The sequence below is a fragment of the Carettochelys insculpta genome, chromosome 12 (assembly GCF_033958435.1).
Source record: "Carettochelys insculpta isolate YL-2023 chromosome 12, ASM3395843v1, whole genome shotgun sequence".
NCBI classification, from domain to species: Eukaryota; Metazoa; Chordata; order Testudines; family Carettochelyidae; genus Carettochelys; species Carettochelys insculpta.
This window is the reverse complement of record NC_134148.1, coordinates 39,152,592-39,204,221: the sequence shown is the minus strand read 5'-3', so window position 1 is coordinate 39,204,221 and position 51,630 is coordinate 39,152,592. Positions and strand designations below refer to the sequence as shown.

Here is a 51,630-nt window from a genome sequence, read left to right as displayed (position 1 = left end):
GGTGGAGGGTTGACGTATGAGAGTAAGCTGCTGGAAATCAGGGCTGGATGTGTGCGTGCAGGAGGGCCAGAGTCAGGACAGGAAGCTGAAGTGGGGAGGAACCCTGGGGTTGGGTTCTGGAACAATGTAAGCCATTGGATATTTTTGCATTTTTCCATTTAATTTCACTGGAGTCAGTGGCTTTAGAACAGATAACCCCTTCACTTTCAAAGCAAAACATATTGCTCCATACCTAGCACCTTTCAGTACCTCAGTGTATTAAATGCAGCACAGCATACTTTCTAATAGCCATACACATTATGCCAAGCCCACTGCCAAACCTTCCAACCTGCCACCAGTCCATATACAACAGACCTATATTCTAAAACCCCACTCTGTAAACAGGATTTTCAGCACTTGTAAGTCCCCAAGAAAGGTACAGCACTGGAAGGCTTGGAAATCCTCACCCCTTCCCCTAATGCTGCCTCGTGCTGAAATCCACCATTAAGGGGTTCTCTCTCCCAAACAGTGACTTGACCTCCCATCTAACCACTAGGCCCAGCTGCCCCCCCCTCCCCCCCCACTCCAGAGATGCCCAGGCCATATGGTGCTTGTTGGTTTCCTAGTCAGTGCCTGTGGGCCACCCCTTCCAAGAAGTGGGTCTGTCTGACAAAAGCTCCTAACCTAATAAATAATATTGTTAGTCTTTAAGGTGCTACAGGACTGTGTTTTTGTTTTGTGAAGATACAGACTAACATGGCTACTGCTCTGAGGCTCTCCCCCATCTCTGCAGTGCTGGCCTAGCTCGTGCCCCCATTCCTCAGGTCAAGGCCTGATTAAGTTAAGGGCTTCAGCTTAATGGTTCAAGTACTCCTCCCCAAACAAATGCTAACACTTGATTGAAATCGCCTATCTGGAAAGCCAACTCTAGTTGAAAAGTCAAACAAACAGGACCTATGGTAAAGTTCTAATTTACCATGCACCAAATAGTAAAGTAACAGGATATTTTTGTAAAAAATTATTGATCAGTTTCAGATAGCTACAAAACTCCTGAAGAATTCTCTCCCTTCTAAACCATTAACACCTACACAAAGTGGGGCTGCCAGATGCCCTACTCCCACCCTACTTCTCCTACCACCTCACCTTTTTCCACCTTCTCTGGGTGGCGGTGGGGGCTGTGGCTCTGATCTTTGAGGGAAAGGCACAGGCAGAAAGAATGGAGCAGGGGGGTGTCTCCCAAAAGTGGGGGGGGTCCACCTGTCACTCCTGTTCGAAGCAATTTTAAAAGGTCTGGGGCTTCCAGGCCATTTTAAATTGCCTGGGGTCCTGAGCACTTACCCCTTTGCCCCAATCCATCAGTGGGACAGGCTGAGCCCCCTCCCACAGTCCACACCCTCGGGCCCCAGCATGGAGCTCCCTCCTGCTGCACCCCAAACCCTTCATGCTCTGAGTCAGAGACAGGGATGAACTCCTAGCTGGAACACCCTTGCCCCAACCTTCTCACCCAGCCTGGAGCAAACCCTCCCCTATTCTGAACCCCTGATTTTTGTCCTCAGCCCAGATCCTGGGAGGGGGCCTCACAAAATCTAACAGCCCTGGCCTCCAGAAGAGTTAATCCAGGCCTACCAGCCCTCCACTATGATTCACCTTCCTTGTCCTCTTCTGTCTCTACTCCCTCCTGAGCCCTGGCTCCATCCCTTCATGTGACTCCTCTAAACCCAGGACCCCGGATCTAACCCCTGGTCTGGGCCCAGCTGCCCTTTACTCCAGAGCAGTGCTTGTTTTCACTGCCTGTGGGCTACCAAGCTAAGTGCAACCCCCCAGCAGCAGTCCCTCCTTTCGCCCAAGTGGCTGCCCACATTCCCTGCCATAGGGCCTTGTTCTCCCTATCCCAAGTCTATTACCTGCCAGCAGTGTGTAGGAAGGGAACCTATCTAAGACTGCTTACACTGCCTGAGAAAGACAGAACAAAGCAGCAGAAATGTAGCACTTTAAAGACTAACAATGATTTATTCCGTGATGAGATTTGTGGGACAGACCCACTACTTCAGATCAATCATCAAATAAATCATTTTGTTAGACTTTAAAGTGCTACGTTTCTGCTGCTTTGTTTTGTTGCAGTACAGACTAACACGGCTACCTCTGTTACTAGTCAACATGAGAAAGATGGAGGAAGCTGAGTGCATAGCAGCCTGGCTCTACCCCTCCTTTACCACCCCACCATTGCCTTGGGGGCTGATGGTGACGGCATGTTTAAACAATCTGCTTAAAGAGCCTACATGCCTCCTGCAGATGGGTCTTTAAACAGACAACCCCTGTTGCTTAAGGCAAGCTGCCTCTTTAAAATTCAGGTCCCTGATTTGCAACACGGGAAAATTAGCCTGTTTTGGGGGGCGGGGGAAAGGTAGAGAAGCTCTCCAGGGAACTAAAAAAAGGGAGATTCCCAGCTAAAACGAGACAGATGGTCACCCTACCTATACTGGTATAGTTAAAGCAGTTCAACCCTAGTATTGATGCAGTCTTACACCTAAAAAGTGCTTTATATATGTACAACTATTCCCATAATGGGAGAATAAAATACACTAGTAGAACTGTATCCACAGCAGGAGTTGGACTGTTATAACCAGTGCTTTTTTTGTGCCGGTAATAAGTACCAGCACCTTGGCAGCCCCAGCCACAGGATTGGCTGGAGGGTGGGGGCAGGGAGACATATAAGTACCAGCTCCTCTTTAAAAAAAAAAAAAATAAAAGCATTGGGAATAACTATTTCAGTTTTTTAAAATTCCCAAACATGTGCCCAATCACTGGTTCAAAAACTATGTGTACATCAAATGTAGAAAGTGGTAACTACTACAGCCATTCTAAATAAAGGTCTGTCAGCACTACAGCTACTGTCAGAGGTTCACAGCTTGGATTATAATGCCAAACGGATGATTGTGATATACTATAAAAATATGTAACTGAAGTTTTAACTTAAGATTACAGGGAGCTGCCTGCCTAAGATAGCAATTGCAGCTACCTATCTGTAAAGACTAGCTTACACTAAAACACTTTTTTTAAAACAAGAATTCTGAGCTCACTCATCCAGTGACAGCTTCATATCACTCCTACTCAGTTTCACATTAGAATATCCAGGATGACAGATGAATACATATAAAGTACAATTTTGTTAAAAAAAAAAAAAAAAGACTATAGGAGTGAACAGAATGTCTTACGGCTATACAAAAAACAAACACAAACCGTATGGCAACCAAACACAAAAATGGAGCAAAGGAGACATGGAAATTTATAATCAATCTTTTTTGGGTTATAATATTTTTCTATACCTCAAAAAAAAATAGCAGGAAAATGCCTTTCTGGACTCATCTCAGTTCACAGATTTAATTAGATTACAGTATTTATTGAAAGAAAGGTTCTAACCCACAAGCCTGTATATAATAGCTTCTAAGATGCACAATATTTTAAGATTTTTTTCTTCAGTTGGTGGCTTAGCATAAAACACCCATGTTCTCGTATTTGAAAATTCAAAATATTTTACAAGGAAAAGTAATATTAGACAATGCTACATATTTACCATATGAACTATATTAAAACCACATTACTGGAGCATACTTTCCTCTAGAGTACATCAACAGGCATTTTACATTTTGTATGTTTATGAACTAGTATAGTTAGGCATACCTTAAAAAGAAATCATGCAGCTTTTCCTATGAAGCAGAGAAACCTGTGTTGTTTTACATACACTGGCTGTTGATTCACAGCTCAGTTCGTTAAATGCTTGCACAAAAAGGTTAGGTGTCTGAGTCACGTTTCTACTTCTTTTAGATTATAGTTGCCTAATCAGTGTGCCTGCATCAGCACTGTATCCTCTGACACTGTAAGAAGCCTAACCACACTTATCCTGCACATCCTCTCATCATACATTAAGTTTTATAAATTGAGGACACTGCTGCCACTGTTTTTACTGAGTAAAATACTAGGGTAAAGATTTCCTGCATAAGATGGAGATAAAAAGCAGATTTTTCCCCCCTTTTGTAAACCAGAAACCTTGACATTACCTTTAGTTACTTTACAATAACTTATTTCAGATGTTGTTGCTGTGTGTGTTACCTGTAAACAACTACTGAACCCTATTTTGGGGACAGTCACACTCATTTTAACCCTTTCATGTAAGTTTCAGCATGTTCATACCAACAGATCTCAAATCCATGCACAAGTTTCAGTTAAAAACTATGAACATTTGCATTTACTTGAAAAGCCACAACATAAACAGTGTAGAATATGCCACTGTATTTTTGGGCATGTCTTCACTAGGGGCTGAATCAACAGGTAGCGATCTATCCAGCAGGGGTCGATGTATTGCACAGAAAAGGTAAATTAACTGCTGAGCATTCGCCATCAACTCTAATACTCCAACAAAATGAGAAGAGTGAGCGCAGTCAGTGGGAGAGTGTCAGCTGTTGACTTACCACAGTGAAGATACTATAATAAGCACACCTGAGTACTTCAACTTCAGCTACAGTTGCATAACTTATGTTAACAATCTGCAGTAATGTAGACAAGGCCCGAGTCAACCATATACTGATTTTCTAATGATGTCTTAGGGTGAAATCAATTTCATCACACAGAATCTGACTAGATACTCTGTCTAGCTGATGTGCAAGTGAGTTGAGAAGATTTAATCCATTCCCTCGTCTTAAGGCCAAGATGCAGGGCTGCGGCGAGCAGACTGGAATAGCAACTGCAACTCTGAATCAGTTGGACAGGGTGTTAGATGCTCTAGGTTGAATTAGAACCTGCATAAACAGCAACCCCATTAAATGCCCCCTCACTGTCCTATATACCAGCCTGTACACAAAACTGAAACTTCTGCACTTCTGCAGGGAACAGAGCTCTGGAGGTTTCCCTATGTGGCTACTTTCCACAGCCCTCTCCACACTATGGAGATTAAGTGATGCAAAGGTGCTGGTCCTCTAGACCATGGGAAACTTCACCCTCAGAAGAGGTATTTCTGACAAATGTTCCATTTTTTTAAATGTATAAAATACACTTACAAAATCAGAATTGTATTTTTGATCAAGTTATATTTTACAAACGGTACCTACTGACAAAGAAAGTAGCAAGAACAATTACAATAAATTATACGTCTCAAAGGCGTAATTGCGTCAGTCTGCATTTGCAAAAACAATGAGGAGTCATGCAGCACCCTAAGACTAACAGATTTATTTGGTCATAAGCTTTCGTGACTAAAAACCACTTTGTTTTTATGCATGGAGTCATACGTGCATCTGACAATATGTTTTTTACCCATGAAAGCTTCTGCCCAAATAAATCCTTTCGTCTTTAAAATGTCACAAGACTCCAGTTTTATTTATAATAAATTATACTTCAGTTTTTATTATATTACCTTTTTAATAGGCACGTTTATCAAGTTTTTGAAGCCACGTGGCTAGTTTACCTTACTAAAGGTAACAGAGTTTGGGAGATATCCATCCGTACTGTGGTATCAATTTTAACACTCATGAGATCAGAATGCCAAAAACTGTTAATTTCAGAAAAATCTTTAAATCCTAAATCATGGTTTGGTTCCATTTGTAAATGTTAATTTCTATAACAACAATATGGAAGAGGTGTAATAGGTATAGTATAGGACCATATATTACTAAAAAATGAGAAGAACAAATGTCTTGCTTACTAATTTTTTATTTTTATGTCTTCATAATCTTGATTCCTATTCACAAAATTAAATTAAGCAAAAGCATTTTAATATGTAAAACAGTAGAAACAAAATGACTGAGAAAATTAGGTTTGTTGTCATTTTACATTACATTTGTCGTCATTTTACATTAAGACTGAGTTAATATTTCAATGCTGTATTAAAAGTTATAGAAACACTAGTATAAATATACCAAAGAATTAACATGAAGCATCACAAACCCATAAAAGCAAGGATCTTCAGAATAAATATTGATGGCCATTCTTAACTCACACCTCTCTACCCGGATGTTGCAAAAGCCTCCAAGTGTTAAAAGCGGCTTAGGTTTCAAGGAAAACATATATATTTTTTTTTTGGACCAGCCTACCTACCTATCAGATTTTATCACTCCAGATTGACTTATAAAATTATCTGACTGCAGTAGCCCAAGTGTCACTGGTAGGGAGGCTTGGAAGGACCCATCCTGGAGGGATACAGCTTCCTTCGGGATGATCAGCTGGTACCAGGTATTGATCCCACTCATGCCTTAAACAGAAACAAAATATTTAGATAGGCACTTGTCCTGTTCCAATTTCAATTGTAACGTCTCACACGCCTTGGTAAAATACACTCACCTAGAGTTAGTTTTTAATATTGTTTGACACACAAACTCATAAAATGTACTCCCCGAACAACATTCTTCAAAGCAAAACTTGAAGATAACATTTTTAAACCAACATGAAATGAGCATGAGTATGTAGCTTCTATTATATATGGAGAGTCACTACACTTTATGCAGGAGTCTACAAGATATTTGAAGAGCCAAAAGCACAATGCTCCCAAATAAAATAGCATCGGAGGGGTTGCCGTGTTAGTCTGGATCTGTAACAGCAACAAAGGGTCCTGTGGCACCTTATAGACTAACAGAAAAGTTTTGAGCATGAGCTTTCATGAGCATCTGATGAAGTGAGTCTGTGCTCACGAAAGCTCATGCTCAAAACTTTTCTGTTAGTCTATAAGGTGCCACAGGACCCTTCCCAAATAAAATGTTTATAAATATCAACACACTCAATTACACTTCTACGTTTTATTCTTTAAAATAGACTGCCTCCATTTTACAGGAGGTACCATTTTGTCTCCACTGTAAATAGTTATACAGTAGTTTATTATCAGAAAAAAAAGACAGGGACTCTTCATTTCTAGATTGGTTTGACAGCAACTCAGATATCACTAGTCTACCCTCCCTTTCTGTGAGAAGGTAAGCATGCTCCCCCGAAAAAGCAGGTCCAGTGTTACTGGAAAATTTACAAGGGTTTCTTGTGCGCAAAGGACAGTAATATCGCTGATTTGAAATTGAGGTGGTTTTTTTTTTTTAAACAGAGCATGAATGCATGGCATGACTATTTGTCATGATTGTAGTGGGCAAATTTTTTTGAAATTAATATTGTATAGGGTATAAAAGTTGCTTTGATTTATTATTTGCTTGCTTTTTTAATGAAGTTCTTCAATTTATACTAGCTGAAAGCTGAGTTAGGCAAATAGAGCTACCAATTTTATAATCAAAGAGATCTGAGAAGAATTCATGGTATACACTTGATATTCCTGAAGTCAGCAAAACAACAGATGCTGTAAGTTTATCTTCACAAATCTCTACACGACAGACTATCACGAACAATGATATTTGCTCTTACCTTATCTGGATGAGGGCTGGTACAGAATGCTCAGCTTGCAAATAATATTGTCTGAAGGGTCGCAGTAGATGATTAAGAGGAAACTCATCTGTTAAAACACACATATGTAAGTGTTCTAGACAACGTTTTTTGAAACTGGAGGCTGTGTTAGGATTCCTAAGGGTGCCATATTTCAATTATCACTCCATGATTAAAGCTATTTGTCAACTAACATATCCTTGTTACAAATATTATGGTATTTCTTATGACTACCTGACGTTAGGACTTTGTATGCTCATACAAAAGCCAATACCTTCCATTAGCACAGCTCCCTTCTTGGGAATACAATGGTACTGGTGCTGTCCTAAAAGGAATGACGACAAATACTGAATTACCAGTACTAACATAGCAACATATTGTGGGAGGTCTTCCACATTTAAAAACCAAAATCAGCTTAACCCCGCCTGACTTGTAAAAGTTTAGTTAAAATTTTCATTATGCGCCTTCTACACACAGTAACTTCCCAGTTCTTATCACACTCTATGAAAGAGCATGAACAAATGTATGTATCTTGTCTCCTGAGCCTCATAGTGTAACCTGAGCACATATCAACTTTTCCAAGCACAGCAGTGTTTACATTTTAACCTTATTTTTAAAATAACTCTCCAATCCAGAATTAAAACAGGGAGAAATTTACCTGGATCCCCAAATAACTTAGAATCAATGTCACGCTGTTGCTGTAGCAGTTTTTCCCTTTCTTTCTTCTGTTTCTTTTCCATTTCTCTTTTCCTCTCTTCTTCCTGTTCTCCTTCTAACATAACTCTTAATGCTCTCTCTTCAGCTTCATACAGTTCAGTACGTTTTCTGATCAGTGTCCTCAGTTTCTGTATGTGATGTTCAAAGGCTTCATCTGCTGAGGGTGGTGGACAAACACCTGCACAGAAAGTGAATCAAGTTATACTTTTCAGTCACAGGAGTGGTATGCATTTCAGCTCTCTAGAGAGAGTGGAGTGTGCAACATCTCAGACACCCAAGTCATCAATTTGCCTCAAGACCACTCTCCAATAAAACAATGTAGGTCAACGAGCACTTTGGAAAGCAAAGAGTGCAGCTGTAGTATTTTAAATAATGTATAACAATCTTCTGGAGATAATTCCATTCTTAGCTGATAGTAAGATCAGCAGTAAAAAAAAACAAAACAAAACTACATTTGCTTAAGCAGATCTTCTGAATGCCCCCAGAAGCCAGGTGCTCTATGCATGAAGTTTATTATTTATGTAAAAATGTTCCTGATAACCTAGTTATTGGATACACTCAGCAAATACTGATTAAATTATATAATTTTATTATTACTACCACCTATTATGAAGTAATTATTCATTATTATTATTATTAGCTAGTCACTAAGAACTCTCACTGCTGTTTTGTTTTGTTTCAGCTGAATTTGTTATTCCAAATGCTTTATTTAATGAAGGAAATCTATTAAAGTTACTAATTCAGCAAAGTCAGGAACAAGTAAAAAGACAGTGATGCAAGAGGAGAACTACTTATAAAAATATTTATGTAAAGCCCACTAAAGGCCTAATCCTCAGACTGGCCAAATCAGGCCTCCAACAGTTTGCTGTTCTTAGACATGTCTAGTCTGTTGATACATCCTGACACCAGAATAGAGTTTTATTCAAATAGTAAAGTATCATTAGAGGAAAGAGAAAGACCCAAAACCAACAAAATAGCTTGTAACCCAAGGCCCTTATCTTGCAAACACTTAACCTTGTGCATGCTTAACCTTACTAGAGCAAGAAATCCCACTGATGTGTAATTTCAATTGAAATCAGTGGAACTACTCTCAGAGCAGTAAACAAAGTTAATTTACGGAGACCTCTGCAAGTAGCCCACCCTGTTCCCCAAGTGACCCCTTGGGTATTGCCTATTGTGCAATTAAAATCCCCTGGCAGGCCTGTTCCATCTGACTCAGGCTTGCGGAGCCAGGACTGGAGCCAAGGTTTTAGGGTCATGAAAGGCGGAACAGTCCCGGAGCTCAAACACCATAATTGAACAACCCCACAGCCTGTCAGCCACTGGTTTTTAATTGCAGATTAGATTTATCCACAAAGTCAGGGTACCAATTCATCTTGTAGGCTATTAGAACTCTCCATCAATGTAGAGAAATTTATAAGCTTGGCAGGCACCATTATCATATCCCATTTTTAGCAGAGCTTGTATTACACACATACACACACAAGGCTGGCAAAAGCTTGCCCTATTCATGTTGAGTAAGCCTTTAATCCACAACAATGAAATTGGGCTAATCACGAGAAAAGGGGCTACCCTAATGCAAGGAAGGAAAATTCTCATTATGGAGTTCTGCCAAATAAAAACCTTTGTTAGCTGTATTGCAATCCCTATATACTATTTGTCTAAAAAGGTTTTAGTTTTTGTTTTTCTGCACAGCTCACAGAGTGCCAATAATTTACCTTTTCTTGCTGCTGCCTCTTTTCTCAGTTTTCGAAGCTTTTCTAAAGCACGCAGGATGTCCACCATTCTCTTTGTATCAGCCTGTTTTTTCCTTACTTCAGATAAGACACTATCTGCTGCAGCTTTAAGTTCACGTTCCTGGGAACAGCAGAATGTAGAGAGGAAACACGAAAGAACAAATACGGGAAAGAATACAAAAAATTTAAACATGATAAAAAGAATAAGTGAAATAACAGATCTCCATAATTTGAATTTTTTTAAGTCAATCACCTGACTATTGTGTAATTTTTAATAGAAAGAAATGAAACATGACAAAAAGAAAATGGAGCGTAACAAAGTAATACTAAACCTGGGACAGCAGAGGATGAAGAATTCATAAGCCTTATTAACCTCTGTGCACAGAACGTCAAAACAACGGCTGATGTATATTGAACCAAAGGCCCCATGGTAGAATATAAAGAGTTGACACAATAGCTTGTAAGTAGAGAGCACGGGGTTAAACTTGTAGGGTCAGATCTCCAAACTTGCACAACATGCTCTTTATTATTCTCATAACACAAAACAACAGTACAATATAGTGAGTTGATCAAATATGCTGACTAAGTAACTCCTTGGTGGTATACAGCTGACACTGTGGCTCTTACACTACCCTTCTTTCAGCCCCTGATACAAGATAAATCTTTTGCTTTAAAAAAATACTTCTAAAATGGAGGAGGATAGAAAAGAGAACACTTCTTCAAAGTGCTTACAGTGAGAATTATATTATGCAAACGAATGGCATTTCCAAGTCAGTCAACAATATTATTATTGCCTACCTCAAGTGTTTAAAAAACTGTGAAATTAAAAAATGGTAATAGTACATTATGGGTTCTGCTTTGCCTCTGTGCTTCTGAGGCCTGATATATACTTAAAATTTAGCCTTACTTAGCTACATTACCCAGGTATGTGAAAAATTCACTTCCCCACATGCCAGTTAGGCTGGCCTGAGCAAAGCAGTGGAGTCAATGCCCTCAACTGTTAAGGACTACCGACCTAGAACCATCTTGAAAGCACAGAAACCACAGAAATGCTAGAACAATGGGTGCTGCCACACCCAACCTTGGCTCAAAGCAGTCTCCATCATACACAAACTTTACGAAAAACAAAACCGCGACACCAATTGAGTGATCAGGGTTGGGTCGATAGTTGTAATTTTCTTTCGGTAGCCAACTTAACATATAAGCTACCAAGTGGAACATGGAATGTCCAAACACTGTGGGCGACCAGAAAATTAGAGCCGCTTCAGATGGAGATGGACAGATACCAATGTGATATACTTGGACTGGCAGAGATGCATTGGATGGCATCAGGAGAGATGTGCAGTTGCGAAGTTATTTGGTCAGGGAATGAAACGAAGCATGAGGCAGGAGTCAAATTCCTTCTTAGCAAAAGAGCTAGAGGAGCATTACTAGGATACAAACCAGTAAGTGCAAGAATGATGGTAGTGAGATTCGAAGCAAAACCATTCAACATGTCGGGAATTCAGGTGTATGCACCCATGTCAGATAAGTACAGAGGAAAAGATTGAGCTATGTTATGAAGTCTTGAAAAGGACGCTGGAAGAGATACCAAAGAGAGATGTAACAGCAACGAAGGGTCCTGTGGCACCCTACAGACTAACAGAAAAGTTTTGAGCATGAGCTTTCGTGAGCACAGACTCACTTCATCAGATGCAAAGATGAGTCTGTGCTCACGAAAGCTCATGCTCAAAACTTTTCTGTTAGTCTATAAGGTGCCACAGGACCCTTCGTTGCTGTTACAGATCCAGACTAACATGGCTACCCCTCCAAAGAGAGATGTGTTGATCATCAAAGGAGATTGGAACACAAAGGTTGGAACAGACAACAAAGGTTGGGAGAGTGCCATGGGAACATTTGGATACAGAGAAAGAAATGAACGAGGTGGAAATTACTAGAGTTTGCTATGGAGCATGAGATGGTGATCTGGAGCATGAGATTCCAACAAAAGGACTGTAGGAAGTAGACATGGTGATAGAATGACAGGAAGTCCAAGAACACGATAGATATGATTTTGCTAAGAAGATGAGTAACATCAGTATAGCCATGCTGAACTTTCCAAGTAGCAGATACAGATTCGGACCACAGTCTAGTGATGGCAAACATCAAGATAAAACTAAAGAGACAGTGTAAGACACAGTTTAAGAAGAGAAAACACATGGCAAGGATAGGCAAGGAAGAAATAGGGAACGCCGACAGATCACTGCTTGAAGAGAAGATTAGGAATGCTGCCACAGAGAAAGACCTAGATAAGAGAGTTGAAGAGACAGCCACAGGGATAGAGGAGGCAACTCAGCAGACTGTGCAGGAAGAAGAGAAGATCAATAGGAAGTGGATTATGCAGAAGACGCTTAAGCTGGTCCAAGAAAAGAGAGCGTTGAAGATCAGAAAGGATGTTTGTGAGAGGATGAAACAGCAATATAGGGTGAAACGCAATGAGGTAAGGAAAGCAGCCAGAAAGAATACGGCAAAATGGTTAGAGGAGCTGTGTGAAGATAGAGAGAGGTATCACGGCAAACGTAAGACCAGGGAGGTGTATAAGATGGTTAGGAATATTAATAGAAAGTGGCAGCTGAAGCAGATGGTGATCGAAGACATGAATGAAGAGGTGCTCATGAACAAGGAAAAGATTATGCAGCGATGGACGAGATGCTGCACTGATCTATACAAAGCACAGCTGGACCTGAGTATCTCAGAGACCGATCGAAGAACTGAAAGAGATACCTCCACTGAGCATCGAGAGCACAACCTATATTTCAAAGAAGGAAGCAGAAAGAGCTGTGAAACAACTAAAGAACAACAAGAGCTCTGGAAATGGTACAATCATGGGAGAGTTAATTAAATACAGCAGAAAAAGTATGATTCAGGAAATACAGTAGCTATGTAATATAGCATGGAAAGAAGAGAAGGCACTTAAGGAATGAACAAGATCTGTGCTAGTGAAAATACACAAGAAAGGAAGTACACTGGAGGGCAACGACTACAGAATGATTGCCCTAACAAGTCACCTAAGAAAGGTGCTGATGATGATACTGATAGAGACACTAAGATCACAGATCGAAGAACATCTAGCGGATGAGCAATTGGGGTTCAGGAAAGACAGAAGTACCATACAGCAAATATTAGCACTAAGATTGATAGCGGAGAAAGTGCGATGAAAGAACATCTACACTTGCTTCACCAATTTTCAGAAGGCATTTGACAGTATAGATCAGAAACTGACTTCGGCAGTGTTGGAGTCATACAGAGTGGATAGCAGACTGATATGGTTGTTGAAGGATATCAGTGACAATGTGGAGGCAGCAGTGAGAACATGCGGGGAGTTGGGAAGTTGGTTTAGAACAAGTAGAGGTATGAGAAAAAGATATCCAATATCACCGAGTACCTTCACCATGCATCTAGAGAGAACAATGGACAAGAACAAGGAAGAGGTAGAAGGGATATCTGCGCACAGGAAAAGAATTAACAACTTGAAGCTCACGGATGATATAGTTATAACTGAGGAAAAGGAGAAGCTAGCGAAAACAATGCAGGTGCTCAATGAGGAAGGGAAGTGGTACAGACATTATGAACATTGAAATAAAAGAAAAACAATGGTACTTGGAGAAAAGGAAATAGGGAGGAAAATCGGAGTACATGGGATTGAACAAGAGAATGTAGAGAAGTTCACATATCTGGGGAGCAACATGACTTGATAAGGCAGTAAGAAGGAAACAGTGACTAGAACAGCAAAAGCAAGAGCAAGTTTGAAAGCAATGGATAAGATCGGGAAAAGCAAAGTGATTAGCTTAGGAATGAAGCTGAGCATCTCGAAAACGTGTGTATTCAGCAACATGTTGTACAGATGTGAGACATGGAAAGATTCAAATGAAAGATTCAAAGAGAAGACTATTGGCATTCGAGAGGACTTGTTAGAGATCCTGAGAATAAGATAGATGCAGATCACCAATAAGGTATCACATAGGAAGATACAGCCAAAACAGAACCTGCTGCATAAGGTTGTACAATGGCAGTTATAGCTACTTGGGCATATTTGCACAATGAACAACAAACGAAAAATCAAGACTCTGGTATCTGACATAACAGACAGTTTGACTGAGAGAGACAGACCTCACAGAGAATGCGTAGATGATATAGAACACTGGTGAGGACTAGTCTACAGAAACTAAGCCACTCTGCGCTGGACAGGGAAAGATGGAAGGAAAGAGAGAGAGAGGCATCAGACACCGACAGGCACTGAGCCCATGGTGGTTGATGATGGTGACAATGACTCCCAGCACCCCCATAAACCCACTTGTTCCAACACTCCCAGGCATCAGTCTTGCTTGTAAGCTGTGCTGTTGTTCAGGACAGAAACAAGAGCTATTCAGTGGACGAGCAGAGTGCCCACAGCCTCGTGTGCATTTCTGCTGGTGGTGCACAAGATTTATTTTGCACATAGGTGGAAAACACCTGCACAGAGATGGAGATCAGCGGGAACGTGGCCCCTACAGCACCACAGGGTCACTCATAGGGAGGTCCCCCGGTGTTACACCCAGGGCGCCCTACCCTGTTGCTCTCCTCCACCTGCAGGACACACTTGGCTCGCCACTGGTCGATCCTGGCCTCCCTCTCCGCCGCCCGGACCGCCTCCTCCTCCCGGGCCGCCGCGGCCTCCTGCTTCCTCTTGCGCAGGCGCAGCCGCCTCTTCCGCGCCTTCTCCGCCTTGCGCCGCAGCTCGCCCAGGTAGCCGGGCTCCCGCAGCGGCCGCACTGTCTCCTGCAGCTCCCTCAGCAGGGCGCGGGCCTGGTCGTGGGCCTGGCGCCAGCCCGCCTCGTCGCCGGCAGCCTCCTGCAGCCGCATGGCGCCGCACAGCGCCGCGAGCTGGGCCACCGGCCGCAGGGCCCCCACCGCCAGCTGCCGGGCATGGCTGGGGCTCGGCGCGGCCGGCGGGGGCTGGGGGAAGCCGCGGGGCCGAGGCCGCCGCTGGGCCAGGAACTGGGCAAGCCAGAGCTCATCGCGCAGCCTGAGCGCGGCCTCCTCCTCCTCCTCCCGCGGCTCGACGCCGCCCTCGCCCCACAGCGGCGGCGGCCACGCGGCCTGTCCCGGGGCCGGGTACAGGAGCCGCGGGGCCGCCTCGCGGGTGAGGGGAGCCGGGCCGCAGCCTCCCCCAGGAGCGGGAAAGTAGGAGCCGCCGCCCGCCGCGGGCAGGAGGGGGCCCTGCGGCAGCTCGGGGCCCGCGGGCGGGGGCAGCGGAGGCGGCAGGAAGGGGGGAGGCGGCGGGGGCTGGGCTCCCGGGAACGGGCCCGCGGTGGAAAGCGGCGGGAACGGGCCGCCCGGAGGCGGGAAGCAGCGGTACGGGGCCGGCGGCGGCCCCACAAAACGGGCAGCGAAGGGCGGCGGCGGCTGAGCCATGGGCCTGGCTGTCCCTCAGCTTCCGCGAGCGAGAGCGCTTCCGGCAGCGGCCCGGTGGCTCGCAGCGCCCCCCACCAGCGGGGAGGAGCCAGCGCAGACACTTCCGGCAATGATTGTGTGCACCGGGTATGAATATTTATGAAGGGGCGGGCTCGGAGTTTTAGGTCTGTCCATAACAGACACCTCTACTTCCACCCAGCGAGTGCTGCTCTTGAGATACGGTGGGAAGTTAATGGAAAAGAAGCACGACCAAGGCCCTGTACTGCTCCAAACCATCTGCTGTGTAACACTTGTGCAGAGTTGACTGAAATCATAATGAAGTTTTGTTACACCCCAAACATTGTCCCTCACGCAGATAACTATTGCAAACAGCCCTGGGCTAGGTGTAGGGTCCTACCGAACGCTCAGCCTTAAACAGGTCATGGATCATAAAATCTGACAACCCTGCTATGAAATCTAGCGCTTGAAGGAGAAAATCAGACTCACCTGATGACTCACCCTCATGAAGCTGCAGCTAGTGGTAGCACAGCTGCCAGGAAACACACACACACACATCTCTTGGGTTAAGACACTTCCCTCCAGTTATACCAAGGGAATTTTCAGTTGTAAATATCTGAAAATATAAAACTGAGTAATTTTGAAATCCTAGAGCAGTGAAATTGATAAGCAGGGACTGGGAAGAGGGATAGTTCAGTGGTTTGAGCATTGACCTGCTAAACCCAGGGTTTTGAGACCAATCCTTGTTGGGGCCATTTAGGGACCGGGGGCAAATAATTTTTAATAGATGTCAGGGATGGTGCTTGGGCCTGCCCAGAGGACAGGGGACTGGACTAGATGACCTCCCATGGTCCCTTCCAGTTCTAGGAGATGTGTATCTCCATTATAAAATTTTTTCTGGGGGGAGAGGGATAGCTCAGTGGCTTGTGCAGTGGCCTGCTAAACTCAGGGTTCTGAGCTTAATGCTTGAAGAGGCCATTTAGGGATGGGATGGGCCCAATATGGGCCTCAATACATAGCACTGCCTCAACACTACCTAGGAGTTGGCTAGCTAGAGTCACAATGTCCAAATAGAGCTACACAGCTGGCCTCAATACATCACCAGCAATGCTCACTGCTTGAGTGCAAATCCACTTCCCAGACTAGCAGAGTGCAACAATGAGGCTATTGCACAAGCACAGAGGAGGCAGTGAACAGGAGGAGCAGAACTAAGGTATGGTAGTTTACAACACCACATTTTGTATTAAATGTTACAAGTCATTATTTAACATAGCCAAGTCAGAAAAATGCATGCATCAACATCTAGTTCCTATCATGAATTTGCTCCAGGTAACTGATCAAACACTTGGCAGACCACCAGTGCAGCCCCAGCTCCTTCAATATATCCACTCCAGCCAAAAGGGCAGCTGAACTGCTCTGCTGTAGGTTTGCCCATCCCAGACGCACTCTAAATGCTATTCTAAATCCTTGCAGCTGCAAAAGCACATGGATATCTATACCATAAACCCCTTTCCTACTCCCAGCTTTTTCCAGGAACACAGAAGCTAAGATTGCAGACAGTCCTAAATGAAACAGTGGGGGCAGGTCTAACTGAATGGTTTCCAATTCTCTATCCACAACAGCAGAGAACTGGTCTGGTTTAGAACAAAATGTTTTTGAAGACTGCTGAAAATCTTCTCCAGCTGGTTCAGAGAATTCTTCCTCACACATTCATGTGCCCAGAGGTAATGAACAAATAGCCAAGTATGTAAAACTCTTAGCAAAAAGCCACCTGAACCTCTTTTCATAGATCTTAAGTGATCTATTATGCAACTCCTTCCATCAAGGGGCAAGGAACTGAGTCTGGTACACATCTGAGAGAAGTGTTCACATGTAAAACTCTTTCCTTTCTGACACAAAGTGGTTTCGTGCAAAAGTCTGATCTTTACTTACAGTCATTCTAGCATTTTTATTGCTCTTTTGGACACCCACTTTTTCATTCACATCAGACATTTAGCTGGGCTCAGTAGTTGCTACACAGATAATAAAACAAGTTTCAGTAAAGCAATTACTGCCTGCAATTGACTATATAGAAGGCAGCTCTAATTAGCCTCTCCCCCATATCAATTTGATAACAGGTTTCAAATGAACATGAAGATGCCCCTACAGAACCTATTACAATTAGTAACTTTTTTTTTTAAATTAAAATCAGTGGAAGAAACATTTACCTGACAATAATAATATGGAGAACCAAAGGCAAATTTATGCTCAACATTTAATTCTCTCGAACTATAGCTATTGCTTTTTTAATTGTACTTTTATTATATGTACCTTTACATTCTAAGAATATGAAGTCACGATTAATTTGCATAATCCCCAAAGTACCACTCTGTTACGTATATTCAAAACTGCCTTAGAAGTAGACAACCACGAAAGCTCAATATATACATATACAACAATTCAGCTTTTTAATGAAGACCCTGAACATAACTAAAAATATTCCATAATGGTTAATCAGTTTGTTCCATTAAGTATCATGCTTTATCTACAGAAATATATCTGTGAATCATGAACATTTGATTTACTTTATCAAAACACCAAACCTGCTTTTGAAGTACAAATTGTAGTTACACTACATTTGTTTTAAAAAAATACACTCCTTGATTACACATTACACGTAAGATGTTCAATGATTTTCAATAAAAAAACTTCATTGATTTAAAAAAAATTTGACAGAATTAAAAGCCATTTGAATTTTCATTCTACTAAAAGTAATATGAAGATATTATTGTTACCAAAACCGGAAGTCTGATAACTTTATTATAATCTACAGTAAGCTAACTACACTTGCTTCTCCTGGAAGTATCCTGAACACTGAGAACAGCCTTCCGTGGACTGTTACTGGATTTAACCAGAAGACAATGGAAACTGCAAAGGAATTACATTGCACCTGGTTAAAACTGATGCTTACTTTGCTCATTCTTTATAAGCTTTGTCCCAAGACAGAGTGAGGTGGATGAGACTTGTAGATGACCTATGCTCCATGACCTATGCTCCAATCAGAGCCCAAGGGTTTAAGTCAGGTAAGTCATGTAAATATTACCTGACATAAACCATATTAACTCTGAACTACTGAGGAAGAAATGAAGGCATGGGGCCAATATAACTGCACCCATTCTGTTCTAAAACATTCACAGTATTCCTAGACTAAACTGTAAAGGAGTGCTTTAATTAACTAGTTTGATTCAAAACTTAACTGAAGTCAGCACAATTTAGACCCCTATATTGTCAGGAAGAACAAAACATTGAAATTGTTTTCATATTTTAATTTCTGAAATAATCAAAATCATACAAGTCCTTTAGTGTTTTACAAATACTTTCCTAAAGGATCAAGTCAGTGTGTAAAACAAAGTTAGGCTTTTTTGCTTTGTTGAAACTCTAAAACCAAGAGACAAAAAACACAAGATGCAATGCCAGAATTTAAGCATATAACTTAAAAAAGCACTGTCTTGTGAACAGTCACTACTGATTACACCAAAATACTATACATTCACTTTACTTTCTTTCATCTCTTAATGTTATAAGAAGATAGGTGGACAAATATCTGGCACCAAAAAACTGATGCATGATAGTTCCAATACTTTAAACAAAATGTACTACATAGAACATTAATATTTAAATGTTTAGGCCAACATCTTAATGTCTGACTCCACATGGCCTACTATTTCCTGTAAATTGTTTCCTTTCAAAAAAAATTCAGACTTCTGGTTTCACTTGTGTTCACAGTATTTGAAAGATCCATTAAAAGCTATAGGTGATGCTAAGGTAAGTAAATAATATGAAATTTGGTACTGCCGCCAATTATTGTCACTATTTAGTGTTACATTTTATCAAAATTGCATAAAAAGTTGCATAAAACATTGTGAGAAATTTTTTTCCCCTCCAAAATCCAGTTTCTAGGGAATTTTTCATGACAAATGTAACAAGTCTCTCCAGCATCCATTTGGGCTCCAAATGGACATAAATCTAACACTGGAATTTACAGTGAATGAACTGAACCCTAGTGAGTGAAATAAACGCAAAATTAATAGTTGGGCTTATCCTCTATTTTATATTAAACTTGTTTTCCCATATGTAGAATAACATTATTATAAAATTTTAACTATTGGCGACACTTGCATTTTTAAGTAACAACTTCATTGCTTTCTAGAATTTATTTGTTAAAGCACATTTAAAAACTGAACAAAAATAATATACAGTTTATATTTGAACATTATGCTACTAAAGTTCAAATAATGTCCACTGAATAAATCAATGGGATGTTACAATAAAATACATGATCTGATTTTTTTTTTAAATCCAAGTTTTCTGACCATGTATTATATCCAGGACAGCTCCAACACCTTTAGTATTGGACTGTAATGCCAGATAATGATCTTAAAAATAACCAAGCACACTATATGCAGGAGATCATTGACACTATTTAATTGTTTGCAGCATCTGCTTGACGAGGCCAGCCTTCTTCTTCAACCCCTGAGTCATACTCTTCTTCAGATGCATCTTTAGCCGGAGCCCTACAATTAAGAAGAAATGATCACATACTTTATAAGTGGAGAGGAGAATGCAGGATTACCATGGCTCCTGACAGGCACTCTATAAGGCATCATTTCAAATTAGACAGTCTATGTCCTCTTTAAATATGGTTCTCAAAAGGTAATTCATTGACTAAACCCTATTTACTTGCTTGATAAGGAAAAATATTTGCCATTCCTTGTCACAAATTAAAAGACCAGAGATGAACAGAGTAAAGTTTAACTTTCCAATAAATGCCACAGGCTGACAGTTATTTTGCAAAAACAAACAAGCAGTCATGTAGCACTTTAAAGGCTAACAAAATAATTTATTAGGTGACGAGCTTTCCTGGGGCAGGTCCACTTCTTCAGATCAGGAGATATAGTATTTCCAGAACAGACACAGTTTTTATATGTCTGTCTGTCTGTTCTGGAAATGCTATATCTCCTGATCTGAAGAAGTGGGCCTGCCCCAGGAAAGCTCGTCACCTAATAAATTATTTTGTTAGTCTTTGAAGTGCTACATGACTACTGGTTTGTTCTGTTAGAATACAGACTAACACAGCTACCTCTTAGTTATTTGGCAGTGTACTTTCTAATACTTATTGCAACTATTACTGAAGATAAACTTTGCACTTCATCAGTCGCCTCTGTCTGCAGGTTAAGCTCCTCACAATTAAGCTTCAGCAATGACTTGCGATAAACAAACAGTAATATCTCCTATAATGTTTTGAGTAATCTTAACATACAGCTTATGACTTCTGGTTGATATGAAACACTTTAATGTGTAGAGAAGTTTTCACGTTTTGCTAGTATGACACCTCTTTAGTGAAATATTTCCTCCTGGGATCCCAGACAGCACAGAAGATGCCATTTTGAAGAGCAAAATGGTGTCCTCAGCATATCATAACTTCACTCATACCATGCATGCAAGGTCATGCTGTGTGAAGCAACATGGCATCCTCTGCACACTTGGCATCTGCTGATGATGCAATCTCAAATCCCACAGTTCAGGAACTGCTGGTGTAATGAGTAAAGCATGAGTTGGCCCCAGAGGTGATCCTGACAATTACAGGCTGACAAGCCTAATTCAGTACCAAGCAAATTGGCTGAAATTGTAGAATCAAAGTGTTAGAAAGGACTACAAGGGTCATCTCCTCTATCTCCCTGACAAGGTGTCATGTTCGTTATGTCTTAATCATCCGAGACACATGGCTATCCAACCTCCTTTTGAAAGCCTCCAGCAAAGCAGCTTCACAACCTCCCTAGGCTGTTTTAGTGTCCTACTATTCTCCCAGTTAGGAAGTGTTTTTGTTTCTCTTTTCTTTTTCCTTGTTATTTAATCTACATATAATAAAGAACAGAATTATCAGACAATTCACTGGGGAAGATTCATCACTGCTTTTATAAAGGGAAGTCATGCCTCACTAATCTATTAGAATTATCTGAAGGGGTCAAAACAGGTGGACAAGGGTAATCCTGTAGATACTGTGTGCTTGGACTTTCAAAAACCCCTTCACAAGGTCCCTCACCAAAGGCATCTGTCATGGGATGAGAAGCAATGTCCCATCATGAAACAGTGTTCCCTCTAAGCTGAGCACTTGGGCAGCTGCCCAGGAGAGATTCAAATTCCACCCAGGTTATCAGCAGAGCACCCACAGCCAGCAGCATGTTTTTTTACTGGTGGTGCACACCTACACATGCTTCAGCACACACAAAAATTTATTCTGCCACAGATGGAAAAAAAACCAGAGGGAACTATATCAGTTTCTCGTTAAAAGACAGGACACAAAGGACAGGAATAGATGGTCAGTTTTGAGAGTGGAGAGAGTAAAATAGAGGGGTCTCCAGAGAGCTGTACTGGGACTAGTGCTGTTCTGTACTCTGGGATTGAAGCTGTTCAATATGAGTGACCTGGAAAAGCGGAAAACAGTAAGGTGGCAAACTGTGCAAATGATACAAAATTACTCAAGATAAATTAAAGTCCAAAGCAGACTGTGAAGAGGTACAGAGGAACCTCACAAAACTGGATGACTGGGCAACAAAATAGCAAATGAAATGTCATGTTAATATTGAAGAGTTATTTACATTGCAAGGCACAATCTCAAGTGTACATACAAGATGATGGAGTCTAAATCCGATATTGCCACTCAAGTTAGATCTTGGTGTATTCATAGTTAGGTCTCTAAAAACAAATCAATGTGCACCAGCTGTTGAAAATGCAAATAATTAGGACAGAGACAAACAACAAACAGTAAATATGTCTGCACATAAATCCATGATATGCTCACACATGAATACTGTGTGCAGTTCTGGTTGTACTACGAAATGGAAAAATATAGAAAAGATGAATCAGAAATGGAAAAATCACAGAGGACAACATGTGATGATGGGTACGGAACAACTTTCATCTGTGGAGAGATTAAGACGACTGGGACTATTCATCTTGGAAACAAACAACCGAGAGGGGATATGATAAAGATCTATAAAAGCATGACAGGCATGAAGAAAGTGAATAAGGAAGTTTTATTTATCCCTTCACATAAAGGAAGAACCAGGACGCACCCAGGACTTCACCCAACTTCGAAGGGGGCATATTAATCAGGGCGACAGGAGATTACTAATGAAGTGCTGCAGTGAATACACAGAAATTCATTAGGTTAACTCTTCCCCCACAGCAACTTCAAAATGTCAAACTTCTAAGCGCCCACAGCTACATGCATGCCGGCACTTTGAAGTTTGACCCTTCAAAGTTGCCATGGGAGAAAATTAGCCTGAAAAAGTCCTGTGTATTCACTGCAGCACTTCATTAAGTATTCTCCTGTCACCCTGATTAACATGCCCCCTTCCAAGTGAGGGGCAAGTGTACACCCAACCTCAATGAATTTAATAGGCAGCAGGTTTTTGTTTTTTTTTGTTTTTTTTTAAAAAAAAAACCACAACACAAAGTACTTCACAGAATATATAATAATTCTGTGGAACGTATTGCTAGGGGACGTTGTGAAGGTCAAAACTAACTGGTTTAAAAAAAAATTAGAGAAACTCATGGAGGATAGGTCCATCAGTAGCTATTGCCAAGATGCCCAAGGAATGCAATCAAGTGCCTGCCTCCAGGTATCCATAAACCTCTTTAACTGCTAGATGCTAGGAATGGACGACAGAGATGGATCACAGAATTGCCCTGTTCTATTCATTCCTTCTGAAGCATCTCGCATTAGCTATTATTTGAAACAGGACATTGGGCCTAGGACTGCTTGGCCATCTGGCCTCATTTCCAAGGAGAAGTAATAAAAAAGCTTGGACAGAGGAAATGTGTAAAGAAATCAATGAGAGAAACAGTGCTTCTGCCTAGAGACACAGGAAACCTTTAGAACACATGTTGAATAGTAACAGAGAGTAAGCTGTGCTAGTCTATACACTATCAAAACAAAAAGCAGTCAAGTAGCCCTTTAAACACTAGCAAAAGACTAGTTTATTCGGTGAGCTTTCGTGGGACAGACCCACTTCTTCAGACCATACCCAGGCCAGAACAGACTCAATATTTAAGGCACAGAGGACCAAAAACAGTAAGCAAGGAGGACAAATCAGAAAAAGATAATCAAGGTGAGCAAATCAGAGAGTGGAGGGGTGGAGGGGCAGATCAAGAATTAGACTGAGTTAAGTATGCAGACAAGCCCCTATAGTGACTCAGAAAGGTCACATCCCAATTAAACCATGTGTTAATGTCAATTCGTCCGCTTCCCTTTCTACAAAGGAGCGATAATTTCTTTTCAGTAACACACATACCTTGAGGTCATTGACAGAATGGCCCATTCCATTAAAATGTTGACTAACTGGCTTGTGGATCTGGAGCGTTTTAATGTCTGTTTTGTGCCCGTTGACCCTTTGTCTAAGGGAGTTAGAAGTCTGTCCAATATACAAAGCATCTGGGCATTGTTGGCACATGATGGCATATATGATGTTAGTAGAGGAGCATGGTTAGGTCCAGAATCACAGGCACTTTCTCATGCTCCTCTACTAACATCATATATGCCATCATGTGTCAACAATGCCCAGATGCTTTGTATATTGGACAGACTTCTAACTCCCTTAGACAAAGGGTCAACGGGCACAAAACAGACATTAAAGCGCTCCAGATCCACAAGCCAGTTAGTCAACATTTTAATGGAATGGGCCATTCTGTCAATGACCTCAAGGTATGTGTGTTACTGAAAAGAAATTATCGCTCCTTTGTAGAAAGGGAAGCGGACGAATTGACATTTATATTCAAATTCGGAACATTAACACATGGTTTAATTGGGATGTGACCTTTCTGAGTCACTATAGGGGCTTGTCTGCATACTTAACTCAGTCTAATTCTTGATCTGCCCCTCCACCCCTCCACTCTCTGATTTGCTCACCTTGATTATCTTTTTCTGATTTGTCCTCCTTGCTTACTGTTTTTGGTTCTCTGTGCCTTAAATATTGAGTCTGTTCTGGTCTGGCTATGGTCTGAAGAAGTGGGTCTGTCCCATGAAAGCTCACCGAATAAACTAGTCTTTTGCTAGTCTTTAAAGGGCTACTTGACTGCTTTTTGTTTAGAACACATGGTTACATGTGTGAGGGTCAACACAGCAGCCTGATAAATGTCCATCCCGGGGGAACTCTACCAGTACTTTGATATATCTATATTACACACAAAAAAGGAAACTGAGGCACAGAGGCCATGCACCTTCCTGAAGGTCACACAAGGAATCTTACCATAAACAGGAACTAGGAAACCTGACTCCCAGTCCTGTATGCTAAACACAAGACTGTCCCCTCCCCTCTTCACATCTACTCTTTTTTTAGACGGGGAAAATAGCACATGCCTAATAAAGCCATTAAATCTTAGCAAAACTGCAGCAGTAATTTGCAAAAGGAATGCAGCCAACCAGCCACCTACTTGCAGGAACATCTTTTTATTCCATTCCTTTTAGTATTATGGCAAGCATACTCTCTATTTTGTGTGAAAAAAAAATGTCAAAAAATATTTTGAAGTAGAGAACTGTTTTCTTGTTAATCAAATTCAGCTATCTCCAAATACTGTATTCACCACTCATTTAAATAGCCTTAGTGATATATTCACAATTAACTCATCATGCACTTTTTCTTCTGTTTCTAAACACACACACACAGTGGAAAGCATTAAAACAGAATGTAATAAATTGTTACAAAATAATACTGTAGATTTAAAATGCAGTATGTAATTATAGAAATAAAAAACTGAAAATCACTAGTACAGAACATGCATTAAGCGCCCTATATTTACGAACTATGTATGATGTACATAAAGGTGGAAAATTATTTTTGGAATAGGTATGTATGGAGAATTTTATTTATTTATTTAAATAAACACCTGGGTGAAGCACTGACAGACCAATATTAAGAAAACTGTCTAGACTATTAGTCTGTTCTGGAATTGCAGTTCCAAGGTTACCTAATGTATCCTGGTTCTTTTTTGCCTTCCACAACTTCTTTGTCAACCTCCACACATATAATGTCAGAATTGGGTACTTCAAACATGGGCTCCAGCAACAACTTTTCCTATTAGCAAAGAGAACAGAAAAAAAATGTATACAATTCTTTACACAAAAGTAGTTCTCAGAGTTGCTTCTTAATACAGGTTGACCCTCTCTACTTCAGTACCCTTGGGACCTGACTGGTGCCGAACCAGAGAACTTCCTGAACCACAAGAGGTCAATATTGTCTAGCAGCATTATCAACACTTCCACAGCTTACTTAAATAGTTAAGGGTAAATCAGAGCTAAATAAGAGCACAGAACACTGAGAGACAGGACTGATGGCTGTAAACAAACTTTATGGGACTGCAAGAAACTTGGTCACACCCATAATAAGTGGACATCAAGCTGATTAAAATCATGCCAAACCACAGATGTTGCCAGACCATAGAGTGCTGGACTATAGAGGTTCAACCTGCAGTGAGTTCTGTACTGGAAGAAATCTGACTAGCCATTGTCTTTAGGAAGAAAATTACTCTGTTGATCTTAATATCCCAACTACAGATCCTTTTTAAAGCATATATTGTCTTGGCAAGAAGACTACTTGCATTCTAAATACACTGTTTACACCTACTGAGGCTGACAATACCTTCTGAAAGAGGCTGTACACTTACCATTATAGATCGAAGACCTCTTGCACCAGTCTTTCTATCTAGTGCCAGTCTGGCTATAGCCTTCAATGCATCCTCACTAACAGTCAATTCACACTATGTACATAAGAATACAGAAAATGTTGTTAAATATGTCATTTGTAACTTGGTTTTCCCATCTTTCATGTAGTAATAAACACATTTTGCAAAATAAATTCAATAAAATTACTATTAAATAGCTAGTTAAATAGAATTTCTATTCGTTTTTGGGAAATTTTACCCAAACAATGTGTTCACTACAGAACAGATGTTAACAAGCTATTCGGTGACTCGTCTTCTGTTCTTGTACCTCCCACTTTCCTTTTCTTTTTTTTTTTTTTTTTTGAACAAGTATCTTAGATGGCACAAGTACAGCAACAGGAAAACCACAGCTATATAAATGTATTAAATACAAACACTGAACAAATTTGCACCTAGTTGTGAGGGCAAAATTGTTATGAATGTAATAAAATATTACAGTTTGCAGATAATTTTCAGTTTGTTTGAATTATTAGATAAAAATGTCAAGCACCTCCTTTTCAGGTGCAGTTGCAGTATGTTTTCTCTTACCATTTCAATATGGCTGCACAGTAGTAAATGTGGCATGAGATTATTTATCATTACACTTGAACCTCTAATCTCGCAACCCTGAAAACACAGTATGCTAGATTAAAGATTTTGCCAGGTCAGGGAGGTTGCTTTGGGTCTGGGCATGAGGGAGTGGGACTGCTGCCCTGCTCCTGGGGGACACATGCATTCATGCTCCCCACTGCCCCCATGTACTGCACCCCCAACTGCTATGGTAACAACGTGGAAAAGCCTTGGGGAAGTGGCTCTGCACACTCCCATTCCCCCTTCTTGGGAGAAGGGAGACCAGTAGCTCCCAGAGATGCTTAACCCTCCATAACATGGGTGTCCCAGATTAGGCACACCCAGAGTAAGGTGACTGTGGTGTATTGCTTTGTGTTGAACGCATCTTAATGAGTTATGAAGGCCATTTGCTTTGATTCCATACTGGTATATTGCCATTGGCCTCCGTCTTGTCTACACCACAGACACGAACACCTGTAACAGAACCATTTCTATGAAATGAATTTAAATACAAACAGTTTCTGGGAAAATGTTCTAATTTTAAGCTGATTAATTTTAAAGTTTTGCCTTGCAACCACATTAGTGCTGTCCTAAAACATTTCCATTGCAATGCCCTCTGTGTACCTATGCTCTCAGTGCATTCTGTGAGATTTTGCAAAAGCATTTGTGTACATTCAGACACTCGTGGAAGGATTAATTGAACTGTTTCATCTGGTCTTCATCTCCAATGGTACCAAAGTGGTTTAGACTGAACCAATTAAGTTGGAACTAGTTATATTTTCTATAAGAATCTGATCTAACCACACAAGGTTTCCTTGTGTTTAAAGTGTTCTACAAATGCTGCAGGAGAAAATCAATTAATTTAAATTTTTCTAGTGCAGTTCAGGCTAATAGAAAAAGAGAGACTGTCTTCACATCTGTCTGTACAAAGCACCTAATGTATTGGTACTATTGAAGCATTTCCTGGAAAGAGTTGACAATCTAATCAGACAGCAAAAACATGGAGGATTGGGGAGCGGAGGGAATAAGCAAAAATAAAGGCAAGCTGATTAGTGACATTTCGAATGTGCCTTGGTGTGTTTGCAGTTTGTAGAAAGAATTTCAAGCATCGCATATTTTAACTCTTAAGGGAAGACTAAAAGACCTATTCTGAGGAAGCAAAAAGCATAAGCACAGTAAACTAGGGAAAAACCTTCCCTCCAAGCCATAAGCTACTAAAAATCAAGGTAGCTTTGAAATCTTGATTCCAAAACAGAACATAAAAATAGCTAGCCAACAGAATAATGCTAGTAATTTTGTTATATTTTTAATGAGCCCAGGCAATATTTTCCTACACTGAAGATATTCTGAAATTCAGCAATTTTACAAGAAATTACAGCATACACAATTGGCCAAAATTGAAATGGTATTTTTAAGAGAGTGAAAACAACGTACATGTACTCATTTCTCATTAAGGTAAGCCCAATAAATGTTATAAGATATTTCTAATCTCATTAACACTGAAAATAAAAGTTCCTGGCACCATACCAAGCACTGGCAACTCAAGCCATCACTGAGGCAATGAACAGGCTTTCTCCTAATGAACAGGAATTTATACAACTGCCCTTATTTACCATTCTCTGACAAGACAAAGTTTATCTTCCTCAAGGCATAAAGCAGACAGTATATCTTTATACTGAAAAAGACTTAACATTAAATCTATAACAAGAATACCAAAAGGACATCAATTAGTAAGACAAAAATATCCAACCTTGTCCATGCTGAATAATGCCTGGTACTGAGGAATCACGGCATTTCGCGGCTCAGTAAGAATCCGTACAAGTGTGTTCTCATCCAGGCTATGCAAGGGAACCACCACAGGTAAACGTCCCACAAACTCTGGAATCATGCCAAATTCAATGAGGTCCCTGGCTTCCACATGCCGCAACAAGCGATCTTTTTCTTCAATATCTTGCTGTGTATTGGACTCCCCGCTTATGTTAGCGAGGTCAGCTGCTGCCGCAGCCCTTCTACCTTTCCCCAAATTGGATGGCGTGCCAAAACCAAGATACTGCAAAATAACACTGCATGTTTATAAAAAAGAAAAAAAGCTAGAGATGCACACTTCTTTATATACATTTGATTGCACATGCACATTGGAATATGCCAATGACAACACTACACACTGAAATTATTAGGTGTCATCATAAATTAACTGTTCCAACAATGAAGTATAAAAGGCTTTAATTTTAATGTATGCATTAACAGAGAACTGTTGTAACATTTAATTTGCTCAGCAAGGCACTAATACAGAGGGACTACTGACAGGCATTAAAAAAATTATACACTTTTAATAAATTAAAATATAATTACATTACATGCCTTTTATTAAGTAGCTATGTGATACGAGTACCCTCTGATAATAAAAATCACTCTTCCAAAGTAAAACGGCCAAACCACTAACTGACACCAAAAATGTTACAAACTACCCAGCAAATTGGAGTCTGAAGTGTAAATGGGAAACAGACCCACTTATACAGCCTTAGGTAGGCATATTATGTTATCCAAAAGAAAGCAAAAGTTGTGTGACTCCAATTGCTGACAAATAAGGGCGGATTAAATATAATCAAAGAGAGCATGGCCTTCTTTTAGAAGTAGTAACTTGCTTATATGGGTAACAGATACTCAAGACTACATGTGTGCCAACCGACTGACCAGCCAAAGCTTTCCATCAGTTTCCATTGCTTACGCCACTTTAAGCCTTACACACAGCATACAGAATCATACATTAAATGTGATGGTAGGACATCTTCCCCAACTGAACAGTTCACACAGGTACCCATTTTTATAAATTAAGGAACATTACAACGCCTCAAAAATTAACTTGTTAGAACCAGAGTTCAGTTTTCTAGGTGCAGATAGGGGACTCTAAAAATACAGACAATCCTCCCAAAATCATTAGAAAAAAACCTGTTTCAATACAGTTCAAGAGTTATTCCAGAACAAGGGGGGGTCTCACCTTTTCATTCTTCCTCCTGCTGATGATTCTGTCAAGACCATTAAAGGCACCAGAAGCTACAAAGAGGACGTTTGTTGTATCAACCTGCACTGTTTCACCACGTAACTTACGGGAATTTTTTTCTGGCACATTTACTATTGTACCTTCTAATAACTTTAACAAGCCCTAAGTAAAAACAAAGAGGTAAAGGCGGTAAATAAAGTCCACATGAAAAATTTAAACAAGAATGCAGAGGAAATCCTGTAACCTACTCACAGTGGATTCAATGAGTCTGACCAACTAAATAAGATAAGCATGAGCTGGTCCATGGGTTCAGAGTACTTGAGAGGTTTACCCAAGGCCATATCAAGGACAAACAAAATCTAGATTGCTCATCTTCTACATACCTCTTCCCATATGAGAAAAATTGTTTCTAAAAGTTTTCAAATTTCGCCACGGGCATCAGTGATGAAGGGTTTCGGAAAGTGAAAAACACAGCATACAGGAGTCTCTCAAGCTAGGCAAGGGTTGCGTTCCCATGCACCCTTGCATAACTTGAATTTTGCTTAAGTCAGGGGGCAGCTTTTTTCTCCACAGGAATCCATGTTCTGCAGCCAGGAAAGCATCAGGAACACCTGGAGCTCTCCTGAAAGGTAGTTCTGGGGTTGATGGGGGAGAAGTTGCGGAAGGTTAAGCCTGATGGTGGGTTAGGGCTGCAGGGGGAATGGGAGGGTGGAGTTGAGATGTAGCCATGAGGTGGGAGATGGAGCTGCACGTGGGGGGTTTGAACAGGCAGGGCAGGTGGGGTGTTGAACCAGAGCCATAGGTGGGGAGGGGGAGGTGCTGAGCCAGAGCTGCAGGGGAGGTTGAACCAGGGTTGGGTGCTTGAGCTGGAGCCCTGCAGGGGTGGTGAGCCAGGCCAGGCCACGGAGGGGCTTAAACCGGGGCTGTGGAGGACCGGGGGTATTGCGCCAGGGCGAGCACAATTTTTAGTTTAGTTTACTATGTAGTGTTCTCCAGTTCATGTAACTTGGCACTTGAATCAAGCAGATAAGTACGATTTCTAATAAAACAATTCCACTGAGGGTTTTTTGGAGCTGGCAGAGCAGGGGTAGAATGAGGGTTTAGGGACTTTTGAGTAATCCTACAATTTAACACAATATGAACCTCTATACATACAGTATCTGCAACATAACAAGCCAGTGTCAGGGATTCCAAGTAATTCAATTATTTGACTGACAAGGCTGAAATCAAAATAACTGCTTTCTTACTTGTTGGACGCCTTCTCCTCCTACATCCCGTAACTGATGAATGCCAGGCACACTCCCAATCTTATCTACTTCATCCAGAAAAACTATTCCTAATGTACAAGGAATGTATTCAGGAAAGATGACATTTGTGAGAGAAATTATCTATGCATCGAGAACAGTGTCATCTTAAAACAGAAGCGACTGCGACAGCAATGTTACAGAATGCTGCATGTTACATAAGCAACTTCGTGGATAACAAAGTAATAACTTGTTACACCTATACACAAGTTTTAAAAATTAGGTTCTGAAAATTAATCAGAAATAAAATTCAAATATATGTACCAAAATGCTAAACTATTAAAATGATTCTTGGCACCAATTTGTATAGCATTTTAATGGGTCATATGGTCCAAGTTACCTTGTTGAGCTTTTTCCACATTGTAGTTGGCATCTTGTAGTAGCTTTGCAATAACAGATTCAATGTCTTCACCTACATAACCAGCTTGAGTCAAGGTGGTACAATCACAGATAGCAAAAGGTACATCGAGGCATTTAGCTAGAGTCTGAGCCAGCAGGGTTTTACCTAAAATTTAAAAAAAATAAATAAAAACTTGTTCTGTAATATTTATAATTTTTCTGTGGCAGTATATAAGACCACAAGAATTTTCCCTCACTAGTGTGGAGTTCATCATCAGCCAGCTAATCTGAAGCCAACATGTTCATATATTTATTTAACAATGTTTTCTAGGTAAGCTAGCTTTGTCAAACACATATGCCGTCATCTTTTGATCCCTCCAAGCTCCATGGATTTTAATGACATTCTATTAGTTTGCTCAAGGTTGCCTATGATAAATGTCTGTTAACTGTATGTATGTATCATATATAACAACAACAACGTGCATATATAAATGAAACATTAAGTTACTGCCATTCCTCTGTTAATCTTCAGGTCACACACAGAAATCACCACAAGACATGGACAGTACCAAAGCGGATAAGCAGGAGACTCCACAAAGGACACAGTCAAGAAAGTAGCCCAGATTCTCCTTTGACAAATCATGTCTTCCTATGGACAGTCCACCCAGATATTGATGAACAATCCCCATCCATGTACATATCTGTTCTACCACAACTAAATCTATAAAAACTTCCCTTGGGTGACCTACTCCCTACCCTGTAAAAATTTGCATACCTAAATATAGGTCAATGTTGGTTATGTACTGTATGTATCTTGTGACTTTTTAAGCAAGACTTAATTTTTGGTAATCAAAGCATGACCCCAGATGTATATATCCTTTCCTCTAAACCTATTTTAACGTGAATTTTGATTTCAAACATAAGCTAGTAGTATCCAGGTCTGAAGCAAAGAATTAAATCCTAACTTTATTCCACAAAGGAAAAGCTCACTTCCATCTGTTTTCAGGCAAACTTCAAAAGACAACATGATTCAATGCAGATTTCTTGTAGTTTAGGATGAGCACGTATAGCAATGACTGGAGTTTACCACTTCTACTTCCTGCTGTTCTTCTTGTTGTTAACCAGCTGCAACTGCCCAAAAGAATATCTAGAGACTGGATTATATGACCTATTGAGGACTCTTCCAGTCCTAGAGTTCTATGATTTTAATGCCATGCTTTTATGCACACAACTAGAAACAAAATAAAAATATTTTAGCTTTTCTGTTTCCAAAGTACTCAAATCCACAGAGGTGCTAAGCTACATACCTGACCCAGTTGGTCCAAGCAGCAAAATGTTACTTTTTTCAAGTTTTATGTCATCATGGGTTGAATCTAGTACTTCGCCTCCTCGTTTCTCCTGAGGCATCTGCTGGTTCACTTGCTGCTGCATTGATGCGCCCAAAGCATTGCCATGGGGACTTATTCCAGCAATCTGCAGTAGTTCTGAAATTAACAATAGGAGCGTTGTTTGAGAACAAGGTTTAACTTGAGCTAGTAGGGTCTGACACTACTGTTCATAACAATTAAAATTTTAATTGATGGTTCTTGTAATCTGTCAGTATTTTGCAAACCACTAATCCTACCTAAGAGAACATCATAGTCTACAGACAGGAGCCCAAAACACAGCATAAACAACAAAAAGAGGAACTGCATTCACATGTGTTTCCACAGGCACATTTTTACATATTTGAAAAGCTATTTCAAACAGCAACAGAAACTGGGTAGCGGCTTATCTAAAACATTCTACTATATTAGAAAGAACATGTGCATGCAAAATTCCTAATCAACACACAAAGCAAGTTACCAATTTTACATATATAGATAAATAGATGTTTTTATATAGAGAAAACAAAAGGCAATTAGATATCATTATGCCTGGCAAACTATAAGAACATATAAAACAGGCAAACCACTAATATACACAGAAACAACGTACAACTCTACACTAAAAAGTGGCCATATGAAAACTAACAGATCTATGACCTGCCTGTGACTATTTAATGGTAATTAAGATCTCTGTTTTTTTAAAACACTTTTTTATTCATTAGTGCTACAAAGACAACAGAGAGATGGGAGACCTAGCTGGATTCCATTTCTTCTCACCCATTAAAAGAATTTTAACAATTTCCAATTGCAAGGCAGTATTTTGTAATTTAAAGAAAATGAAACTGACCAGGTATAATTAGGATTTTAAATTGGTTTGCAGAAGCCTTATTACTTATGATAGATGGTGCATGAGCCAGAAAGAAGATACTTTAAAAGTAAGTTTGTGGTTAGAAAAAAGCTACTTGTGAGCTGAGCAAATGTGTCCAAGTTTCAATGAAACTAAACAATACCATTTTAATCACTTTTCACAGTACAACTGCACTGTAGCAAACATACTAAATATAGCACTGCACGATTAATGCTACAGAAAACCTGACATTAGGCATTACCTACCAGGCACAGACTGACATTTTCTTTTGCCTTACACAGTTGGTATCAGATAGAAATTAATTGAAAGCATAGACTGCAAATATCTCAAACTTAGTAAACAAGTCTAAACTTTCACTCTATCAAGGTTACTTCTTTGTACAAATGCTTATTTAGAAATTTGTGGGTTACCATTTTTTACCTGTCCTACATGTAGAATTATATACAAGGTCAAATCCTGCTCACCTCAGTCACAAATGCTCATTTAAATCAAAACTCACCTGGATAAAAGCAAGCAGGATTTGGCCCATAATTTTCAACAAGCCACCACTAAACTCCCATTCTAATTTAATGTCTAAGGGTAGATATTGCAGAGGAGGACATGAGGAGAGTTCACTTACTTGTAAATCTGTACTCATCCTCCCGTCTTCTTATTTCTAATTCTAAGAGAGAGGATGAAAATAGTAATATAAAAGATTGTATTTGCTCCACCTCTTGCCCTCTTCTGAATACATTTCATGGTGTAATCAACATATTACAAACAAGAAATCCCCATGCTAGTTTTTATTTCTGTCAGTTTTAAAATTAGTCCCTATTTGGGAATATTTAGTCGTCTAAAATTGACTACATGCTTCCTCAATTACAACAAATTATCTGCTTATACATCAAAATCTTACAATACAAGACACTTAGTAACAAAACCATACATATTTAATATAGATTATTGAAAATTATCTTACACTAGCATTGTAATAGTTTGATAGAAGATTATTCTATATAGTTAAAGAGCCTTTCAGTTATAATTGTTAATTTTAATCTCTCTGTTCTGTTTATACAGAATTTAGCACAAGACCCTGGTCTGTGCTTAGATCATTAGTCACATCTGTCATACATATAAATGATAATACAATTAGAAATCAGAAACAGTTTTAGATGCAATGCAAACAGTGTGAATATTATTAAAGCATTTCAGTATGCAGTTAGCATATTAAAACTTCAGATTTCAAATCAGAATGACAATATAAATCAGGGGTCTCAAACTTATGGCCACAGGCCATTTACAGACTGGGCATTTTTACAGCACAGCCTGGGAGAGGTATGTCACTGCCCTCTCCACATCACAGCAACCCTTCTTCCAAGCCACCTCTCGTGAGCGACGCAGCCTCAGGGATTAATGTGGGGGGGCTGGTGTGGCAAGCACCAAGGCTTGGGCCCCACTTCACTCACTGTGACAGTGGAAATTACAAGGAAGCAGAGCACATGGGGCTACCGACATGCCACACTAGGACTCCCCAGTAATCCCCAAGGTCATGTCCCTCAGGGAAGGGAGCAGGAAGAGGTGGGTCTTGAAGGATGGGGATGGACATCTCAACGCCCAGGATGGATTGCAAAAATGCCATGGGCCATGACTTAGAAACCCCTGCTATAAATCAAACTGAGCATTGAATTAATACCACTGTTCAATCTCACTTCTAAAAATATAGTAAACTGATAGTACTTCGTAACTATTGTACAGCTAATGCACTGCCAACATGTAACTTCAGATGAGCTTGTTGGATATTTACCAATATTAAACAAACAAACATTTTCTGTTGACCTGAGAGCAAAAATTTGTAGTTAAATATTTATCAGATTATATTACATAGAATACAATTTCTGTCTCAACCTCCCTTAGTTGTTTGCTTGCACCTTAGCACTAAACCTGCTCCTCAAGCAGTAAAGTAGGTTAAAAAAATGTTAATAGGCTCACTTTATAAAGTAATACCAGATTCATCTGAAGGTGTGCCATCAACAAATGCTGAATATTTAAATGAGTTACAAAATGCCCATGATTCCATAAAATGTCACAGAATATTTAAATAGCTATAGAATTAATATCTACACAAGTGTAAAGGTATACTATGTGGCTAAAAATCATTAACATAGGACATAACTATGAAAATTTTAAATTATTTTAAATTAATGACTTAATACAGGTTGAACCCCTAGCTAGTTTACATCTTATTATTTATATGTTGCATCTTCTTGCATATCACCCAGAACAGCAAACAAAGACCGTTCATTTTGCTTAATGCTTCTCATGTGTAGACAATTTTGTAGCATATGAAAAAGCAGTTACAAATACTTCAGAAGCTTTAAATCTAAGCAAACTTTTCCACTGAAATATATTGAGGGAATTCACATTAATTTTTCGAAAATGTTTGCTTTTATCTACCATTTAAGATTACACTATCCAACAAAACCATCTAAAGAGACAGTAATGTATTCTTCAAGCAGGTATAACACACCAAATTCATCTGAAATTTTACATGCACAATGGCTCCTGGAATTTATTATAGATCCATATATTACAATATTGCATGACCACAGGAGAAGAATCCAGAGAAATAAGATAATCAGAAGACTCAAACATTGTACAAACCTCTAGGTGTTAAAGAAGTTTGCTTTTCAACTTCCGCTTGTTGTCTCAGATTAGCTGGAATATTGTTGTATATTCTTTTGTAATGATTGTATACAGCGACTGACAATACCTTCTTGGCAAAACACTGACCAACAACATACTTGTCAAGGTAGTTGTATATCTGAAAAAGTAAATTAAACTTAATAAATTAATAAAAACAATTACATTTCTAAGCCACCCATACACTATGAAAGTATTACAGCAAGCCAAGGGCACAAAATTAACACAGATTAAAAATAATATCTGAAACTGAACAAAATCTGAGTTTAAAAGATATCAAATTCTGAAAACCTAATGCATAAAAGGAGTTGAACTCCAAGGCTCTGGAGCATAATGTGATGGTCCATATAAATGGAGGCTATACTAATTGATCTAAACAGACTTGATTTTTACATTTTATTTAAAAAACTTTATGATATAAACTAATAAAAGTTACGGAACTGAGTATTAAATATCCAATAAATAAATAAAAGATTACGTCACTGTGTCCTGTAGAATAAAAGAAGCAAACGTTTAAATTTTGGAAAACTAATTTTTACCTTGGATTCATGTCTCAAATTAACTTTAAACTTTGATACAGATTTGGAAAATTAAACCATTCAAATATGCTATAATGCAGAGACGTAAACCAGAGCAAAATTCAGAATCATACTTTTTTTGGTGGAGGAGGCGGCTTTTGTTGGAATGCCAATTTTACAGCTTCTGCTGCCGATTCAGGCTCTTTAATGATGCTCTTCTTTGAGTCTGCCTCTGACAGCACAACAAAAAAATGGTGACATTTTTCACACTTCACAAAACGGGTGGAAGCTGGGAAAAAAGTAAAATGAAGTGATAAAAGACTTTAGAGAACATTCATTCAACTTTCTACTATCATGCTCCACAGATCTTAAATACGTGTAATAACAAACATTCTGTCAGCTCCCTACTCTACATCAAAGGTACATTTTAAGGTGGGAAAAGATCAAATCAAGAGACAAAACTAGTAAGAACTCTGCATTTACATAGCCCTTTTTTCATGTGTTGACCTCAAAAGCTTTACAAAACTCTTAACTATTGATGAAATTCATAAAGAGAGGCAAAGCAACTTGCCCAAGATCAGACAGGACGCCGACAGACCTGTACCTACTTCCAGTCAGGTCCTCTGTTCAGTAACTACTATATTCTGAAGATAAAATTCTCCCAGTGTGGCAACACTTTTCATGATACATAAGCCTTGTGTAGGGAGCATAAAATACACAGGGGATGTTGTAATCCTGTATGCAGAAGGGAAGGCACAGAATTTGGCTCTGAACAGACTAGGCTTCTGGATCCACAATACACAGAGGCAGCAACTACTGCCATAGCCCATAAGCTGAAAAAGTAACACCATCCCCTTCATGGAATTAATCAGGTTACTGTGAAAGGTGGATGTTGGCACCTGCAGACTTCCCATAGAATAATGGCTCCGAAACAACCCTCTGAACTTTTAAAAGGCTTTAGAAAATAGATTACACAGCCAAATGCTACAGAATTTTATTGCTGACCTATGACAAGAACCAAAACGTTTGTTAAGTCATGCTCCTGCCCCACATAAAGCAAATGTCAGGATAGATTAATCTAACAGATAAGATACACACATTCCAAAACACTGCGGCTGTACAAATCAAGTTAGATATTCATAAAAATCTAGTAATTTTAACAATTACCAAAGCGTTGCTGCACAGGAGCCAATATCACAGGGCATATGTGCGCACTTACACAAGCTCAGGACATCCTTATTGACTATTTAGTATTATGGGAGCATTTTCCTCCCTCACATAGTACAAGCATCTAATACTTGCACCTGAGAGTGAACACAGGTATACTGTTTCCCTTTGACATAGGAAAAAAAGGGAAAATAAATGAAGGCATTAGATTTTTTTCACTTTTACAGCAGCTTTCACTGGAACATTTCAAAATGCTTCACAAACATTAATTCTCCCAACACCCCTCTGGCCCTGTGTGTGCTTTTATCCTACACTATACAGATTTCACAGGGGCAACAAGTGTTTCTGAAATTGGAGGGCCTGACCCAAAACAGGTTTGTGGGTTGGGACAGCCTTGCCACTCTTACATTTTCACAGACTTCAGTGCAGGGTGGCTGGCCAAGCGGCACTGCTCTCCAAGCACCCAGCTTTGAAGGCCGTGTCACACTTCACTACCACCAGCATATAAGTAAGGGTGGCAATTTCAGTTATACAGTAAATTCTTTCATACCCGGCAGCCCCAGGAGCGGGAGGTTGCTGGATATTCAAGTATTCTGGATAACACAGAGGTGTACCTAGCAATCCATAACACTAAAGAAAAACAAGATTAGCTATTAGGCAACAAACAAAAATGTAGGCCGAGTACTTTATTTACAAACAACAGTAGTATGTGACCATGTAAACTCATACTGTGTTTTCCATATTTATTTGTATTTACTTTCACTATACTGTACTTACGAAAAATGTAACTAAAATTTACTTGATCTTTAACCTAAACAATACTGCATTTAAGTTTCACTGTATATGTACTGTGCTTATATGAAACTCTGTTTTGATGCCCGTAGATGAAGTAACAAAATGTGATGTGTCTTATGGTGAAGATGCTGGTTATTTGAGAATTCCCAATGACTGAATGCTGGTTACAACAAAGTTTACTGTAATTGTACCAAAAAGGAGTTGTGGGGAGCTCTCAAGGTTATTGTAGGAGTGGGGGTTATGGTACCCATACTTCTATGCTGCCACCTTCAGAGACAACAAGCTGGACAGTGGGAGAAGTAAGAACAGCAATACTGTACCATGTCACCTTTACTTCTGTGCTTCTGCTGGAAACAGATTGTCTTCAGAGCTGGGCTCCTGGACAGCAGCTGATACTCTCTGGTCACTCTGCTCTGAAGGCAGTACAATTACCACCAACAGCACAGAAACAAAGATAGCAGAACTGGAAACCCTCCTAAAATAATCTTGAGACCTCCCTGCAACTCCTTTTTGGGTCAAGACCCTTACAATTACAACACTGTGAAATTTCTGATTCAAGTATTTGAACTCATGAAATTTACTGTTAAAATCCTATGAAATAGATGAAAATAGACTGTGAATTTGGTACGACCTATTCACGATAGTGAAAATGAAGTTGAGCTTAGCTGTTGACTTGGCTTCCATGGCATGCTGAAGGCACATGACAAAGTATTTACCAATTGGTGCAGGCCATGTCACTTCACAGCAGAGCACTGCCCGCATAATATGTGCAAAAACTTGATGGAACAGTATTTTTAAAAAGCTTGAATATGGGGTGGAAGTAGGTACTACACTGCAATTGCTCTCTGAGAGCATGATGTCAAGGAAAGAAGCGCAGGAGAGTCACTAATATCTTAAAAGTTTAAACACAACAGGAAAGCCCATTTCTGGAGCATGGGAAAGGCAGAATGAGGAGACGACAAAAAGAATGCCTTTTTAGAGTACTTTTATCAGCGATACTCAGGCTCAACGGGTGCAGGTGGTTTTGACCTGATATCTCAGTCATGAATTTTATCTCAGAGGGAAGCACTGACCATGGGATTCTGCTCTATGCAGCCTGACACCTAAAGCCAGGTACAAGGAGTGTTGTGCAAATGAGTAAGAAACATCAAGATCCCTCTAATACCCCTGAAGAGGGAAAGAAGATGAATGTTGGAATGGTGGAGAATCTCCATTGTGCAAGGTTTATAGCAATATGTGATGAACAAACAGATTACAAACAAGCTGCACTGGAAAGTCAGGCTATCACTCCTCTACTCAATGGTTCTTTGCAACTTGCTTCATGAATAAAGAAGCTCTGACTCAATTGTATTTCAACACTATGTTAATCATTTCAAGATGAGTACAGAGTTAATCTAATGTTTAATTTTTTTAAACTGTGGGCCACAAACTAGATAAGTGTGTTTTCCTTAGTCTGTAAATATGTATTTAGAGGTTTGAAGATTTGTAAGTCAAAACAACAGATTTATTTTGTGTTTTAAACTAGTGGCATAACAGGCTTAATCAAGACAATTGAGCTACAGTCTATTTCACTGAATACAACCACCCATGAATAGGTCTGGGAGTGTAACTCGGATTGGAATTCTGACAATTTAAGGAGGATGAGACTACAGCTTGCTTCCCATAGCTATTCTGCCTTGTACAGTATAAACCAAAAAAATAAAAGAAAAAAATTAAACATAAAAAGATTTAATTAGGGAAAAAATGTACTCAAATTTAACAGCTTGAAAGAACTTTAAAAGACATAAGGAGACTGTTAGATTCAGGAAGACATTTTCATGTATGCCTTAAAGGAATATCTGAAAAATTACAGCAGCTACAACTGATTTCTTAAAGTTCATAGTTGCTAGGAATCCAATGACAGCTCTCCCTCTCAATTATGCCTCTAACAAATCTCACATAAAAGAAAGAGTTGGTAACATTCTTATACAATGCAGCACTGTAACAAATACAAGTGCTCTTAAAAAGACTCTTGAAATCCCAGCAGCTCGAGGGAAAGGAGAAATCAAGAATATCCAGCTACCCAAAAGAGACCATCCTCTCAAACATCTTGGTGCTCAAGTGCTCTTACACTTCAATCAGCCTCAATCCCCCTTTTAGGGAAAGGTAATTGCCTTTTTATTCTTAAGTGTTCCATGACATCCTGGTTCGGTTCCAGTCTTGTTCTGGTCTTCTTTTTAAAATGAAGCCATACTTATCAGCCAAGCTCATCTCCCATACTGTATGAGCTTCCTGGCAAGATCATTTCTAAATACAGATTAAGTGTCTGTCACATTTATGATAACCAGGTATATCTGTGTTGCCCACGGATCCCACAAGTATGGCCTCTGCTCTGGAGAAGTTCTTAGATACTTTGAGCTGGGTGAATATAAATAACCTCCCCATCAATCCCAGTCTTAATGGTAACAAAGGTATAGTCATTTTGACACAGTCAGCTCTCCAGTGTTCTTGTTTACAACTAGGTCTCTTTTGAAGACAGTGATTCAGAACTTTTCCTCACTGTCAGCTACACCCTTTCTGTAGCAAGTCCCAAATGGTAAACAGGGTATGAACTGTTTTTTCCAGCTGTGCAACTAGGGATCAGTCCCTTTTTCATGTTGATCTACCTTGGGACTGCCTTGCGACAGCAAGACGTGTCCTTTGGACCATAAGGTTGGATTACTGTAATGCCTTCCTATCAAAGATTGTGTTTGCAGCATGTTCAGAGCAAAGCATTAGAAATTGGCTGTTAGTTTAAGTATCTGTGATATCTCTACCCAGCTTTCTTTATAAGGACTTTAAATTTGGCTGTGTTTTAACCCTTAACAGCACAGGCATGGCTATTCTTGAGACCTCACCCTTCAGTCTCATTATGAGAAGCTGATCAATATTTGTGCCTTGGCAGCCCAGTTTTAAGAGATCTCTATTACCTTCTTACATACGCAAGAGATTATGCTTCACTCTATAGACACTGCAATATGGAACTCATGCTGTTCTGGACCACTGCCTCAGCTTATCTGTCCAAAGTATTTTCAGTGTTACTACTTTTAGTCCTATAGTTCTATTCCTCTCATCATCACTCCTGCGGTTTTATCTCTGGTGTGCTACAGTTCCTTTAATCTTTTAAGGGTGTTAATTCTAAATACTTTAAATTTAACCTATTAAAATTCCTGCTGCACAGTATGTCAAGTGTCTGGGGAAGACAAAGGCGGCACTTCAGAAACAAGTCTGTCTGGTATTGCATGTTAGAATTTTTTCTCCATTCATTGCATGCTCAGTTATCTTCTGAATACAATATGGGTCTTATTTTGCCCCATGAGGTCCAAAACATATAATTTCTTCCAATATAGTCTAACAGGTGGTGATTCTCTTAAAGGATCAGCAATTCATCCTGCTCTTCCTGTTGTTCAAGAAAAATGTTTTCAAGGTAAATAAGAAAAATCAGAAATCACTCACATACTCATTAGAAAGCTAGTCAGGAGCTGAATCTAAGTTAGAGGTGAGGAACCTTTTAGGGTTGGGGCCCATAATCCATAAAAAACATTCAGGGGCCACATTAAAATGAGAAATAAAAAAAACAAAAAAAAAAGAAAAACCAAAGCAAACAATTCTCACTGATGTGGCCTCCCAACTGAGACATGTCACTCCCCTCACATTCCAGTTTCAGGGAGAAGGGGAGTGGGGACAGAGGTTCAGGGCTTCCACCAGGTCAGATTACTCTTCTAAAGGCCCAGGACTAGCAGATTTTTGTGGGCCCCCCTTAAGCTCTAGGCCCTGCCATTTCTTTAGCCAGGGAGAAGGCCAATGCAGAGTTGCTTCCTCCACCCACCAGGCAGAGACAGACCGCTAGATCTGGCCCCCGCTTGCCTGTATCTGGCATGCAAGGCTCAAGGCTTTCCCCTACCAACTCCCTCCAGCAGGAATCAAGGCCTGGCCCTCCAGCTACACCAGAGGAGGGGGAGGAGAGAGGAGCTCCAGCTCACTGGTGAAGGGGCAGAGTGATCTCCAAGGGCCAGACTCAGGCAAACCATGGGCCACAGGTTACCCACCCCAGTCTACGTGAACACTTTCTTCCACTAAGATACAAAGTATAATAGTTAAAGTAAGTTTACATTTGTTCACAGTATTTCTTGGCATACTGTTGACTGAATTCTGCTCCTGGTTATTATACTCATGCAGTTACTCTTGATTTACATCAGTTACATCATTTTGGATTAAAGCCATCATAACAGGATGCTTATATGCATGGCATAACTATTTTCAGTTCTCAGTATTCAGAATAAAACAGCCATCTGACCAGAAATGTAAAAAATTTAGCTTAGCAATCATTTCAGTGTTTCACAGAAATGGGGAACCATCCAAATAATCATATGTGTTAATACTTACATACAAAGGTTTCTACATGTGTACACAGGTCACCACACTTTGGACACCGCAGCTGGTTTCCCCCTTTCCCTGAGTTTCCAGAACTTGACTTCTTACTGCCTCCCTCACCAACAGATTTCTAAGGAGAAAAAATAAAATAACATTTCAACTGTTAGTTTCAGACAATGTATTTCAGAGGTTTACTTATACATGCAACTATACATAATGCAAAAAGTTAAAGGCAGCTAGAACTATTTCTCAGTATTTGAAAAAAAAGATTTCTACATCTAGAGCAACATAATTTGAGAATTTCATGCTTAAAACAGGCTAATATTTTCCTATAAATCACCCAAACACGGACAAGAAGTCTATATTTCAAAAAGCAATGAGTGATTTTGGATGCTCAAACTGAAATACGCTGGAGGGATCTTGTTTTTAAGAATGTACTGGGCACCCATCTTTTCAATAAACAGGCCCTTTCAAGGTGTCTGAAAACAAGTAGTCAAAAATTAAGAGGTCCAGAAATCACAAGTCACTTTTGAAAACTGAGGTGCAGCATTTCCCAAACTTCTGAAAACAGAGCCCTAATTTGGTAAGATTACACTAATTGTACTCTCCCATCAGGTATTATTAAAGGCCCAGACATCTCATCTTCTAACTCTTCAGTACTAGGTTCATCAAGGTACCTCTCACATTAAGTTCTAATAAAAATCTCCTTTTTACATGCTTTGATAAGCAATGAAATACTAATGTTTGCAAAAGTATCTTAGCACCCAATGAAACGAATGAGGCTGTACCCATCTCAAATCTATTGCTTCAGGCTCTCTACAAACTCATATGGACATCAGTATACTGGTGATGCTCTCTTCTCATTTGAAGATCTTCCCTCATAACAGCCATAAATGTATTTAAATACATACACATACAAAGGAGCTTCTGAAAAACACAATACATCTGTCCATAGTCCTTGGTTAGTCCTTCACACCCCAAGAAATATCATCTAATGAAAAACTGGATAAGCACCCCACATGCTTATAAAAACCCTACTTGGTGAGTAAGGAGCAACATACCAGGTAATCATACATATGAAGAACCTGCTTATTAACTGCAGCTAAAAGCAAAAGGATGGGGCAAAACAGATTTAAAAGTTCCTAACAGGAAGAGCAATAAAATATGTAAGACCAAAATGAATCTTTTCCACATAGCACTCTTCCTTAGTTCCACAGCAGCATATTAGAGAAATAATTAAATCAAGCATGTTATGGTTTTCTAAAGACACCAAAATATGATTTAAGCATTTTTTTTCCACACAAAAGTGGCGAGTTCCACATTTTACTTCTGTGTGTGTCCCTGCAAATGTCTGTGGTTTTATAGCCATGTCTCACAAATATTTCTCACTTCTTGCTGTTTGAATGACACAAATGTGACTATAAGCAAAGAGTGCATTTGAAACTACTCAAATCATGCAATGGAAATATTTTCCTCTAATCTTTTCAGTTACAGTAATCTGAAGGGTGATTTGTAACAGTCAATATAAATTTCAGAAGGGAGTGTGGTTAAGAGGTCTCTTTAAGCAATAGGTAGCATACGCAAACTACCTTATTGCCATCGCCAGAACCATCCTTGCTCGCACCATCTTTTGAAGCAAAGTATACTGGTGTTTCTGAAAAAGTTCTAAAAGGAATCCTTCTTAGAGACCGAGTTTCAAAAGTCCCAATTCTTCCTAACACAGGGAGACAGGTACGACCACAAGTAATACCTGGAAATGAAACAAATCCTGTAAGTCTGGGGGGCACACATCTTGCTCCCCACAACCCAAACTCTGTATAAAATAGGGAAAATGTTTCATGTTAACTCATTATTAGTCTGCTTTACAGTGAAAGAGAAGAAATAACAGTTACTATTCCAGCTGTCTTTTCCCATTTATCAGTGACAACATATCCTCTATTGACAACCCTTTTCCCCAACTTCCTCAGTTCTTACCATATGGCAGCAAAAAGAACTTTGAAGGAAAAAAATAGGACTTTCCTTTTGGTCAAAAAGTCACCAAATATTTCAGAACAAATCAAATTAGGGTTATTTGAAATTTCCTTCTGAAGTAGAAGTGCTATTGTAACATAAAGTAGTACAAGCTTTAATTTCCTTGACTTTGTCAAAGCAAACACAGTATGGAACGTTACTTCTAAAGGTCTTCCCAGTGATTAATATTTTCAATTAAGTTCACAGGTCAATTCAGCAAACATTTCACATTCAATTCAGATGTTCATTGTACAGCTGAGTGGTTAGAGCATTTGCCTGCTAAATCCAGAGCTGAGTTCCATTTAGGGGTCTGGGGCAAATAGATTTAAGAAAAAAAAAATCTATCTGGGATGGTGATAGGTCCTGCTGTAAATGCAGGAGACTGGACTCATTGACCTCTTGAGGTCCCTTTCAGCTCTATGAGATATGTATATCTCCATATGTATAATAAAAATTTAAATAGTATCCCAAAAATACCTTAGTCCATGCCTGTACATCCCCACAATATTATGTATTATGATGTGGAAAAATAGAGATTAAAAATGGCAATGCTGATACCATTTTTCATGCTATTATGTTGTGAAGAATGCTACTAGCTTCATAGTAAAATAACTATTGGCCTATAGTACTCAGTTAAAATCAGTCCTCTAGATTTGTGTCCAAAAGCAACCACTTTATACACTATTTTACATTCTCTCATCTAACACTGAAGCAGGAGAGGCAAAAATCATGTAATGTTTTTATAGCTGTAAGTGTACCAAGAACTCTAGTTTGAACAAATGTACAATTGCAATTTTGGGGAATATATCAAGAAAAAATTGCTCTCATTTTTAATCGTGATGGCATCCAGCCCAGACCTGATTTTGATTTAACTGTACAGTAATTAATCAAGGCCATGTCTACATTAGGAACAGTTTGCTGTTACAGCTGTATCAGTATCCTATACCAGTGAAACTCCTCACATGGACACACTGTATACTGGCAAAAATTCACTTTTCCTGATGCAGTTTACTGCATTCCACCCCTTCCCTGGCAGCTTCCCCCCAGAAGAACCTCACTCCATAAAATAACCTCTACAAGGTATAATAGAAGCAAAGTTTTGCAGGTATAACTGTGTTTACATCAGGGATTTTTGCTGATCTGTCAAGGATCAGATCTCCTCACACCTCTCACCACTACAGCTATGTCATGAAAAGCCTGTAGTGTGGACATGGCCAAACTTATCTGTACGGGGTAGTCACTAAAGAGTACTGCCATTGAGCTCTCAATAGCCAAATAGTTATCCAAAATAGCATCAAGTCCCCATCTCAAAATATGTTATAGCAAAGATTTTCTTGATAATACAGAATTTAAATTATTTTTTGGTCTTATGCAACATTCAGGTAATTGAGACAATAGCATTCTTGTAAATGAAATTTCCCACTTATTTAAAAAAAGCTTAATCATGATGAAAAAAATCAACCTTTAACATGTATTACGAAATGAGGTAACTGCAGAGATAATAATTAAATAACCTTTGAAATGCCACCGAATCACGCGTAGCATGTAACTGTCTTAGAGGTGTAGTACACTGGTCTTCATTTGGTAGAATTAAAATCGTTGAAGCTTACTTGTAAACATCTCCATAAGTCAGCTTCCAGGAACTTCAGAAGGTCAGATTTGAAGAAACAAATTAATAAAAGGGGGAAATGAAAGCATGCTGTTCTATTTGGAAGCATAGTTATCTTCTCTAAACAGTGGGCCCACATTTTAAATGAGACATGCTATTTTTAGTAGACTGTTTTACTCCCATCATAAAAAACTCCTCCATTACTCCATGCTACCAGTATTCTTCCAATAACCTGATAGAAAAACTCCACACCTATGAACCCACCTACACTGCTCCTACAGTTTTAGAAGCTTTTACATAGATTGAAACAAGAAATGATACTGAATTCAAACAGAAGGGATACATGAGTGATCTAGGATTTCTCATTAGGAAGCTACTATGCATATCCATGTGAGGGGAATTCTAAAAACAGTGATCTAACAGGAAAATCCTACTCAGATATAATGATAAAAGCATAATACAGTCAGCTTCTACTTGTTATTTCACCTAATTCTGGACTAGGGTAGGCAGAGAAGGATAGAACCTTGGGAAAAATCTCATCCACTGAAAGTTCTCATCTCAGTAGAACTTTCTAATGTAGGGACACACAGAACAGTAAGACAGGGATAACAGGATGATTACAGTCTGAAATATAAGAAAAAAAATACGATTTCTAGTCACTTCTAAGACAACTCATCATAAATCTATGTTTCAGTATTCAATATGTATCTATTGTTTCAGTATTTTCATCTAACAGGATTTTCTTAAAATAAGTTGAAAAGAATGACATATGATTTTATCCCAATACACAACCTTCCAAGTTTTTCACTGGCTTATCAATCCCCTCCACATATACACTTTATTTCCTTAATACACGCATTTCAGTAAGACAATGTATCTGAAATACCTTAAAAAATGCCTAGAACTTTCACCTTAAATTCCCGGTATCAGCTGAGAGAAGAGGGTTTTTGAAAATGACACCTTACTGTTTTAATTCAAAAAGAGGCAACAATAAGGAAGAGTATTACACATGGGCACACAGGTTGAAATAAACCCTCTGCCAACATCAGTACTGCAAAGTCACAAGATAAATTTAATCAAAACAGAGTTGTAAATTGTTTTAGAAAAGCAAAATACTGACAATTAGGATAATTAAGATATATTTGTAAATAAGATATATTTTAAGAGACAACTCAAAACATGTATTTTTGAAGAATGGTTTTAAATAATTTAATTGCTTGTACTTGACCATTAATCCCTACCAATTTCTCCCTCTTGCCTGCTGAAGAGAGAAAACTGAATAACTAAAGGAAATCATGAAACTATACACAAAATGCAGCCAAATGCAAAAAAAGATTTTTTTCCTCTTTCAGTTATAACAACATTAGAGATTACTGACAAAAAGAGCAGATGTAGAATTTGAAGATGATGTCCTTTCAGTAAAATATTTGTACAAAACTCTGAAGATGAAAAACACTATTTAAGTGACAAGTATCAGAGGAGTAGCCAAGTTAGTCTGTGTCTTCAAGAACCTCTTTGGGACCTCATAGACAAAGCGAGTCTTTGCCCATGAAAGCTTATGCTCCAAAACATCTGTTGGTTTATAAGGTGCCACAGGACTATTCAAGTGGTAACACTAACAGTTAAAACTTTTGCTACTCAAACCTTGAGAAAAACATTATTTTACATACCCTGACAATCTATCCGTTTCAAACGGTTCTGCTGAGTTGCGATACTATCTACTGTGCAGTATTACCTAGGATACCATAGCAATTGACACACACTAGTTCAGTGTTTCTCAAAGAAGGCTACACAGAGATCTTCAAGGGGGTAACACAATTCATCCAGATATTTGGCTAATTTTACATTAAGCTACATAAAAAGCACTAGTGAAGTCAGAACAAACAAAAATTTTCACACAATGACTTCTTCATATTGCTCTATATTCAAATGTGTGGTGTACAAGACAAATCAGACTCCTGAAAGGAATACATGGCTCTAGTTAATAATTTAGAATAGGGAGCAAATTGTTGTGATTAGTTTAAAAATAACTAATTCAAAATTGAGTGGAGTATGTTTTGCTAAATCCATATGTATACTAATGAAAAATACATTTTTCCCCAAGTTGATTGCAATGTTTGACTGTTGCTGTGAATGTCACAGCAGCTATATAAATGCAGAATACCACTATCTCAGTTCTTCTTCTTATTCTATGCTGAGTGCCTCACAAGTTTTAATGTATTTCTGTTTCCCAGTAAGGTAGGAAAACTTTGTTATCACATTTGAAAGATGAGGAACTGACGTATAGAGACCTACAAATCACAAAAAGAGTCTGTGAAGAAGTAGGAGATTGAACCCAAGTGCCAAACTAGCACCCTAACCACTATATAACCCCTTGTACTCTAAACTTTCTATAACTTTCAGGGTTAAATACATCAATGACTGGAACAAATGCCAATCCAGAAGCATCTAGGATACCGGATACCAGTTGCAGGCATTAATATTTGTCAAAATATGAATCTCTGCTCTACAACTTTTACAAGAAGTTTGCAATTAAATCAATTTTTGTTTCTCTGAAATGAAAATATTTTCATTATCTTTACAAATTCTACATTATATATTTTTGAGCAAAGGAGGACATACTGTTTATAGAAAATACTTGATTCAGATGTTAACCAGAACTTTTTTACCTTTTTAAACTGCATTTGCCTTTTCAGGGTTCATGTAAGGTAGAGAGTTCAGAATTGAAAATATTGATTTGAACCTCCCAGTGCAGGTCATGCCAGATAGGCAGATATGGAATTAGCTGGAAAGGGTCATGCAATTTAATGAATAGCCCTTGTTGAACTACCACATTAGGCTATTGTTACTGAAGCTGACAAAATACTGGGCCCACTACACCGGCATTAAACAGGCACAAGCATATTTGAAACTTATCTGTCTTACTAGCATCACCTTACACTATTAACATGTATGTGCCTTAATTCTTGTTCTTCAAGTGTAAACTATGAAAATAAACATAAAGGTTCTTGCTACCCAGTTACAAGTTAATTCATCAGTATAATGTTACACTATTTATTCTCTATTTATACTATTTATACACTATTTATTTATTCACTGATGGGAATTGTTTAAATCCTAACAAAAACCTATTTGCTCCTTTTTTGGGGGAGAGGGCTAGAAGGAGAGAAGGGATAAGGAATGTTTCCCTGAAGGGCTATTAGTACTAGTTTTGTAAAACTTTCTTCTAGCCACTTATAATTCATATAAGAGCGACTTATTCAAGTAACCCTTTCAACTTATAAACAAAAACAAAAATCTACCTGGAGACAAGTAAGCTATTTCTTGACTAAACACCCTACAAAAATTAAGCAACACAGAAAGTTGTGTTAGAATGTCACTGTCAGTAAGAACCATAAATGCAGCGAACATGGTGAACTGAGAGAGATGAAAGTAAGTCTGGACAGGTTTTAAATAATATACCCCCAAAATAACAATGTTTTTGCACTGACCCACAACAAACCCACCTAGAGATTAATCTCTCTTACCAGCTGTATATAAGATCTATGACAACTCCAATTCAAGTGAGCTATACTATAAGCAGGGTTCAATGCTTGAACCACCACCCTTGTTATAAATCTGTTTGGCACTTTATAGATCAATGACAAGTATGCCTCCTACTCCCCTCCCCCATTCTCCAAACCACCTGCTTTGTAAGAGCCCGCTCTCTACAAGGGATCACAACCACCAGAGCAAAACAAAATCACGTTAGAGCCCTGCTTTTAGACTAGGTGAGTCCAGTCCCAGCACTGAGCAGTTCATAACCAGAGTACAGACACCAGATATATTGAGTGGGGAAACCCAGGCTACAGACAGCTAACTGTGACTGAAGCGGGGCACCCCTCCCCCCATCCTTCGGACCTCCCTGCACCCACACTGTATGCGTTGGGGCGATCGCCCCGTCCCGAGACACTGGGGAACAGCGGCTGAGGCCCTGCTTCGGCAGAGCATGCAGCGGGCTGAGAGGCGGTACAGGCAGGGCAGGTGCCCGAGAGCACCTGTCCCAACCGCCTGAGAGCCGGGCTTGGTGGGCGGGAGTTGGGGGAGGGAAATGGGGGGGGCAGAGATATGGGAAGGGGGGGGGGGCTGGCCCCGTCCCTGGGGACGATCTAGGCCAAGGCTCGGGAGAAAGGGACCAGCGAGCTGAGCCCGGCGGGGGCCGAGGGGAAGCAGGCTCTGGGGCCGGGCCTTGCGGGAGGAGGGGAGCGGGAGGTGGTTTTTCCACGGTCGAGCCAGTCTCCGGGGAGGGAGAACCGGCCCCGGGCAGGGAGCTGACCAGTCCCGGGCAGAGGGAGCCCAGCCCGGACTCGGACAGGGCCCCGGACAGTGGGGCCCGACGGCAGGCGGGGTCAGTACCTCTGTGCGCGGAGGGCAGCGAGCAGCCGAACAGGCGCGCGGCAGCAACGCAGGTGCTACAGGCGGCCATAATCCCGCGCGGCCTGAGCGCCCCCCGCCGCTCCGCTCACTAGGCCGCAGGTCCGCGCCGCCCCCGCAGCCCGCCGCACGGCCGCGGCCGAGTAAACACCGCCCCTCCCCCTTCCCCTTCCCCCAACTACCGTCACCGCGTTCGGCGCTAGTATGTCGTCACCCCTCGCGCGAGTTCCAGCTTCCGGCGGGCTGGCCCGCACTGCATCACGGAACACGTAGGCCGGCGCCCTGGGAGTGATGAATTGCACGGCAGGCGGGGCGGTGGGGGAGCCGCAAGCCCTCCGACGCGTTCCATGGCGGGAGTCGGAGTTCATGTGGGGGCTTTGCATGCTGGGAGTTGTAGTTCACATGGAAGCACACCGGCAGGGAGTTAAGAGGAGGGGTGCGGCGCCGCCTACTGGCTGAGGCCGCCTGCTGTTTTGGGTTCCCCTGCAGCTGCAGGGCGCTCTAGTGTCGATGGCCTGGGGCAGCAAGGCTGGGCGGGACGGAGGGTGTGACTGGAGCAGTGGTGCGTAGGCGTGGCGTGGGTACCTGGGGG

At 40.0% G+C, this 51,630-nt stretch overlaps 2 protein-coding genes across 6 annotated transcripts; both read right to left on the bottom strand.

Moving 5' to 3' along the window:
* Positions 1-5,646: 5,646 nt before the first annotated feature.
* PDCD7 (programmed cell death 7) lies at positions 5,647-15,296 on the bottom strand. 2 transcript variants are annotated; one of them, XM_075007156.1, is made up of 5 exons: positions 14,424-15,296; positions 9,819-9,957; positions 8,042-8,278; positions 7,366-7,453; positions 5,647-6,220 (listed from the first exon to the last, which is right to left on the bottom strand). In XM_075007156.1, exons 1-5 carry the CDS (start codon positions 15,267-15,269, stop codon positions 6,103-6,105), a joined length of 1,428 nt encoding a protein of 475 aa, XP_074863257.1. In that variant the 5' UTR covers positions 15,270-15,296; the 3' UTR covers positions 5,647-6,102. The 2 variants fall into 2 exon arrangements, with proteins under 2 accessions (XP_074863257.1, XP_074863258.1); XM_075007157.1 differs by lacking the exons at positions 5,647-6,220; positions 7,366-7,453 and adding an exon at positions 7,488-7,708.
* A 2,247-nt stretch (positions 15,297-17,543) lies between these two features.
* On the bottom strand, positions 17,544-51,181 carry CLPX (caseinolytic mitochondrial matrix peptidase chaperone subunit X). 4 transcript variants are annotated; one of them, XM_075006882.1, is made up of 14 exons: positions 51,021-51,181; positions 44,596-44,756; positions 43,019-43,136; positions 36,787-36,941; positions 36,096-36,255; positions 34,075-34,116; positions 32,528-32,704; positions 31,222-31,386; positions 30,825-30,913; positions 29,575-29,739; positions 28,327-28,626; positions 25,971-26,063; positions 25,275-25,381; positions 17,544-19,819 (listed from the first exon to the last, which is right to left on the bottom strand). In XM_075006882.1, the coding sequence occupies exons 1-14, from the start codon at positions 51,088-51,090 to the stop codon at positions 19,729-19,731; spliced, it is 1,893 nt and encodes a 630-aa protein (XP_074862983.1). In that variant the 5' UTR covers positions 51,091-51,181; the 3' UTR covers positions 17,544-19,728. The 4 variants fall into 4 exon arrangements, with proteins under 4 accessions (XP_074862983.1, XP_074862984.1, XP_074862985.1 ...); XM_075006883.1 differs by lacking the exon at positions 51,021-51,181 and adding an exon at positions 46,531-46,675; XM_075006884.1 differs by lacking the exon at positions 34,075-34,116.
* Positions 51,182-51,630: the final 449 nt, after the last annotated feature.

Bases quoted from the DNA above. Each gene is read 5' to 3' on its own strand.
- CLPX (XM_075006882.1), bottom strand. From the start codon at position 51,090: ATGGCCGCCTGTAGCACCTGCGTTGCTGCCGCGCGCCTGTTCGGCTGC. The intron at 34,117-36,095 runs GTTTGTACAATG...CCTCTCTCTTAG, and splicing joins AACTTCTTTAACACCTAGAG to AATTAGAAATAAGAAGACGG. The intron at 25,382-25,970 runs GTAAGTGTACAG...CTTTGCTAATAG, and splicing joins GAGGTCTTCGATCTATAATG to GAAAAGTTGTTGCTGGAGCC.
- PDCD7 (XM_075007156.1), bottom strand. From the start codon at position 15,269: ATGGCTCAGCCGCCGCCGCCCTTCGCTGCCCGTTTTGTGGGGCCGCCG. The intron at 9,958-14,423 runs GTAGGGCGCCCT...TGCTGTTCCCAG, and splicing joins AGGTGGAGGAGAGCAACAGG to GAACGTGAACTTAAAGCTGC. The intron at 6,221-7,365 runs GTAAGAGCAAAT...TTTCTGTTTAAG, and splicing joins CCAGCCCTCATCCAGATAAG to GCATGAGTGGGATCAATACC.